Source organism: Mizuhopecten yessoensis, unplaced genomic scaffold, assembly GCF_002113885.1.
Source record: "Mizuhopecten yessoensis strain PY_sf001 unplaced genomic scaffold, ASM211388v2 scaffold10971, whole genome shotgun sequence".
Taxonomy (NCBI): domain Eukaryota; kingdom Metazoa; phylum Mollusca; class Bivalvia; order Pectinida; family Pectinidae; genus Mizuhopecten; species Mizuhopecten yessoensis.
This window is the reverse complement of record NW_018408813.1, coordinates 525895-592088: the sequence shown is the minus strand read 5'-3', so window position 1 is coordinate 592088 and position 66194 is coordinate 525895. Positions and strand designations below refer to the sequence as shown.

Sequence of the window (66194 nt, the reverse complement as noted above, 5' to 3'; positions counted from 1 at the left end):
TATTATTATGTAGGATCGAGACAATATCAAATACATTGCATATCATACTAGACTACGTCTCAAATGCAGTTCTTTAAAACGCCATCTTTTTGTAAGAACTCTTGTTGACAATCCCTTATGTTCATGTAGATATTTTGTAGAAGACAGCTCCCATTATTTGTTGTCTTGTACTAATCACATTAAATCACGCCAAAGATACTTGACTCCTTTGCCTTACCAATTAAGTGTTGATGTATTACTGTTTGGTGATGCATGAATAACGTATGATCAAAATGTAACTTTTTCTATAGCTACTCAAAATTTTATCAAATCAACAACAAGATTTACAAGCAATTAGAACTTAACTGCATTAACTTACCATGTAAAGTTAACTACCCACCCGACCCTTTAAAACTCCCATCAGTTACTTTCTTTATTCCTAAAATCATGTTCTCTCTTTCTTTCGTAACAGTTTCTTATGTGTACATATTCAGGCTATCACTGCAAAGTAATACATGTAGTATAAGCTAAGCTTGTTATATATGATGAGAAGGACTATGTATAAGTACAATAGTACTTGTTTCCCAATCAACAGAATGAAATGTCTATGTAATTGTACATATTTATTGACACGAATAAAATCTGTTTTACACTATACATGTAAGATGTTTAAGCAGAGATAGAACGTACATGATATTGGACAGAAATGTCGGGGACAAATTCTAGTTTCCAGTGTAATTAGTTTTAACGTCACTTTAAGTCAAAGTTCAGTTAATACTTTTTTTCCACGTATAAACACCACTAAAACTTGTTGTGTTTTTTAATTTTCTGATGGCGATTACTTTAATTCTGAAATGCTGTAAATGACATTATATGTAGATGGCATCCAGCCATATCAAAGCAAAAACTGTCAGACATCGGGTTAAATGGAAACCAAAACTGACTAATCCCAAGAAGGTAACACAGACTGGTAGCATTGATTACAATGCAACAAGTTTCTGAGGACTAATGGAAAATTTGCTGAATAAACGAATTTGAGGGAAATTAAACAACAATGCTTTCTATAATGTTGATCAACATTCTTTTATTCTTTATTTTAGCTGGAAAGTCAGTTTGCAATCTCTTCCTTTCCTTCACTTATTCAGTATTGTCTTCGTTGTTGAACGGCGTCATTTCGTTACCAGTTTCTGTGCCTGATAATTTCTATTGCAATGTTATATACTCTGGTACCACTACGGTCCAAAAATACGGAAATGTTTCAGTAAACAAAATATTTACAAAACTATTTCAACGTTCGTGCCTGCAATAAGAGGTATGTCATATTTGAAATATCCCCCCTTACCTACCGTATTATCACAAACTACGGCGTTGTATCCACAACATACTACCGACAATCTGTTTCAAATTGTATTTTATACAACACTTTTATGCAGTGCTGAATTTTATTTATCTAGAGAACATAATTGAATTATGAGATAAAAATAAACATAAATAATCTCTATCAACTCCTGTAGCCTACTTGGGTGGAAATTTGTGTACAGGTAAATTATAATAAACACACCTGTGTCTAAGTGCTGACAGCAGGAGGCCCAAAACACAAACGGATGTAGGCGGGAAAGTGATACCACACTCAGTAGTCTTAACAGCGGTATCATAACCCTGGAGAGAAACTGACAGTGTTATTTGTGTACCCCGAATAAGAGGATTTTGCATTATATCACACAGTAAGTAATTTGAGTCTCTGTCCAGACGGTAGTCATACATAATTGCCTATCACTGAAGTAATCCAACGGATTATTTCTGTCCCTGAATAGATGTCTCGAAATGTTTTCATTTATGAGTTCTTGCAAATGAAGAAGGGCAGCCATGTTTTAATGTACAGCTTAGCCAGCAAGTTCAATATGTTAAGTAAGCTCATAAGTGTATCCATAGGCACCCTTAGTGCAAAACCCTACATTCAGTACTAAGAGACTTTTCAGTTACACCAAAAATCTCTAAGTCTGTTCCAAGAATCTCTTTGTGTTCTCTTAAAAATAAAGAGTGTTTCTAATTACCTGACAACTTTAGAGACAGCAATGGTTTTATTGAGAGCGCAAAGCCCGTTGCTCTCAAAACTGTCCCGTTATACTTTAAGTGAATAAACTAAGGTCGCTTCTAGCTACACCTAAAGCGACTAAGGAAACTGTTACACCTAAAGCGACTAAGGAAACTTAGATCTAGGTCTGATACAGTGATGCCACGTCCTCAAACCGAGAACTGGGGGAGTGGAGACAAAATAACAAGGAACAAAAAAGAGCATAGCCATAAGCATTGACTTTCACATCACACAATGACAAAGCTTATTTCTCTATGAGATAATGATGACGATCATAAAACTTGTTCGGAAACCCTGCGCTCAAGTAAGGGTATATGAGAGGACGAGAAACGGTACGAAAAAATAACTATTTGGAACGTTATAGAAGTTTCTAAAATAATTACTGACAATTCATCGTATTTGTGGTGGGTAACAGTGCAATAGATATAATTATTTTATAATATTATAACAAATTTCTATGAAATTATCAAATGTTACTCGTTCCGGTGTGCGAATCTACGTGTATATGCGAGTAACATCCTGTAAAAATGGTATACATTGTACATCAATATGGCGTGCAACCAGTTCACGCGCGGTTACACCATCAGTTGTGTATATCAAGAGTAGGTTTAAAACATCAAAAGAGGTGTATCTTATTTAATGAATAAACTAGACAGGTAATTCAATGAAAATAAAATATCAACATATGGGACATATTGGTTTTAGCTGGATTACTGTATTTTCATTACAACATATGTATTGAACTGCATGGTATCAAATAGCACTGTTACATGTATTTAATTAATCATCGTACAGGATGATTATTTTCTGAAACATAAAACCAATCTGATATTTCTACAAAGGTGCCCTGTATTCATTAAGGCAAATGTGTGAAAAAAATATGAAAAAATGCCATATCATGTAGTGTTTTGTTGACTAATGTCGAGGAATTACTAGTCTAAACTTCAAACATTTTCTTAGTCATATAGCTGAAACAATCAAGATATTCAGTTACGGAATATCATTGAATAGTTGGTAATGCGTCATCAGGACAGTTTTGAGAGGTCGTTGGTTTGGCAGTAGCTGGATTTTTCGCATGAATACGGTACTATATTTGTTTTCATTCAATCTGTCTACCTGGTAGATTTTGTCCTTGAATAAGGCCACAGCCTAATTTCGACCTACCCTCATTGTGCTAATTTTTGCCCTTTACAAAATTGTACCCAGGTTCAATAACCTTCTAGATATTGACGATAAAGAGACCCGACAATATCAACTGTACCCAGCACATGCAAATTACATGAATAATTATGAATAAAAAATCCCGTCTTATCACGATTATGCAAATTGTCGAAAGTTGCTTGGGTGAATCTTTATATCATTTTCACAAGTCACAGGACTACCTTCTTCAGTATTTTACGCCTGCTAAATAAACACAGTGGTCTATTGCTGAAATAAATTATTTTGAATTTTTGTCATAGTAAAAGTGAAATGATGACCGTAATATCCCCATACACTGCCTTGGTCTACTGATGCATGTAAGAATGTTACAGAACACAGGAAGACTGTTTAAAGCTAATAACACGTGTCAGTATTTCATCCGTGTCGGCAATTTTCCTCACCCGTCGAGATGCTATGTAGGCGATAAACAACAGCTTCGACTCACAATAACATATATACAGAACTCAAATTCGACACATACAATATCTAAACCTACCTCGTCACAATAAACTCGGGTGATATCTGGTTGTGTGGTGGATAAATCAAAGAGAGAATTAAGTACAGTAAACTGTATCGATTCACCGATATATTGAAATTTTTTAAGAAGACAATACGATTCACATATTCATATCGATAGTTGCAATATTGAAATTTATAAAATGGATGTAAAATATTCTGTTAAGTATGACGCAGCAGGTATTATAAATTGTAAGATAAATTGTTGTTCATAAGTAGATTTATTAATTAAATATTCATTTGCATACATTGACAGAAGTTCGTCTTCTATATAGAATCATTTTCAGACTTTATGATTTCTCGAATAATGACAATACAAAAATAGAAAAATACATAATAATGAACACAGCGGAAATCAGTAAATACTGTAAGAGTTCTCGTTACCTTAAACGTATCCTACAATCGCACACTTCCTAAAACATTCAGAAACCGTTTAAAAATAAAAATACATAGTATTGTCGCTAGCAGTCAATTGATGAATAATGCCTTAAAGAATAACGATTATTACATGATAAATAATTTTCAACCTGTATATGAAATATACATTTGAGAACAAAATAGTTATTGTAATGTTCGGATAATAAAATTTTATGAATTTACATGAAAAGCATTGCGTATATTTCATTGTAACTGTATCTATGCGTGCATATCCCACGCTGTATTAAGTCGATACACTACCTTTCCATCGGAATGACTTTAACTACCCAAGTATCAAATGAAGGTTACTTGCACAATTAACTGGTTTAATCCGGCAAAGTTGTCCTAAACCAGAGGAAGAAAAGAATTCTCAAACACCGTAACAGACTCGACTCCATCCAGCACTAGAATTAACTTGTCTGGATCAAATGTTTGATATCTTAATCTGGATTCTAAACTTTTATAAACAATATAAACAAAATATGTAGTATTTTAGACCTTAAAAATTGTGTCATCAAATTATCAACCAATCAACCAAAGTCCACTCTAACAATAATCAAGGTGCACTATTGGTTTCTTAAGTGTGGCGCTTCAGAATGTTGATGTATGTATTCAGCAAGGTAGAATGCCTGCATACGGTAACGAGTAGTTACATAAAATAGGAAACAACCCATACGTGACAAATGTAGCATTTAACCACCTTTAGAAGATAATCACTGATTGAGTGGATGCATAAATTTGAATATGTTAATCATTAAACATCAAACAGAATTTATAACACAACATTAAGATTTGAGTCTAGGCCTGATAGACATAATTAGCCCTAAGGAATCGCTCAATAGATCAAACAATCAGAGTAGGCGTCGTTGATTATTGGACTATTATTGGACTTGTGGCTAGGTCTATTGATGTGGAGACTCTATGTAGATGTTAAAATAGACACGTGTAAAACACCAGACAGATTTGCATTAATCCTGCAAGTTGTACACATATTATGTGAAACTTAGCGATGCCGATATTTAATTATATGCTCACACACTGATGCTGAATCAATATCAGTAGTGGTGTTATAGAGACCCGCATATTAACACTAGAAATGCGAAGTATGACTACTGTATTAATATCAGGCATACATCATAAAGCCCGGTTAGATTAGTCACTGTAACTGAAAGCTGTTTTGTTGGTGTTATTTTCATGAACACATTTCATAATGTTTGTTTAGGTACAAAAATAACAATAGCAACAAAACAAAAATATTACAAAAGATAAACATTAACTTAGAAATTAAAAATTCAACACATTCTGTCAAGCTAACAAATCAACAGGATCATGATGAAACAAAGCGGATCATCTTCACGCTACATACAATATTGTGTTTTGTCCCTTGAGCAATGCTATTGATACAAACGTGCAAAACATATGCTGTTGTAACTTCGTTATGCAACCTGTTGTGAATACCAAGTTATATACAAGAATACTTCAGAAATGAAATTTACATAAACATTCACAATCATATTTGTTTTTAAAACTAACAATGCTCACCGTCCTATTCAACCCATTGTGTATGTGGTTGAATGTACCTCGTACATATATGTTAACAACGTCACAGTGCTGTGTACCAGTCCACACGGGAGGGAGTGCAGAGAAGACAACCTACTACAGCACGTCGTTTAGACCATACAGATTTTATATTAAGGCATTGTTTGATGTGTATGAATCAACGAAAACGAATATACACGTATCATTACAGTTAATGTTTAAACTCCAGAGACCGTGTCTTTCTACGTTAAGTTGACCTATGTTCCAACTTTCAAAAGACGAGAAGACATACACTTGATGTATAAGCATCAGTGCATGCAGGTGAGTACAAAAATTCATTAAGTTTATATAGAGATTTTATTTTTCTGTGGTATCTAGTTGTCAACAAAGTTAAAATAGAATAGGGGATGAATAAGATACATTTTTACATGTATATTAGGCAATGTAAACATGACAAATATTTTCATTCATATTGGGTTGGAAGCATTCATGGTAGTCAGGGATTCAAATTGTACAAGTAGTGAGGCTGACCCCCTTGGCTAAAGGGTCGGGCCTTATCGGTTAGTTTTTGCTTCAGCATGCTGTTTATTCGTCATTTACTGGTATAGTCCATATTCGCCTAGAATTAATAATATCATCATTCAGATGTTATTCCTATAATATGGTATGGCATGGTACTGATATGATATATGATAAATTAACTCTCGTGATGGAGTAAAGTAAACCCGTGTCGAAAAGTTTTCTATTACTATCCATATTACCCTAGTGTATGTAAACATTGAACAAGGAATTGGGAACAAGTTATTACATACAAGAAAGATATGGATATGGAAAGATACAACTCCTCCTTGGTATTAATAGGACATATCCCCCTTTCTTAGTCGTCACGGCCACTGCGTTCGGAGACAGAAACTTCTTATATGTTACTATATGTCGTAGTTAAACTTATGGAAAACGGTGTTTTGAAAAAGTCGGCATCTACTTTGCGGAATGTTCACACGTTTCATAATGTTCACGTAAAGCTGTTCCGAAAGATGTTCATTGCGAACCAAAAGTAATTCTATGTCAAACTCAAGTCTTTTATTGGTAACAAACGACTATTACTCAAAGAAAAATAATAAGTATGTTCTAACTTTGGATAATCACTGGTACAATTGTCTGTTCTTTCGTCTTACGTATTGACGATCTGCAACATGTTGTTCTCGCTCAACAAACTGGACTATCACCACAATTAGCCATGGACATGTCCTAATTTAGGGAAATACTTTGATGTAAAATGCCATTCATAAGGATTTGGAACGTGACACCTTACTACGTGCTAGTGCTTCAGGTTAAATGTGTCACTTTTCAATGTGCATTTATATTGGCTATGACTGCCAACTGAGAGTTTTTGAGTACTTATACTTACCATTTCAAAGAATATTTCAATCTCATAGGAAACTCCATTTGTTCATGAAAAATCATCTTTTAGATTAGGAAGGTAAAAATTCAAAGTTGATATGAATGCTGTGTTAACTGGCCATGGTTGTATATAGTAGCAGTGCCATGGAATGGTAGATGCTTGTATATTGCCCGATTAATTCCCTTTAAAGAGGAGGTATTAACAGTGTTGTCTATTCATAATTTAAAATAAAGCTTTCATATTCATTTCAAATGAGTCAGAAGCTATCTGAAAACTAAAGGGAATACATGTAAATGCAAAAATAAAATAAAAATGTTTCCATCCTGTAAATAGTTGAGAGTCTGGTATTGAGGCGTGTCATATTACTTAAACAGACTGACTAAACTAAACAAGATGAAACCGTAATGACGTTAGGGATAAACAGGTCTGATATAGAATCAGAGCGGAACACGACGTACAGCGACAATACTGGCTAGATGTACGGCTGGAGTCAGGTTTTATATCTTTCTATTATCTATTTTGCAAATGATGTTATTTAAATATGTACCTTTAGAATGTATAGGGTAACACAAAAAAGTATCATCGTTGATTTATATGCGTTGTAAAATTTGAAACCCTGCTGCCAAAATGAAGACAGGTATTTCGCATCTATTATATTGTGTATTGGTGTATCATAGTCTCCTCATTGACAATGCAAACTGTTTATGATCACTTGTACACTTAATGATGTACATTTACATTTTACATTTGTTTTTGTATAGAATATATCAATTATGTACTCTGAAGTTGTATATAAGAAGAGTTTTAATAAAACGTATTCTTATCATGTTTTAATGTTTTATATTATAACAAAAAAGTGATATTTCACCAAGATTAACACACTTTACCAGTATATTCAAGTCACCACGCAGCTGTGTTGAGATATAATCATATATCTATATTGATTCTGATCTGTTATTTTGCACATATTTCATATAATTACATATATATGATATATCTTTATCACTTAAATACAACATTATAATATAATTTAGATACATGTAACTGGTATTTTTATTATATACACAATTTAAACTAATAACATGTGTTAAAAGATATAAAAATGATCACCGCTTGATAACATTATAACTACTCATGTTTCGGTTAATGGATTGGAAACAAATCTGCTTCAAAACTTGGTCTTCATATTGATTGTTGGATAAAACATTTCTCCGACCAAAACGTCGTTCCGTTAAAACGTCACTTTAACAAATAAGACAAAAACATTAATAAAGTGCAACGGGCTCGACCACGCGCGTTAGTTTATTACACAATAACTCACCTTCACCAACTACAAAACCACACATCACAAATAACCATTTCTCAAATATCTTATCCGCGTCCTCCCTTTCAAAAAATCAAATTATACTTCATCTTTGTATGATATCTTTAAATTTTCCAAAAACCAGAAACTAACAGTGTACGGGTATACCGGTGTGTGTACCCGTGTACGTGGTCTCGCTGAATGACCACCCGCACGAGCTCCACAGGTATATACACCCGAAACACTGCTCACTTCGTGACGTCACTCCGGTATCGGAGAAAACAATCTCATCCTAATTCATTTCAATCAAACGAATAAAATTATATGATACGTTAAGTAAAACTTTCAATTTTCACGTTTTTGGAAAAGTGTTGACAGAAAATATGAGCTTTTTGTGCATATAATCTTGGGGTGATTGTTTTGAAATTTTTATAGTTTTCATAAACATAAAAATATTAGTGATTTATGTATTACCATAAAAATATTAGTGATTTATGTATTACCATAATGTATCATTACGACATTAAGCCTCGGTGTATTTTTAAACATCTTTGACAGACATTACATTACTTGTACCAGGATGTTAATGCATGCGGGCAAATATATTGTATACATATGGTTAGACTAGTATATAATGTTACAAATTGTTACAGTAACAGCTGGCGAGGTAAATGTGTTGGGTATATGTATGGATACATATTGTTAAATGCAAGACTAATTTGAGAAACTATACGAAGAATAAAACTGAAACTACGAAATATGTCGATATGTGTGTATTTTTCTTACTTTTGATTGATTGATTTTTTTATAAAAATGAATTTTAGTCAGGAAAGAGTGATCCCAATTCTAAGATTACATGACTAATATTTAGTCCACTTTTTAAAAGTTAACATTTTATAACGAACTCAAAAAATTGTAATCGATGTTTTTTTTTAAAATGAATCTGAAATGCTTAAACTACTTGATGTGTTCATGTGATATTCTGATGAGACATAGCGGAGTTTATACGTCCCACTTTGATTTGTTCAAAGTATTAGAGATTTCTGGATAGATGCGTCCTGTTGATTAATAGGCTACATGTACTTAGTCAGGGGTTTCAACATGAAAGTGTTCGATCTACGCTGAGGAAATTTCCTGGTATTTGTGACATTATGACGGCTACCACATGTGGTGCTGGTCAGGTTTTCATAACACTTGGTTTCCACTCCTGGTTTCTATGAAGGTTCAAAATAGCTTCTTTTATTTTGATTGCTTGTCAATTCCTGTTGTTTGAGTTCTTATTTGGTCCTTGGGTATTGACTCTGTGCTTGATTATTTGAATGAACGCTTATTGTATAACGTCGTTAATTGTTACGATGCGTGTGATTTGCAAGTCTCGTAATCGATACATTTGAGCAAAATGTGAGTGAATGACAGTGAACTATATGTGCCCAGGTCAGGTTGAATCCGACCCATTTTATATCGACGGAAGAGGTCAATCTGAGGACGCAATAAAACACCTTCATAACTCTTTGTTTGATAACAATAAATTGATAGATGTCCAGTAATATGCTTACCAGATGCGTAGCTATCTTTGCCTACGTTAATACCTTAGGTAAGGTATTTGCTTATATGTAGCATTTTGTTTCAACCCAGGGCATGCATTCATAAAACCCCTGTCATGTTCAAACATATATTTTGTGCTCAAGCTCAATTTCCCGGTCTGGTGAGAGATTAATAAAATATCTTGTCAATGATTTGGCAAATGTTTTGGACTTAAAGCCGAATACCATTTTCATTGTGACCATTTCATTTGTTTTAAGCAAGTTATATGAATGTTGGTTTGAACACAGAATCCATGCTTGTGAACATGAGAACAATTCTATGAATACAGACCCTGGATCCGACTATGAAACAAATTTGTAACCTTAATTCATCGAAAGAACAGATTACAACTAGAGTGACCACGTATAACTTTTCATTTGTTTGACCTACTTACTCTTCAAACAAGACAGTTACACTAAATATTATATATTTGAATGAAGAACTATTCTTATTACATATTAGGACCGGCAGTTGTCGTTTACAACATGTTAAAATGTCTATTTAGACATTAAGAGTTGGTATGGTTAGTTATATCTTTTGGAACAGACCAACAGTTTTCATGTAAATTAAGACCTGTTATAGGTTCAATTAGTACATACAATAAAATGATGGTGAACAGCGCTTCCAACTATGGTGTATTGAATCTACACGTATACAACCCAGTATACGGTAGCAAATACTTCATATTGATTGCCCAGGGAGATTGTAATACACAGAGAAACTGACACGGGATGTATAGTGTTGCACGTGGGACATGCATTAGGCGGATATCAGTTTCCGAAAGGAAGTATACATTACAAACACAAACTGTTCGGATACAGCGCCAGAATAATATCAAAATGTAAATATATCACGACATCAAAGTTATGACAGATGGGTTACGTAGTTGGAAAAGCTTTTTGAAGGCCTATTTTTATTTTACAGGAAATACATCAATGAACTTCTGTTACTGACGTCACATAGAACGTAGAACAGTATGAAACCTCACGAATGTAAGTATTTTTATCATTTATTTTAAAGAATTTTGCAAAATGAATTCGCTGGCGTTAAATTAGGGATAATACCATCATTGGTGTAACTGTAACATTGCTGAAAACTTTACGGTTTAAATTCTATGAAATAATCTTGGAAATAAATGTAAAGGAAAGCCAACAAATGCAGTAGTTTTTATATCCCATAATTTTCGTATTATATTAATGAGTTACGCCAATTCTGTCTGATCTTTCATTTCAACGCAAATATAATGGAATCGAGTATACAATGCATTGTCATCACAAAGAATTTCTACGACGTTGATTCTGACTATTGTTTGATGCATTCTTTCTATGTTTGTTAAAGTTGTCTTTTATTTTCTACTGATGTTTTCTAAATCCCTCCGTATTACATATACTTAGTTGTGGATGACATCTTTTCAACTTAACGACAGCCCCTCAAAATTGATAAAAACATAAAATGCAAATAAAAATAGAGAGTTTGGGGTGTAGAGTGATAGGTTGTGTAATTAACTCTGCCCTGTTGTCGTCAATTCTTACGTTGTCAAATGACACAATCTTGTTTTTTGACACATTGTGAACCATCAAATACAGGATTTGTTTTGTAGCTCATGAGTTGATCATTATTCATTTATATCACAAGGATAAACATAATTTCACAAATACATTATTCATTTCTGTTACAGTTTATATATGTTTGAATATTTCAATTCTAATGAGTTGCAGTGAAAGTGTCTATGTCTTTGTGTCTAGGATCATCACATTGATCTTTGAAATATCCAGGCTAACACATAGAAACATATAGTTTCTTGTTAAAGATGATATTAAATCAAAATAGATGTAACGAAAGTGGGGTATTATATGGATTGTGTATTGAACAATTGTCGTATATAATGGATATATTGGTCGAGGCGACTAAAATATCGACACGTTTAGTAACAAAAAAACCCATAAGACCAAGAACCAACCCTTAGGGAAAACCGGTCATTATGTCTGTTTAAACAACAGTGAATCATAAACCGTTCCCTTGGGGACACCGGCTATTGTGCTAGTTTAATTAGAGGTTGTATTATAACTAACTTTAAGGAACACACGCTATTATCCTATTTTTATCAACAGTGGACCAAGAGCCGTCCCTTAGGGAACACCAGCTATTGTGTCAGCCCAATCAACAAAAGCAAAATTGTCACTGAACAATGATCCTCAATATATTGAAATCCTCTGGAAAATATGTCTAAGTATAGAGATAGATAGATAATACTAGATAAACCTCAGCGAAAGCTTCTGTCAGTATAACTGATACAGGAAATTGACGGTAGGGGACTTAGTGCGCTACAGGAACAGTCTAGTTCATAAAAAATGGTATTTAAATAACGGATAAGCGGTATATTTATTCTATTAACTTTTTAACACATTTAATTGAACAAAAACCAATAGAAAGAAAATTGTGTCTTCATTATTTAGAAATCATCAAAAATGATATATATATGAATCAATAAAAATATCGTACAAAGCAGATATGCACTATAGCTGGCAAAAACAAACGTCAAGTTATGGGCGAAAAGGTAAATTAATTGCAACATTTTTTAAAAGCAATAATTTTACAAATAATTTACAAATAATCAAATGTATGTGGTAAACTAAGAGTGTTATTTACATAAACACGTCACAATTAAGTTATCATTATCCCCCCTGTTGAGACGCTTTTTTTTTTTTAACTATTTTAAGCAATGAAAGCAGGGAAGTTTCCATATGCCAAAAATATACACGTAAAAATGTATCTGTTGAAAAACTGAATCTTTGCTCCAAATAGTTTGTTATCAAATGGTGCTAGGGATATGGAAACTATGGCCGGTTGAACATTTCGAAAAAAATGATGGAAAGGTAAATTCAATGATCTAATTGGGAATGTTGATGTTATATTCTGCGCCCTTAACATTTCCTAAAGAGGGATTTCATTCAGAATCTGAGAACAGTATTTCATTCTAGTTAGGGGCGGAGGGAGAGCTTACCCCTATCCAGATCAAGGACAATATACAGTTAGTGACTCGATTTGTTTATGTACATGTGACAGTTACACACGACAACACGTGCGTGTTCGGTAAAGAATGTTGTACATTTCTACACATTTAAGCTAATGTGCATGTCTATAGATCCACAGGTGTCGTTACCATGTCATTTCGATTAGTAAGACTGCTCCAGGCGAAGTTTATAAGTGAAGCAGGTGTCTGCTGTACGTATATATGTTGCTGTGAAATATAGAAAGTGTCAATTGGTAAATCAATCTTCGTGCGGAGTCATCTCGTATCAGTCCTAACCAATATCTACCCTAGGACAAGGGCTAACATGGAATAAGTTTCAACAATATGTTACAAATATCATTATAAGTTCATACACAGTTTAAACGAGATGAAATATTATTATTATAGTCAGGAAACAGCTTCAGCCTCGGGTTCGAGAAACGTGCTGCTGCCCCCATAGCCATACGCCTTGTAATAAGTGTATTAATACAGACTAGTCCAAATGTATGTTATACGCTAATTTTATTATTAGATTTATGGAGCATATAATATATCTATATTTTAAATTTTATAACCCATATCATCCCGTTGTCCTAATATCAGTTTGGGGCCATGAGCCCGGGGACTTCTGTTTGTCGAGGGCTAATACGGAGTGGAAGGTGTACGATAACGGTGTGGTCCTGTGAAAGGGGTAATACACGTTGGAGCTGATTTAGACTCGGAAAAATTCGTTGTACAGAATGTACCAAATATTTATATTTAAAAATATCACTATCATAAATCCTAATATCAACCGTTATGGAATAAAGTATCACATTTTAATGGATCCCTCCTCTGTCTTAACACGCCAGCGTGTTGACATCAAACTGTATCACAAATATTTATCACACCATATATCATACTCCTTTATCGTTATGTTTTCTAATATCACACACATTAATCGCATCAGGTGTGATGTTTACACATATCACTCAACTTTACGGTACAACGGGATGTTAAGACATATCATCCATATTGTATGATATTAACACATATAACATATTTATCACATCAGAGCGACTGATATCAACGCATAGCATAACCCCTAATTGCACCCGAGATGACATCTACCTGTTAGTAGTATATCTACCAGGAATCTGAACACGCCAAACAATATCTGTGTACTAATCTTCAGTGTGTTCCCCCCAGTAGTCATAAGTTTATTCCATAAATACGAAGAACAATTGTTCATATACAGTATTAAAAAAACCCCAAAAATACTAAATAATGAAACTGGATAAATGTGACATTTATTTTAAATGTTTCTTGCAGGGAAATGGCGTTACGCCATCTTGTTTTGCGACTGTGTACTTGTGTTTGGAGTGTACTTCTGTGTCGACATGCCGAGCTCTTTACAGGTGGATTTTGTGGCAGGCGAGGTAAGCAGCTTGATATGTAAAACGTACATCACAGAATCTTTCTTAGACTTTTAGACCCAAAATCGGTTTCCTTTGTTCATGATCAAGGCGTAAACAATCTCAAAATGGCCAAGATTTAGAAATATTCTTAATGTCCGAGAATATCAGAAACATTTTATACAAATGGTTGAGCTCCTTATCAGCTGGCGGTCTGAAACTTAGCCTTACAAATAAGCATTTTTATCAGCCGAAAGTTATCCGCCAGTCAAATAAATTGTTTGAAAACAGATTGTGCAGCACAGTACCGTAATTTTAAGCATACCACACACACCTTTTCTACTCTTTCACAGTATATTTTTGATTTACATACATATTATTTAGACATTTTTTCTGTATTTATGGTTACATTATCTAACGTCAGTTTTGATGTTTACTGAGTAAAAGGTTGGGTAAATATTCCGTTGTTATGTAGGTGTGGGGATAGGGCAATTCTCCTCTCGAATAGAATTTCCATATCCTTCCCAATGCCTACATATCATATACTCTACTAGTATCTCAGGCATTAACCGTATGTAATCACTACACCAGATTTGTTTGGTCTTACAGTCGACTAGTCAGGACAACATCGTGGTATCTGAATCTCTTCCATTATACATTGAAAACCTAAACACTTTTTCATCAACTACACGAACAGTGTTTTGCAATAGTTATGCGAATGATGTACTCGTGGAATGAAAAACCATGGGAAAGATTGAGAAAAACCCCCCCAAACTATATAGTACCAGAAAAGTACCAATTCGTAAGCAGTTCAAAAGTGAGAAGCATGCATAAGCATAGACATAACATACAAAAATTGGGATTTAGTAAAATGTAACATCTGTTGTGTTTTCAGGAGATGCATTGCCATGGCAACGAGAGCATGGAGACCGGCGGGTGCTGTGACACCTGTCTTGGCCTAGGGCCACAACGTTATAACCTACTTCACTCTTTCCTCTACTGGACGTATGTATGACCACCAAACAAGTCGTAAACTCGCTCAAAACTTCTTTCATATTTTCATTTTCTAAAACTATTTTAACAACTGATATTGAAACAGGTCTTATTTTGTTATATGGATACACTTGAAACCCATCAGATTTCAGTTTCAAACATTTAGCGGTACCATATTTTAGATGCTTATCATATACCATATCATTGTTGCGCACAAACATTACTTCGCTGCGGCGTTTTGAGACGTTTCCCCCTTTGTTTCAATGTCTATTTACAGTAGAGATGGATCTGATGTTAAATGTTATCTGCGCTTGGCCATTTATCCGAAAGCTATAACAAATATGTCGGGAGAAAGCATGTAAATTAGATTTGCATTAGGCTTTTGTTTGTAAGAATGTCGATCTTCAGCTCTTAACTTAATTAAAGAACATATGAGGAATAAATCCTTCCTCAGTATCACAAACATTCAACCCATCGTTGAAGTTAAAGAAAACATTCTTGACAATGTTACACCAATGGCTTCGAATGGAAAAGAAAACTGGAGCAAAGAATTTCACTTAAATAACAGAATTTTTGTGAAGCTTTGCTGGTAAAAAAAATATGCTGATCATGCGAATAACTTACTCTCGGACTAGTAAAACTCAATGAGTTGTCCAGTAAAACATGTTACGGTGAAAGATGCATTATTATAGGGGAATAAAATGCATTTTTCAATTTTTGTTTTCATTCCTGATTTTGTCGCCAGTAGGTAGCTTGAAAATGAAATAAGTTAAAATCTTATTTTTAAAACATGTGCGGGTCAAACGTTTCAGTAATATATATATACGGCCTTTGTGCGGGTCAAACGTTTCAGTAATATATATATACGGCCTTTGTGAGGGTCAAACGTTTCAGTAATATATATATATAGCCTTTGTGCGGGTCAAATGTTTCAGGAATATATATATACGGCCTTTGTGCGGGTCAAACGTTTCAGTAATATATATATATATACGGCCTTTGTGCGGGTCAAAAGTTTCAGTAATATACATATACGGCCTTTGTGCGGGTCAAACGTTTCAGTAATATATATATATATATACAACCTTTGTGCGGGTCAAACGTTTCCATTATTTATATATATACAGCCTTTGTGCGGGTCAAACGTTTCAGTAGTATATATAAACGGCCTTTGTGCGGGTCAAACGTTTCAGTAAAATATATATATACGGCCTTTGTGCGGGTCAAACGTTTCAGTAATATTATAAACGGCCTTTGTGCGGGTCAAACGTGTGCGGGTCAAACGTTTCAGTAATATATATATACGGCCTTTGTGCGGTTCAAACGTTTCAGTAATATTATAAACGGCCTTTGTGCGGGTCAAACGTTTCCCTTATTTATATATATACAGCCTTTGTGCGGGTCAAACGTTTCAGTAATATATACATACGGCCTTTGTGCGGGTCAAACGTTTCAGTAATATTATATACGCCTTTGTGCGGGTCAAACGTTTCAGTAATATATATATACGGCCTTTGTGAGGGTCAAACGTTTCAGTAATATATATATATAGCCTTTGTGCGGGTCAAATGTTTCAGGAATATATATATACGGCCTTTGTGCGGGTCAAACGTTTCAGTAATATTATAAACGGCCTTTGTGCGGGTCAAACGTGTGCGGGTCAAACGTTTCAGTAATATATATATACGGCCTTTGTGCGGGTCAAACGTTTCAGTAATATATACATACGGCCTTTGTGCGGGTCAAACGTTTCAGTAACATATATATACGGCCTTTGTGCGGGTCAAACGTTCCCCTTATTTATATATATACAGCCTTTGTGCGGGTCAAACGTTTCAGTAATATATATACGGCCTTTGTGCGGGTCAAAAATTTCAGTTATATATATATACGGCCTTTGTGCGGGTCAAACGTTTCAGTAATATATCTATATACGGCCTTTGTGCGGGTCAACCGTGTCAGTAATATATATATACCGCCTTTCTGCGGGTCAAACGTTTCCCTTATTTATATATATACACCCTTTGTGCGCGTCAAACGTTTCAGTAAAATATATATATACGGCCCTTGTGCGGGTCAAACGTGCCCCTTATTTATATATATACACCCTTTGTGCGGGTCAAACGTCCCCCTTATTTATATATATACACCCTTTGTGCGCGTCAAACGTTTCAGTAACATATATATACGGCCTTTGCGCGGGTCAAACGTTTCAGTTATATATATATATGGCCTTTGTGGGGGTCAAACGTTTCAGTAAAATATATATATACGGCCTTTGTGCGGGTCAAACGTTTCAGTTATATATATATACGGCCTTTGAATTGTTATATGATTTTCAGTTTGAAATTATGTTTTGAGCGGTAGTTTATTTATCATAAAGTGCAATTTCAAGTCATATAATTGCAATGTCGGCAATAAATAAATAGTTCGAAAACCGCAAAAATGTTTCTGATTTTTTAATACAGTATCGTTTAACAAACTTTTTCATTTACAATACAATGCATTTCCACATTTCCGCTTTATCAGAGATATTTTAAAGGATGTACACCTTTGAGAAGTCAAAACAATCCTGTATTAAACTTTTTTTCTAATATAGATTTTTGGAAAAAGGAGTTAATGGCATGGTTGAAAATACCAAAAAACTATATCTCCGTGTGTTCGTTTTTGTGCTATGATCGGTCAGATATACCAATTTAACACAACATGTGATTTTAGGTGATATTTTTGGTTTTGATCATTTGCAGAACAAATTCATACATTTTCTTCCAAGTGTGTTATCAGATATGTAAGAGTGTTTAAAGATTTGATGAAAATAATATTTTCTTTTAAATTATGGAAATAAAATTTCTTAATCTTACTCTTTTAACTCTTTTAAAAAGTTCTGCTATTAAACCTTTTTCAATATTTATTAAATTAAAAGAAAATGTGTTTCTCTTTCTAAAACTTCCACACAAATTGGGGGGTCCATGTGCTTTTTTGTGTGTCCCATTATCATTTGTGTATTTATTTTTTTACCTCTTTCGGGGTCAAAAATCAAAAGTGCATCAGTTACACTAAATATGTATTTTTTTTTTTATCAATAATGGATAATATTCCAGTTTGTTGCATATTATTTTTTATCATATTAAACTGTATAAAGTTGTACAGCAAAATTGAACCTGCTACAATTAAAAATGGCGACACAATGACAACTTAAGTGATCGATCTAGTGTAAAAAAACGTATTTTTTTGCCTTTTTTGAAGCGCAAGAAATACACATTAATACACATTTTCAAAATGGCCGCCGAATTGGTAATTGTTTTAAATTCTTGTAAAAAAAGTTCTACAAACAACAGGCATCTAGTTTTTTTACATATTTTTCAGATGCGTCTTTGCTAATAAACTTGATCATAATTTGTTAAATATTACAAAACCCGTTACACCAGATCAAAACGGGACTTGAACGTGATTGAAACCTCAGAAGAGTACATCCTTAAGCAAAATAGGGTAAAAAAAATCTAACCGGGTTAATATTCCTTTTGTTTACAGTATTAGTGAAATGTTTCTTTTTTACACATTTTATTAATATATTATATCTGAAAATAATCCAAGCATCAGGACAAATATGATTGTAAATATGTTTCAAATTATTCACCGCAACTATCTTAATTGACCTCTTGTTGTAAAACTAGATCACAAGTAAGGAACTCGTATTATTAGGGTAATATTGTCTCATATTATACCTCTTTTTTTTACATATTTTTCAGATGCGTCTTTGCTAATAATGCTATTTCCCTTAAATCACTAAAATATCTCCATCTGAGAGCTACTCCCTCCCCAAATTAGGACTACTCCCTGCAAAAAAGGACTACTCCCTGCCAGAAAGAGGACTACTCCCTCATGAATATTTGTAGGTGGAGCTTATTAGATTTCAACCAATGAAAACATTGGTAGGCGGAGCTTATAAGATTTCAACCAATGAAAACATTGGTAGGCGGGGCCTTCACCGTTACGCTCGTGACGTCACATTTTCAGAACCAAATGACAACAGTGAAAATGGCCACCGCTGAAGGCCGTTTTGTTGTAAAGAGGAGTTACAGCAGATTTTGGACGCTAAACGTAGCTTAAATACAAAAGCTGTTATAAAGACTGCAGTGAATTCTCTTCAATCTTATTTAACAGAACGGATTGCGGAAGCGTCGACGAGTAGCGTCATGCAAGCTCTTTTAAAAAACCCCAGGATAGGACTAGATCTAGTTATGGTAGGAAAACAATGGTGACTATGAGATTCAGTCTATAAAAACACTTCTTGAATGCTAGAAATGAAGATATCATCAACGACGATGCATACGGTACTTCCAGTTGTATTTTTTTCTCTCTCAGTCAGAAATTGTAAAAGGAAATGAATAAATAATTTCATTTGTTGCCTTTACTGGGTGAATAATTTGTTTCGTTATAATAAAACAGTTATAGAATGGGTAATTCGGGAAATAGCAAATTTATGGTCACCCTTGGTGAAAAACTATTCCCCTCGCAGCTTCGGCGCCTCGGTAAAATAGTTTTTCACCTCGGGGGACCATAAATGTGCTATATCCCTCATACCTATTCTATAACTGTATAATATTCTTCTTCTGCTTTTCAGATCTTCTGTATTATCTCTTTTATCAGGATACTGTATTGACAGGATAGGTAATCGAGGTATGTACATATAAGACATTACTTTATTACAAAAGTTGCACACGTTATCAAACAGATGTGTAAACAACAAACTGCAGGAAGATTTCTTTTCACGATATATCTATTTCCCCGTTAATCCTCGACAGCATTTTCACGATATATCTATTTCCCCGTCAATCCTTGACAGCCTTTTCACGAAGATATATCAATTTCCCCGTTAACCTTTGACAGCCCTTTCACGATATATCTTTTTCCCCGTTAACCCTTAACAGCCTTTTCACGATATATTTATTTCCCCGTTAACCCTTGACAGCCTTTTCACGATATATCTATTTCCCCGTTAACCTTTGACAGCCTTTCACGATATATCTGTTTCCCCGTTAACCTTTGACAGCCTTTTCGCGATATATATATTTCCCCGTTAACCCTTGACAGCCTTTTCACGATACATCTATTTCCCCGTTAACCTTTGACAGCCTTTTCACGATATATATATTTCCCCGTTAACCCTTGACAGCCCTTTCACGATATATCTATTTCCCCGTTAACCCTTGACAGGCTTTTCACGATATATCTATTTCCCCGTTAACCCTTGACAGGCTTTTCACGATATATCTATTTCCCCGTTTACCATTGACAGCCTTTTCACGATATATCAATTTCCCCGCTAACCCTTGACAGCCTTTTCACGATATATATATTTCCCCGTTAACCCTTGACAGCCCTTTCACGATATATCTATTTCCCCGTTAACCCTTGGCAGCCTTTTCACGAAATATCTATTTCCCCGTTAACCCTTGACAGGCTTTTCACGATATATCTATTTCCCCGTTAACCCTTGACAGTCTCTCACAATATATCAATTTCCCCGTTAACCTTTGACAGCCTTTCACGATACATCTATTTCCCCCGTTAACCCTTGACAGCCTTTTCACGATATATCTATTTCCCCGTTAACCTTTGACAGCCTTTCACGATACATCTATTTCCCCCGTTAACCCTTGACAGCCTTTTCACCATATATCTATTTCCCCGTTAACCCTTGACAGTCTCTCACAATATATCTATTTCCCCGTTAACCCTTGACAGCCTTTTCACGAAATATCAATTTCCCCGTTAACCTTTGACAGCCTTTTCACGATTCATCTATTTCCCCGTTAACCTTTGACAGCCTTTTCACGATATATCTATTTCCCCGTTAACCCTTGACAGCCTTTTCACGATATATATATTTCCCCGTTAACCCTTGACAGCCTTTTCACGAAATATCAATTTCCCCGTTAACCTTTGACAGCCTTTTCACGATATATCTATTTCCCCGTTTACCATTGACAGCCTTTTCACGATATATCAATTTCCCCGTGATCCCTTGACAGCCTTTTCACGATATATCTATTTCTCCGTTAACCCTTGACAGCCTTTTCACGATATATCAATTTCCCCGTGATCCCTTGACAGCCTTTTCACGATATATCTATTTCCCCGTTTACCATTGACAGCCTTTTCACGATATATCAATTTCCCCGTGCACCCTTGACAGCCTTTTCACGATATATCTATTTCCTCGTTAACCCTTGACAGCCTCTCACGATATATCTATTTCCCCGTTAACCCTTGACAGCCTTTTCACGATATATCAATTTCCCCGTGAACCCTTGACAGCCTTTTCACGATATATCTATTTCCCCGTTAACCCTTGACAGCCTCTCACGATATATCTATTTCCCCGTTAACACTTTACAGTCTTTTCACGAAATATCTATTTCCCCGTTAATTCTTGACAGCCTTTCGCGAGTTTAATATGTCATGAATATTTATTCAGGCACATTTATTATTATAAATGCATCCTTTCTTAAATCAAAATCTTCAAATTTATGAAAATTTAATGAATTTGAATAACTGATGATGCATATTTTTTTTTTTAACAACTTAATCCATGACTTATAGGTTTATATTGCATATATGTAATATTTTTTTATATGTTTTAGTATCTGCTGTGTTGATCATTATTTTGACATCCCTTGGGTCTAATCTGTTTGCTATTGCTGGTACTCAGCTCCTTCGGAACACCTCTGCCATGTTCCCTTTGATGATAATCGGACGGATGCTACTCGGATTTGGAGATGGGCCGATGAGAAGTAAGCCTTATCATGCTCTGGATTATATATATATTATAAGAACATTCAGAGGACTTTCGTTGGTCAATCTCTCTACTATGGTTTTGTTTATTGCTAGCAGGAAGGTAAACATGAACGCATGCGCCGTGGTAATATAAACATGAAAAAGGCGATAACAAATCACGACGCTTCCTTGTCCATCTCTGACAATTTCAATTTTAATCGAGATGTATTTCATAGGTTTTGCGGTATCCTGATTTTATCGTGATAGGTGTATAGCTTTAATGCAGGTACTCTGGACTTATGTATGAATTTCTTGTTTGTATTTTCTGTTTTCCCAGGCGAAACCGAGGATGATCTTACCTTTATCTTATTCTATATTTCTCGAACCAAATACAAGGGAAATATTGAAACCTGACAGCCAATATGAACCGATGTTACTTTCATGAAACCTGTATAATCAATGATATATTGGTATTGGTGAATAAGACCAATTTATCTTTATGAGAAGATAACATACATGCATTGCCTTTATATGAAGGAGACATGAATGCATATTTCCCTAAAATTGACATATTTCTCGAAAACTTAACATAACGTATCTTACACATAAAATGCAATGCTTTCCTTCTAAACAAGATAGCAACTAATTATGTATTTCCCAAAATATGAATTTGAGCGTCACGTGATTTATTTGAGCGACCTGGTTTAGTTTTATTTTGTTTAACGACCTATTAACAGCTTATGTCATTTAAGGACGTGCCTCCGTGTATGTTGTGGATGCGTGGATGTGTGTATGTGTGCTAGAGACAGGGTATGTTCGTACTTGATAAATTCATATACGGTATTTTTTGCTGTAACCACATGGGAAGCCAACAACTGATATTAACTTGGATACAACCTGCCAAGGAAAGGAAAAGTTCATGTTACCTACATACGGGGTCAGAGATTATCACAAATTATTTCTCTTTATATGTTTCATTCATTAACAAAATTTGGAAAACTGTTGTGTGATACACATATAATTTAATCTTGCTTGTAACAAGCATTTTCATTGCCTTATACAATTATGTTATCAACACATAACATAACGTGGTGTTATATTTCCATAACATAAAAAAACATATTCAAGTTAATCCTTCAATACTAAAATCATCATTCTTTGCAAGAAGTACCTTCTTCTGTATATGCTATACATGTATTTAAGTATTGAAAATCTCCCTCCTTTTCCTGCTAGATAGTGTAGCTGTGTACTGTATAAAATGATGTTGCTTTGTAAAGAGTAGTCTAGTGGTAGGACGCCGGTCTCGTGACCTAAGGGTTGCGGATGCGAGTCATGGCACTGTATTGTTTCCTTGAGCAATTATCTTACTCCATTTGTTCCAGTCTACTCAGTTGTAAATGAGCACGTTGTTGAACAGTACTAGAATGGTTGAATGCTATCTGTGAGCGCCGAAATGGCAGCACCAGCTGTATGATCCCCAGTTAGTTGAGAAAGATAATGGGTTGTTGCAAAGGCCCTATAACCATGGATACTAACTTGTGAACCGCTTTGAGACGACCTACGAACTAGGTTGTGATAAAGAGGTATATAAGATTCTCGAATCATTATTATTATAAATTTTATTTGTAGTTGTACAGGATCGTGTGGTAGCTCACTGGTTTGCTGAAGACTCCGTCCTAGCTGTCAGTTTGGTCATCCTAACACGTAGAGGTGGAACACTGCTTAATTTCCTATTAACCGCTAACATAGCTGTCCATTTGGGCTTCACTTGGGCCCTGTGGATTGGTAAGTGAATGAAGTATTGGTAAATATTAGAATCATAAAATCACTTCATTCAATTTATTCATCTTTATTTTGAATCATGCATGCTATCATGCTTTCCTTTTTATGAATTGAAAATGGATAGAAATATTACGTCAAGTATAATATTTGTGGGGTTCTTTGTGGAAATTGAACAAATTACATGGAAGAAGACATTTCAAAATTTATATAAACGTCTACATGTACTGTCAATGTAAACGATATTTTGCGGTAAAAATTATATTTCCGAAAATAATATATACAGCAAAAATAATCGTCATTTCTTAGAAATAATACAAGAGCGTGTATAATTACGAAAGAGTGAACCAATAAAATTAATCTTTAACGAATTTAAAGCTGGTCATCGATGTTGTTACCGTCTTTCTATTTCAGGCGCTGTTATTTGTTCACTCGGTATCATCGCTGCTTTTGTGATGGGTTTCCTGGACGTCCGAGGGACCAACAAACTGGACGATGAATCGCAAAAACTGATGGCAAGTAGGCCTATTGTAAGTATTGACTGACAGAAGATTGTCAATGGTACATCACTAACGCTTTAATACTTACATAGTATACTTACGGTAATTTACGTTGGAGTAGGTGCCATATATCAAACCATATTAAATAATATGACAAATCTGACAAATAATACGATATTGTATTCGTATGATGGTGCTACGATGCATTCTATCTTACATTCTTAATTATGCATGTAATTGGTTTTTAAACTAGCATTTAAATGTGATGTTTGTTATTTCATCGGTCAGCCGTGGAAAATTGTAGTTAACAAAATACTTACTTCATGAAAACAAATATCTTCTCAATCGATAATAAAAGTAACACTGAAAATTGTCTTAAAATACCTTCAAGGTTTATTTATATCTCACAAAATCAGGCGTTACAGAATCCTTATATCTCTCTGATCAACAATGGTACAAGTTACCCAAGCTCAGTATAACAGAGGACCATTAGCAATTATAGACAGGACTGCTGTTGTATGAAGACACCTCGCACTACTCGCACTACTTTCAACGCCAACGTACTTATTTTCAGAAAATTAAAGACATCACCAACATCCCTAAGACGTTTTGGATCCACGTATCCATGATTGGATTTCATTTCTGTTCATTCTTCTCATTTGTAGCCAATGGATCGTAAGTATGATTTGAGTCGGTAGAATATGTTGTTGGTATTTTTGTACATCTTTGGCAAATATGAAATTATTATAGAAATGGTAATAGTGTTCTATTGAATGCCATAGATATTTCATTCTTTTTCGGTATTCTGCCATATTCTTGAAATACATATTGTTTTCAACGGGGTGCCATTACACATCCTCTTCATGCTGCTCGTGACGTCACAAAGCAAAAGTGACGTGTAATTGTAACGTGATATAAACATTACAATGAGAATGTAACTAATATTCATTAAGTAAAAATCAGAGAGCGAAATGGTAGGACATCTCGTATGATAGAAGACAAGATTTATACAACAGGAAACCAATACAAATCATCCATTAAGTTGATTTAAACAATGACGGTAGAAGTTGGGTTAATCTGAGCAAGTGATGAGGAGTTTCATTGATTTTGGCAATACATATATATCCAATGGTTATGTTTCCAGTACAGAAGAGGTATCCAACTCTGTTAACGATATGAGATAATTAATAAGATAACCGCCCAAATAATAAAGTAACAGAGGATGAGAGATCAATTAATTAATAAAAGAACTGCTCAAATTACAAATTAATTGAAAAAAGTATGTTGCTATTAAATTAAACATACTATAACGGTTTAACAAGCTTTCATGCTTTTTAAACTGTGCATGTAGAGCCTCATGCAAACTCTACTTTACATGTTTCAAAGGAAGTATACTGTTATTTTGTTTTCACGCTTAGAAATAGCAAAGCCCTGGTTCAGCTTACAGACTATTAAAATGCGATTCAGTTACTCCAAATACTGTTCTATCTTTATGTTTACGTCATTTTTAATTTATTATGAATTATGTCAATTATGAAGATTATATTTATACAGAAGCGACTCTAGCGGCTTATGGAGTATAGCTATATCATTGATGTGGTTATGTGACATTTTGTGTTTTCAGACAGTACATCCAGTTGAGACATGGCTATTCTAAAGTTATGGCATCCTATACCACCGGCGCAGCATATATTGGACCCGTGTTCTTCGCGCCTGTTATAGCTTTATTACTGGTAAGTCCTCAGTTACCTGTGCCGTCACAATCAGATGACAGCGTTTTATTGTGACGTTTCCATTGAACACGCGTCAAAACGTCGTTTGTAGGACGGTGGCAAACTTATAACGGTGACACCACCTAAAGAATTGTTCTCCTTTTCAAGTTTCTCCTAAAAGTCTCGCACGGATCTTTCATCTGAGGTATACCTATGGTGTACAGTATTTTTGTTTCTGTTCTTTCCAAATATGGCTTTAGTTTGTGCATACTGCATCTAGAAATGTTGCTAAATTTAGTGATATTAGCGTTTTATATGTCCCATGTTTACCAACATTTCGGTTAAGAGGTATACAATACTGTTTATGGTAACTATTGTAGAACAACAACAGATACGCTTGTTTTCTGTGGCAAGCCTCGGTTCTGACCCACATTTAACACACTCGGGTAGAATATCCCACGTACCTACATATGATACTCTCTATTGATTCTAGGTTAATTAAAACATTGGATATCAAGCTGTTACAGTTATTTTCAAACCACATGGATACTTTGAAGCTTCGATTTTTCGAATGGTGATAATTTTCACTTTTTAACAATCTATATAATTCCTCGGTATTTATCAAACCATAATCACAAAAATAAGTAATTGGGAAAATGACAAAAAATGCACGTGTCAATTCTGTTTGCTTCAATTAGTGTATATGATTGTAAGGCAGAGAAATTGCAACAGTTAGTTTGATGTTATCAAAGTTTGCTTTAGCTAACTCTAACAGTCTCTCATTCCGAAATGGTATTTGGTGTCTTTGTTTATTTCATTACAAGTATATAGATAGTCAATCAGTTTTGAAAGTAAACAATAAGTAACCTTTTATGAAAAAAAGTCCTTTTAGCTTATGTTATTAATAATAATTACCTCCCTTTGTCATACCTGGAAATCAATATCTTAGTTTGGCGGAGTTACTTTCTCACTGTTTTGCTTCCTGGAACAAATTTGCGTGGTTTAAATTCACGAAATATGGTTTATAGGTAAATCTCTAGCGGATGAGCAACGGATTTTCTGAGCTCATGTTAGTACCGTTTTTGTCAAAGTTGTGAATGATGTACAAAACAAAATTGAGCTTTGAGCTATATAGTATATAAAATGGTTTTAAAAAGTGAATTATTTCAATGAAATTTCTTTCATCATGTTTTTACTAAAATATGTTGTTTTCTTGCAGAAAAGGATAGAATGCAATGGTCTAATAGCCACATTTGTAACAACATTCAGTATACCAATATATCTGATGCTGGCCTACTGTCCAGCGATACCGCCAGTCGTTCTCACAGTGGCTATCGGCGCGGTGTATACATTTGATGTTGTAAGTATTAGGCTGTTGGAGCAGTTTCCAGTCTAATGTTGTAAACTGAATTAACGTCTGCATAAAGCTTAATTATTTGTATCCATATAACTATGGGTTTTGGAGGGCATACCAGTTAGCCCAACCGGTTTTCATTAGGAAATGACATGATATGACTAAAATGTTTATTTTGGTAATTTAACTACTATGTTGTTCATTGGAAAATACCATGACTACACATATACATCAATGTTGTAAATTAACCTATGTTTCTTTTTTGATTCTCAGATTATAATGTGGCAAGTAACCATTAACTTGCTACCTCCCGCTGTGTTCGGGACTGGAGCGGGTATAGGCGTGTTTGTTATGAGATTTTCAATAGGTCTTATGAATCTAGCAGTTGGCTCTATTGTAGAGGATACGGCCGAGTAAGTATACTTACTGAAAATTGTCTATTTCAGTCAAAAAGAAAGAAATTCACAAAAATGGAAATGACATCACAGAAGAAAAAAATCATTATATGTTGAAAAATATTTAGACGGAGGTGTCTTCCATGGTGTTGTTATTGATAATCTATTTTCTAAGAAATATTTTATTTGTAATTAAGTTCAATTGATATTACGATATTATCATCGCCGATAGATCTCACTCATGTAACATGTTTCGTGCTGAGCTAGAATTTATTTGACAATACAATGAATAAAGGTCACAATTGAAAATGCACGATTCAACAAAACCTTTATCCTTCTACAATCTACAATTAAAAATATAATATAATATAAATACAATTATAATTATAAATAATACATTCGTAATATGCTGTATTAACATTCAAGATTAAATAACAAGGTGTTAACAATACAGAATTCCAAGTAACTTATATTTACTGGAGATCTGTGCTGGGTACATTCAGTATGTTGTCAGTATAATGTAACAGGCTGGAGCTCTGTGCTGGGTACATTCAGTATGTTTTCAGTATAATGTAACGGGCTGATCTGTGCTGGGTACATTCAGTATGTTGTCCGTATAATGTAACAGGCTGATCTGTGCTGGGTACATTCAGTATGTTGTCAGTATAATGTGACAGGCTGGAGCTCTGTGCTTGGTACATTCAGTATGTTTGTTTTCAGTAAGATAGCGCTCTGAAGTGGGCGTTAGATCCGCGCCATCGTAAAGAGGCAAATACACCAACATACAGCCTCCAGTACACATACACACATTAAACAAAAGAATGCACGTTCTGTGAATGACTTACAGTTAGAATACGCTGTACATAATAAACCATTCCAAAACTAAGTTTCCTGTGGAATAAAATCTGTTCGAATGAGACAGCTAATGCTTCTCTGTCGGATTTTTCTTTTGTAATCTGCTTAAGGGAAAACGGAAAAATCAAAATATCTGCTGTACACTGCCCTTCTTTCCCTACTTTATCAAAATGATATGACCGGAAGGAGCCTTTGGGTGTCACCTTCTATATATGCGTATAGCTGATGTTAGGACGATAAATCCCAATGCTTCAAAGAAGATTCAATTTTCAAGTGCATTCTGGACTAGAGTTCCTCTTAAATGTTTAGAAGTGACTTTATCGTAATTACCTTTATTTATTTATTACCGTAATATTCTTTCTCATTTTACTGAAAAGGTAATGATGTCCAGGTATTGACTTTAGGTTAAGTTTGACTCTGTGGTAGATATGTTTCACTGTACTATCTTCAGTCGAGGTCACCGAGAGCAGATCCACGCTTACCAGAACGCCCTTATGTTGATGACGGCTGTATCCGTCCTGTCAGTAGCCTGTGGAGTATTACTGAACATACTAGATATACGAAACGTAAGTGACCACGAAAACCCACTGAGAGAAATTCCTTTAACTTCTCCTGATCAATACACTGCAACCTTCAAGAAGAAATAAACGTCCTATACCATGCTGCATGATCGTAAGAGGCATCTAATAATATGGGTACAGAATATTGCGGTGTTTTTCGTTCGTGTCCACTTCTTAAAAAACATAAAAACATGTTGCGTACATAATAATACCATTTTATACCATTTAGCCTTGTTTTAAAGTCACGATTTAAGATACTTTTGAGAGAAAAGATTAATATAATCAATATAATATTGGAGTCATGTAAGTTTTGGTATTATTTGTTTTATTTTGTAACAGTAATTATATATTGGATATTTCAAGTATATGAAGAAAGCGCTGGCATGGAAATGATTAGATATCAACATTGAAATGTTGAAATATTTTGAGAAATATTGAAGGAATTTTACAAACCAATTGCTGATGTGGATTCATGTAAAATTAACGCAGTATTTGTTTTTGTTGTAGGGTGATGGTGTCAACAAACGTTTTATCAAGAACAAACCTGTAGAAATGTCTGATACTACAGAACTTGTTGTCGCCGATAAACTCAGTAAACAGTACAATAGTAACGACACAGGGGACGGAACTCTCGAGGAACATTGATACTAGTTATAACATAGGGGACGGTACTCTCGCGGAACATTGATACTAGTTATAACATAGGGGACGGAACTTTTGAGGAACATTGATACTAGTTATAACAAAGGGGACGGTACTCTCGCGGAACATTGATAATAGTTATAACATAGGGGACGGAACTCTCGCGGAACATTGATAATAGTTGTAACATAGGGGACGGAACTCTCGAGGAACATTGATACTAGTTATAACATAGGGGACGGAACTCTCGCGGAACATTGATACTAGTTATAACATAGGGGACGGAACTTTCGAGGAACATTGATACTAGTTATAACATAGGGGACGGAACTCTCGAGGAACATTGTTACTAGTTATATCTTGATTATGCTGGAACTCTAGAGGAACAATGATGATATTTATAGCTACGGGGATGAAACTTTCGAGGATCATTAATATTGGTTTTAGCTACGGGAATTGAACTGAAGAGGAACCTTGATGTTAGTTTTAGCTACAGGGATGGAACTCTCGAGGACCATTCAAAACAATTACAACACTGGAGAGACGCAACTCCGGAGGAGCACTAGTGACAACACTTACACCAGGAATGGGTGCATAGGAAAGAAATCCAGGGAACCTTTATAATAATAAACCGTGGCTTACAAACCACAGCAGTGATGTGACTTAAACCAGGAGTAATAGTATTATGGACGGATAAGTGTTTTTGTTTATATATACAGAAAATAATGAAAAAGACTCAATCAAAATGGATGATGTTAATTTTCAGAACAAACCATCATTCTTATTGAGTTTATTCAAGCTGATGTGACACAGTCAAATCTTTACGGTCTCGCGATTTGGTGTCGAATTGTCATTCTATAAGGGCATGGACAGTTTTTGTAGGTCTCCAAAGCACCAATGAGCAACAATAACCGTCTTTATATTTCTGCTTAAGTCATTGAAACATTACAATTTTATGAAACAACGACGTGAGATGTTTTAACACACATGTTAAAGAGAAATCATTTCAATATTGTTCACGACTTGTTGTGAAGAAGTTTAAAAGTATTCAACTCCTCCAGCAGAGCTGGAATAATGAAAAACAAATAAGCAGTGCATATAGATGTATGTATTTATTGGAGTCTGATAAACAGGTCTCTACGATACAACATGTTGGTTTGTGTTTTAAACGTATATAAACCATTATCTTATTGACAGGAGCTCTTGCATGCGTATTGGTTTTAAGGCAATGCTTAATCACACAAGCAATTCTTACTTAGTAGATAGGGCACCCGTTTTGTTACCTCTCACCCTAGAGGTAGTTTACCGCATCATTGACTGATGATACTGATCATGGTCAACAAGACTATGTTTCAAAACTATCGCCATAACTACAACCTTTAGATCATCAATCTTTACCCAAAGAGAAGTTTTAGATAAAATCTACGATTCCTCAGGGGGCCTTGCATTAGTCATCTAATGTGGCCATGCAATACCGATTGTCCCTCAACTTTCCGATCCCATCGGATATTATTACTGATTACTGAAACCCATCTTTTATTATTTTAATTCCTATAAAATATTCTTATGGATAAGCCAGAAAGAAACTCAACGAACAATTTTGAACCTAATGGTAGGTGGGAGAAAATCTTACTGTTACTCGGTAATTTGCTCTTAGGTGAATACTCATAATCACTCGAAGCGGAATATCACTCACTAATGTATTAATGAAATACTAATATCAACAAAACGGTTATGAAATGAAGCTTTACTTGTTTGTATGGGGGTTGTGTCCTCGCAATCGATATGAAGACGGGTGCCTAAGGAAACAAACATTTAAAACAAATGAGAAAAAAGAAAAATATTCATCGAATTGGGGCTGCTGATCCACTTTTGTCTCTTCAATGAAGTAGGATATTCTCTCCCCGCACCGTAAAAATCCCAAACCCAAAGTGTTTTGTGTGGACAGAATCATTCACCGAGAAGCTACTTGATATGTCATTCATTTAAAGTCTATTTGATGTACAAAATCCATCAGCGAACATGTACTTGATTAACAAAACCATTTACCGAAAAAGTATTTGGTGTACACAATCATATTTATAACATCTGAATTGTTATGGTTAATCTTGAACTGAGCCAACATGGCACTTTGATAAAGTTTAAAGAAATGGAACCATATTTTGGAACACACGGATGCTTTTGAAATCGTCCATTCAGCATTATATTTTCATCATCATTATTTAATGAGATTCAAATTGATATGCAGCACGATTATACATATACGTTATACTTCTGAATTTTAAATGTTACTTTTTTTGTTTCCAACTTTGAACAAAATGAGAGATATTGTTAAATCTGCCATCCGATAATTTGTGTGTGGTCATGTTGGACAAAATTCCGTGGATATATGTATAAAAATGACAACCACGTTATAAATTGAGTTGCTGACTTTTACCTACTGTATTACTGGTTTATATGTTATATATTAAAGGGACAGGTCATTACAGGCATTAACTGCTATTTTATTCTAAACTTTGAAAATATTCTAAGCGGAGCAGAGGATCCCAATCTGTTTCTCGGATTGAGACAAGAAAATACCTGCTGTTACCCAGAGTATGTGGTTAAAGGCACATAGTGTGGGATCCCTCTGCAGAATTGAGGAAATTGGTTTTGTGCCCTTTACTTAGAGACGCAAAAGCGACCGAAACAAATCTCTTCCAACATGAGAGTGGGTAACAGAAGGTATATTCTTTTCCAAATTTCAAACCTGCAGGGGTGGTATTGAACAAAAACATGTATAGAAGGATTATGGGAAATGGTAAATGATGGAGGGAAAATGCTTAAAAAACCTAATCAATTAAGACAGTGCTATATATTCCACCATACTATATACATAGTTTGGTTGTGCAAACATTTGTTACGCAATGCTTGGTTATCATTTCTCAAAACATGCCGCGCGCAATTAACATTGACGAAACCATTGGCAGTAGTTCGCCTGAGATGCATGGACAAAAGATAAAATACGCATACACCTTGCGCCATCTATTAACAAAGCGAATCCGTAAAGACCATTTACACATGGCTCATATTTGAAGTGAAATATTCCGTGACATCATCAAGTGGTAGAATGTGGCATAAAAGTTTAAGTCCTTACTACAGGTTAGGTTAAGCAGGACGGTATCCACGATGTTGGAGCTTCTTATGGTTACTTTAAACGTTCTATGACACTGGGAAAGTTGCGAGAAATTTCATATTGTAGTTTGTTCCTATCAATAGCTATGGTTATATAAGGATGAGTCAGGTATGGGCGTTCGACGAAAACTGGAGTACCCGGAGAAAATCCACCGACCTACTGTCTGTACATGGCAACTGCACACGTAGGCCCCGATCCCTGAAACCAGTGGTGGAAAGCCCGTGCTCGTTAACAAACGCCTTAACCACTCTAACACCGGGCTACCCGAATATTTCGACACCAATCTTCCTGAATGGTTCTGACACTATTTATTCAGACCTCACAGCCACCGATTAAAATCCCAATGCCAACTACAGAGCAATGGGTACGAATTGTACTGACTGTTTATTTGTCCTAGACCGGTGATAGAGCCAATTACAATTACTAAAATGTATGGCATTGGGGAACAAAAATCAAGTAAGAAGGTAGAAAGGATACGGCAATGGGTGCCCTTACTTTGCTTTGATTGTTTTTATGTCCCTAAGTAGGTGACATAAAATAAAATCTTCAATTCTTCTGTATTCAGCAGTATTCTCCCCGAAGAGGACATGGAGGAGACCAACATTGAACTGCTGCCCCAATTGCAATACTTTCCTACTTTCGTTCTTTCCTTTCTACCGTTGGGTTTGCAGTACAATAGAAATCGCAGAAATACAGATAATGCAGACAGGCGTCGATATCACATAACCAATATAGACACCTGCTAGTCTATAAATTTATTTTCAGGAGCCACTTTGCAGTACAATACTATCGAATATTTGTTTCCTCTATTTCCCCGTGTTTGAGAGAAATATGACGTGTTGTAAAGATTTAAGACTTAACAGACTTCCTCTTTGCCTATTTAAAGCTGAATGCAGAGAAGCTAGTGCCAATGTTATTTTTTGATTTTGGGGTGTAACGTCCTTGCAAGTGCTGAGGTCATATAAAGCCTGGGGTCTAGGGAAACACTACCGACAGGATAGTCTAGGGAAGTGAGGAATAGATATATAGGCCCCAAGTGTTGCGACGGGGCAGCAGATCAATGTCCCTTAGGTAGAAAACACAGAAGAAAAACCTAGCAGGGGGTCCCCACGTAAGTCGCCTCTTATGACAATGTGTAGCGGGATGCAGTAGGCCTTTCCTTTTACGGAATTGTAAGGGATCTCTATGTTTATGGCTTTAGTTTGTCTCGATCAGGGGACAAACAAACATTACCTTCCTCAAGTAGGCGAAAGGTTCAGTTTCAAGGCCAAAGCGAGGCATTTGCAAGTATTTACTCAAGCGTCCTTAAAATGGAGCGATGGGTTAATGTCCTAAGGTGCACAATGAGTACAGAAGAAGTAGAAACTGTTATAGGTCAACATCCTTACAAGACGTATTAAGGTGTTGGGAGCGCTCATCCTTCTGTCATTCTGTCTGTCCGCAATATGGTTTTCGCAAACCTTCGATTAAGTTTAATAAGCTAGTTTATTATACCTTGAGTAAGGGTTAGTGCGAAGTTAAGTAAAATAAGTATATAATTAATTACTTAACTCTTCCCTGGTATGTCGACTGTGTTAACACAATAACGTTATTAAATATGAGCGTAGTTTGATGAACCTTTGTGAATATGTATAGGATATAAAGACAAGGCTAAATTTGAAATTGAGAAAGAATTGCCTGTACAAGAGCAGTATTAAGAACTGGTTTAATTGTTTCAGATGAGCGTGAATATGGGGAAAGTGACGTAATGACATTTCAGTGATTCGATAAATTGGCAAAGGCCTATGCCGTTAAAAGAAATAAAGTTATTAAATAATAAATGGCGTTATATTCCTTTGGCTAGTGAAGAAACTACAAAACATCCCAGATACAAATTAAATTTACTGAGTAACATACTACAAATTCTTGTCATATCTAAATTTATTTTGTTTCATAAATGCACTTGAAAGATTGCAAGCATGGAACTTTGTTTTACGAGTCCAAATGTCATGTAGCGGGCGTATACTGCTTTTGTCATATTTTTACCCTGTACATATCATCCAGCTCCTCATTCCTTGAATTCTCAGTCACGCAGTCAGAACATGTATGTTGTCTCCTACCATTCATCTCGCACTGGTAAGTCTTTATCTGTATATGTTATGTTCCACATAAGCTCTAATTTTTCAATTTCATATAAGGATATTGTAACGAAGTATTTACACTGAATATAGATTAGGAAAAATTATGTCGCTTAATATTACGCAAAACCTGCAAAAGTGGTTTCTGGGATGATAGACCTTAGCTTATTTCATAAACATGAACTTGTTAAAATACCAAACGGAAAATAATGTGATATCACATTTTTGACAGATATCTATCGTAACTGCAGCTGAAAATAACAACAGGAGTAAATCAGTTCTGCTATCTACCTTTAGCATCTGGTTTTATCACTATTTTTATGCTCATTTGTGAATAACTGAAGCGTGAGATTATGTTAAAGCAAGGGCCCACATTACATGCAATACTCACATGCTATTCTATACAGTGGACAAAACACACTTCACATCTGCGTCTTTCAAAAGCTTTCAACGTCAAATGTATTAAAACTACAGTTTAAATAGAAAAATAGAATTACTGTTAACGTTTTGGACCATTGCTGGAAGAATTTGACTGATTTCATTTATGCAATCTTTAAATTAAGCCAAGGTCATGTATTTAAACAAAGGTAAAGTGTTTTACCCTAGTATGCTTCAGGCCCAATATTACATTCAGAAGAATCATTAAAAGAATTAAATATCTTGGACTCGTGTGACATTAAAAAATGATTCAAAGGCATTCATTGGTATAAACTTATATTCATTCTTTACAGCATGCTACATGTCAAATTACCCTAGGCATCTTGGTTCTGGCTAAATAATTTGACCCATTTGACCTTGAATGGGTCATGTATTCAGCAAACTAGTGGCAAAATATCATGGCCCTTGTGCCTCTTGCTTTTAGATATTGTTTAAAGGTTTTAACACATTTCTTCCCTGTGGCCTTTAAAGTTGGTCCATGACATTTATTTGAACGAATTTGATAACTGTTTATCTCATGATGCTACTGGCCAAATATCATCCGAGTTATTAAGAAGAAGCGTAAAGGGTTGTAAAACCTTTGACCCCTGTGACCTTGAAATTGGAAAAGTCATGAATTAAAAAAACCATAATAGGGTTTTATCCCAGCAGGCTTCTGATGTTATATCATGATGCCTTTTAGTTATCAAAAAGAACGGTTTATGGTTGAACGAGTTAAGTGTCTCTCAAACGACAGACAAATGTTGTGCTATGTCAAAAACTCACCTTACCTTCTGACAGGTGAGCTTAAAATTGATGAAATTGCTTTTATTATGTATTCAACCTGTTGTGTTGTACCTGGATGTCATAAAAGAGGAAGACACAACTTTCCAAAATATAGTTAAGATGAAAAGCACAGATTCATGCGATGAAACGAGACAGAAATGGATTTAGCCTGTGGAAGCCTTAACGATATAAAAACAAATTTTAACAGATAACGTAATGAAAAATCGATGTTACATATATATCAGTGAAAAGCCTGTCCAGCTATCGGAACGTAGCATCTGGTTGTACCGCTACCGTTTTGCTGTCACTATAATTCATTGTGAATTACTGAAACGTGAGGGAATGTAAACGAATCGTTGACATTTCCCGTGTTATACTTTTCGTTCTCGTACACTTGAAGATGAACGGTGATACAATTATTGGATTTAAACTATTTTGGATCATATTTTATGAAAACCACAATAATGATGAAATATACTCATAATCATAGCTTTCTTTAAATAATTGGAGGTAAATGTTTTGATAGATTCTAACGATATTAAACCGAACATTGTGTGCCATTAACTAGTCATAACAGGCTGTAAATTGAAAACAAAATGATAGACATCATATTGGTCCCCCTACGCCCACTTATTTGAAGACATAATACATCCCGTCTAGAGGGATGTAAAAAACAAATATGCTGTAAAAGACTCTACGAAGCGCCACTTTTCATATATGTTTTCAGCTGTAGCTACATCAATGAGTGCCAGAAAAAAAGGATAAAAGTGTTATATTATCAAAACGTTGCCCTGGGTACTCCGTTAAGGCAGATAAATCATTGAATGGGGAAGATATATTTGCTCAGTATGATTTTTCTCTAAATAAACCAAGCTTCCTTAAAAAAAAGTAGAAAAACAGACTTTCCTGAGAAATTAAAATGAAGTATAGGAAAACTGCAAGCAAGCATGTTTATGTTGAGCAGTATATAAGCTTAGCGAAAACGTAAAAAATATGCTAAAGACATTAAAATGTGCTCTCTAATGAATAACAACAAGACTGTTCAATCACACTTTAACAGATAAACAGGATCTAATATATGTAACTTAGATATGTTTATAAGTAGAATGAGTAAAGAAAACTCGGTAATATACGCTAATTGGCAATAACAAAACATCGCATATTGCATTCGACTATAACTCTTCAGTCAAAGACAATCTGTTTTATTAGAAAATCACTGCGGAGATGATCCCCTTCGTAAAAGTTGTCCCCGTATTAGATATAAGATATATGGAGTTGAATGTTTTAAAATTCGATCAAAGTAATTCATTGATATGTAGCAATGTTGATACTGAGCTTGTATCTAATACGGAGGCCTCTGGAAATCAATCCTGCTACAATTTCTATAATTCCGCCCTCTATTTCAGAGCTTCCGTATTATCTCTTCCAGCAGGATACTTCATAGACAGGATAGGTAATATCATTAATATACAATTAACTGCGTGAATATGTTATTTCTAAATATAATAATGTTCACGTTAATTGTAAAAAACAAAAATGCCCATGTTCCCTTCAATGATAATAGGGCGAATGTTGCTTGGACTTGCACATGGACCAATGAGACGTAAGTCATACCGTTTGAATATTAAACTGTGTCCCAAATGCTTTATTTAGATTATATGCAGATACTTTGTGCACTTATCATTTGTCAAGATTTCATATTTTCCTCATCTATGCCCTGAAATGTAAAAGCGAAACAAGTTAATTGAGCTTATTGTTCTTGTTTAAAACCTATACCATACCTATACTGCATTAGAAATGTTACACTCCTTAGTACTGTACTGTACTTTCCTCCCCCGTGTTGTTAGATGTGTAACATGAACACCTCAAATACAAGATCAACTAAGGTTAACAGGTCATTGGTGCTGACCTATGGTATCAAAGTGATATCTTTTGAAATTGTCACAGACTACTTTGAGGAATGTGTGTCTAACTATTTGTAACAAGCTAGATGAGTCAATATACTATTTGACGCTAAAAGAGTTGCAATTGTGGGGAGAGCAGTTGATCAATTGGGGTTTCTTGAACGTCTTCTAAGATGAAGACACAAAGGGACACAGCATAGGCCGCCTCTAATGATACTCTCCAGTGAAATGCATTATGCCTGTTCTCCTAGCCTTTTGGGGTTCATACCCTAAGGATATCGTCGAGACACGTGCAAATGTATGTAGTACGCGTTACCTATTCAAGGACCCCTCAAGGACCCCTCAAGGACCCCTCTCCTCTTATATTCGCTAACCTGATTATACAGAACCTTACGTAGCTAGAGAACAGACCTTGTCATACACAAACATAAAAAAGATAAACAAAAACGGGAAAAACAAGAGGTTTGATCCAATATATGACTAAAATTATTAAATTCGGGTTCCATCCACAAAGCATTGGATGTACAACTATTTATCTTTGCTTGACGTTGCTTTGTTGTTGTGCAAGAAAGAGTGATAGCTCATTGGTTCCGCGGTGATTCGGTCATGGCAGTCGGTAAACCTCTCGTAACGCGTCGGAGTGGAGCAATTTTAAATTTCCTAATAACCGCTAACATCGCCGCCCGTTTTGGTTTCTCTTGGTCTCTTTGGGTCGGTAAGTGTAACATGTACTTGAGATATACGTTATTTCAGAAAATGCGTTCGCGATGATTTTGAGTATTTTAAGCAGTTGTCATACGTTTCCTGTTGCTGAAGAATTTACATAGCTTTATATATAAGAAAAAAAGGTTATACTAAGATATATCAGCTCTTGAAAAACATGAAAACTTGTCAACTTTAAACCTGGTTTCCAAGAATTTAATTGAATCTTGACGTCAACAGCACCTGTCCCATTACTTTGGACCTTTTGAGTGTCTTATTTCTCCAACCTAGCTACTGGTTTTTCGGCATTGCTTCCCCAGGCGTCCAATTCCATATAACCTTATCTGTAAAGACATAAGACCTGAACAAATTGATAAAACGAAAACAATATTAAATTTGAAGAATATTACTGATCAGTGTTGTTACAATTTCTATTACAGGTGCATTATTTTGTTCATTCGGTATCATCCTCGCTATTGTGATGATCTACCTAGATTTCCACGGGACCAACAAGCTGGACGCTGAGTCGCAAAAACAGATGGCGAGCAGGCCTATTGTAAGTAAAAGCTGACAGGAGATGATCAATTTCATATATACTATTTAAAACTGCTTTCTTTATCGTTGAAGTAGGTGTCGTATCAAAACGTGAACATTATTATGTGTTTTCGCATTGGCAGTGAGTACATTTGATGACCAGTGACGTCATCACTTACTGACTATCTTAAAGCAATTGGTTCCACCAGCTTGGTTATTGAAGCCCATACAATCATGAACGGTTTAGATCGTTTCTACATGTGACATGTAAGATCAGTTTTATAATTTCGCTCAATCAATATAACGAGTACGTTTAGTGAAGGAAAGCCTCATTTCCCATAGAACCTGGATTCATATCCATTGTTTTGGGTTGTATGAAATAGTTCAGACTTTTATTTTGCTGTCTCCTCAGTGCCAGTCGTTGTCTTAATTGTTTTTAGGATTCTACTCAGTGTCAGGTGTTGTGTTTTTTCTTTTGTCTTGCTCTCTCCTCAGTGCCAATTGTGTTTACTTTTTTTCAGGAGTATTCCTCTGTGTCACTCATCTTTACTGTTGTTAAGGTGTCTCCTCAGCACCTCTTGTTGTTTTCTCTTTGTTCTGCGAACTCCCATGTTCCTGTTGTTGCAGTTCCTTTTGTGTAGGAGACCCCACAGTTCCAGTTGTTGTGTTTCCTTTAGTTTTTCTCTGAAAAATATGCAAAATATGTATCACGCGAAATTAGGGAATTTACAGTAGTATTCATTCACATGTCATTGATTTTGGGATAAGCGAAGGTTACATGCGAAGATGACCTCTGACGGTTGAGCTGTTCAAGTGACACAAATAATATAGGACAAAATATGTTATATCTCTAACGCGGTAACCTAATGTCTTATTACCATCTATGCCTATGTATCTGTTTTAGAAAGTTCCCGACATCAGGAACATTCCTAAGACGTATTGGGCTCACGTGTCTTTGGTTGGATTCTACTACTGTTCATTCCACACATTCATCGCTAATGCAACGTAAATCTGACGGTGGTTATACTATGTCCTATATAGCTGACTTACGACTCTATGAAGGTCGATGTCGAGTTTTCGTTTTAGTGGTCTGCGATCACTAGCCTTATACCTCCGCAGGTCAGTTGTTTTTCTCCGGGTAATCCGGTTGTCCTTCACAAACAAACCGTGGCTCCTCGTTAAATGATCATAACTGTTTATAGGAGGTAAGGCACAATCAAACGAACACATTGACTGCATTAGTCGATCAGTTTCTTTATTAACATTTAACCAATTATATTTTGCGATTTCTATTGGTTTGATTTATTAATTTAAATCCGATTTATGCAGACAATTCAAAACAGTTGTTGTAAAGCTGTACTATTTCTTAAATTCTTAAATTCACAAATAAGCTTATAAAACACGATTGGAGGCATTTATTAAGTTACAATTAAAGCTATACATATTTATCGAGACAATAAATTTCGCGGGCATTAAGGAATTAACTGTTTAAAATTGGTTCGTACTTTTTAAAGAGACAAAATTACCTGCAAGATATTGTGAATTATTCTTGTCAGAAAATCACTGGCGTAGAGATGATGTGAAAGTAACATTATCACTGGCGTAGAGATAATGTAAAAGTAACATTTTCGCTTGCGTAAAGATGATGTTAAAGTAACATTATCACTGGCATAAAGATAATATAAAAGTAACACTATCACTGGCGCAGAAATACTGTAAAAGTACCATTGTCATTGGCGTAGAGATGATGTAAAAGTAACATTATCACTGGCGTAGAGATGATGTTAAAGTAACATTATCACTGGCGTAGAGATAATGTAAAAGTAACACTATCACTGGCGCAGAGATGATGTAAAAGTAACACTAATTACTGGCGTAAAGATGATGTTAAAGTAACATTATCACTGGCATAAAAATAATATAAAAGTAACACTATCACTGGCGTAGAGATGATGTAAACGTAACACTAATCACTGTCGTAGAGATGATGTTAAAGTGACATTATCACTGGCGTAGAGATAATGTAAAAGTAACATTATCACTGGCGTAGAGATAATGTAAAAGTAACATTATCACTGGCGTAGAGATAATATAAAATCAACATTGTCACTGGCGTAGAGATAATATAAAATCAACATTATCACTGGCGTAGAGATAATGTAAAAGTAACATTATCACTGGCGTAGAGATAATGTAAAAGTAACATTATCACTGGCGTATAGATGATGTAAAAGTAGCATTATAATGTTAAAGTAACACTATCACTGGCGTAGAGATAATGTAAAAGCAACATTGTCACTGGCATAGAGATAATGCAAAAGTAACACTATCACTGGCGTAGAGATGATGTAAAAGTAACACTATCACTGGCGTAGAGATGATGTAAAAAAAGAATTATACTGTTAAAGTAATTTTTGTTTTGAACTAAAATGTGCGAGAAAAAACAACAACAATTTACCTGAGTATATTATTTGGTTACAGAATCTACGTCCGACACTGACATAACCCGATCTCGCTCAGTTACACGTAATCTAATTTTCTTAATCTGTCTTTCGAGAATTTTTAATGTGGTCATTTTGTACAAAATTCAGTAGATATCTGTAAAAAGTGCCAACCATTTCATGAATCGAGTTGCTGAACTCACAGTACATAGTAACTATCAAGAACTCACAGTACGTAGTAACTATCAAGAACTCACAGTACGTAGTAAATATCAAGAGCTCACAGTACATAGTAACTATCAAGAACTCACAGTACGTTGTAACTATCAAGAACTCACGGTACGTAGTAACTATCAAGACATCACAGTACGTAGTAACTATCAAGAACTCACGGTACGTAGTAACTATCAAGAACTTGCAGTACGTAGTAACTATCAAGAACTCACAGTACGTAGTAACTATCAAGATTTTCTGCGATGTTAGTAGTAAATCAGTTGACTGTTGTAATCCTGTTTAATCCGATCAAAAGGTTGTGTTTCCGAGAGTGTTGGATTAGACAGGTTACCCTAATATTTACGTCAGGATGGTATTCGATTAGCACCCCTTATCTAAATAGTAACCACTGGCAAATATTTGGGGTCGTAGCTTGTTGTTTGCACAAGCAATGAAGATTTGTTTTCTAAGACCTTTACTTTCAAGATGTAATATATGAATGAATTTGGACTTGAATGGAAATAATTTGATGACGTCATGAAATAACGGCGAACGAAGGAAATTGTTTTGATTGTATCTAATAACTTTGTTGGTGAAGTGTTTTAATTTACACCACGTGATAAAAAGAATATCAACCTCGTTCCAATTTCATTTTTTATCACAAAAAACATACACAAAAAGGTAATTAAAGCCCGCTTGAGTTCATCAATTTCAAAACATTACATCAGCGAGTGTTATGATCGACAGACAGAAATTCTTTTCTTTTTGTATTTGTTTAACCTTCCTCTGATAGTTGTTCTTTTAGTGCATTCATAAGTACTAAGAACGTAAACTTATTAATTTGATACTGAATTAGTTTTACGATATTTTAAAATGTCTGCTGCAGGGAAATGGCGCTACGCCATTTTGTTTTGTGATTGTGTGCTTGTGATTGGAGTATACTTTTGCATCGACGTATCTAGCTCCTTACAGGTGGATTTTGTATTAAGCGAGGTACATGTAGGTACAGGGATCTTTATCTAAAGATCCCTTGTTTGACTCAAATCACTTTTTGTCAGGAATCCATTGTATGTTTAGGACTTGAAACATTTCTCTCTTTTATTGAACAAAAAAAAATCCTTCTTCCACCATCTTTCTATCTCACCGAAATGTCATCATACCTACATGGTAGCATATCCGGTCGCAGTATATTGATAACTGGCTACCCGACTGATTTATAATTTTAGTTAGTTGTCGCATTATACTGTTCCTGTTTTAACTATGTTTATGGCTTTAGGAATTGCGAGAAAAGCTCTGGCCCAGCAAACCAGTGTGGTAGATTAAAGGTAGAACATTTGAAGAATTATACTGAGGACAAGAATGGTCCAGTCTTTTGTTATTTATTGTGTCAAGAAAAGTTAATTCTTTTGATATTTGTTGTGATACATAACATCTAAGACTTGTAAATTGACTAAAATGTAACTGTTCATCTAATTAAAACTCTGTTTTCAGAAGATGCATTGCCATGCCAACGAAAGCATGGTGATCGGTGCGTGCTGTGACACTTGTCTTGACCAGGGACCACAAAGTTATAACTTATTTAACGCTATTCTGTACTGGACGTATGTACGATCACACTATGTGAAAGAAGCTTTACAATAACTGTTTTATATTAGCTTTTTAACGATTGAATGAAAGAAGAAGTAAAAAAGGAATAAATTATTTATCTATCGAAGAAATAACTATCAAACAAAAAGCGTTAAAAAGCCCCGGCTTTCAGGAACGTTTCCTAAGATTAACGTAGCATGTTTCCATGTTTTAGGGAACGCTTCAGGAAAAACATAATTTCCTAAAAAGTATCGGTAAACCTGAATTCAAATATGTGTGCTAAAGTGCAAGAACAAATCATTTTTCAAATTGCATACGAATGTAACCCGACAGTGAAATAAAATTGATTTTGTTTAAAAGGGGAGATAATCCTATTGTATTTTAAGATGCAAATATTTTTGTGCATTTGTTTTACTGATTTGCTACGATGTTTTTAATGTCTTTATTTATAAGTAATGTTTACAAACACTGCGGAGTTGAGTCTTTAAGTAGAAGAACGCATGAAAGTTTGTAAATTTGATCGCAGTCACCCGTTGATATGTTACAATGAAGGTATTGAGCTGGTATCTGTTATGACAGCCTTTGGAACTCAATCCTGCTATAATTTCTCTAATTCAGAGCTTCCGTTTTATCTCTTCCAGCAGGATACGTCATAGACAGGATAGGTAATATATAAACACAAGTTTTAAACAGTATCATTAAAATGCAAACTTATTGCTCGAATATCATATTTTGCTATATGTGTACTACCACGTTTATTCGGAAAAGAAACTATGAAGAAATAAAATATATATTTCAATAGTTACTTAGGCACAGTAATGGAATTTTAAAGCTTTACTCACCGTTTTCATATTTTCGCAACGTAAAATACTTGAGAATACGTATTTTGATTTTAACCCAAGGAAATGGTTTTCAGCAATTTGTGATCTGGAGTAAGTGATTATTAAGTGTCCCCCAACATAATTAATAACAAAGAAAACGCGAAGTGACTGTAGTTTAAATAATGAATATGATATATTTCCAGTATCCACTGTGCTTATCAACACTCTGATATCCGCCGGGGCTACTCTGTTTGCTATCGCTGGATCTCCTTCGCTACACCTGGGCCATGTTCCCTTTAATGATAATAGGAAGGATGCTGCTTGGACGTGCACCAGGCCCAATGAGACGTAAGCTAAACGATTCATGCAAATACATTATATTTTTTTAAAGGGTGTTTGAAATAAATTTTCTTTCAAAAAGGGCGCTATGTGTCAGTAAATCACGGGAACCGACCACCCCGTCAACCATCTTGTGATATGGTGTAATACAATCGCCAGAAATACGAAGTATAGATCCTCCTATTTAAATCTTTAGTTAGTCGGTGACGAACCCAAGGTAAGAACTAACTGCATCATTCAAATATGTTCAAGATTGAACCGAGCAGGTAATTCACACTACATGAATAAACAAATGATATTACAAGTAATTGTGGGAAGATTTATGAAAATCAAGGCATTCCTTTATAAGTTATTACACGGAAATCTTCGTGCTGTCAACGTAGCAAAGAAATATGAGGATTATGACAGCGATGATGACCATATTGTGATTCCTGGCGCCTTTTTCTATACCGGGTGACACACAAATTAACAAAAATCACGTCTGAAATGTTCCAAGCAATTTTGGAATAAAAGCAAACGAAAGGGTACCAAACATACATTTAGGCTACAAAAGATAATGGATTTTGTTGCCTTTATTTCATAAAAGTAGTGCCAGAATTAATTTCAGCGACAAGGCTACTTCCATAAGCTGATTAATATTAAGGCACGTACCGCTAAACGGTAGCATGTACGAAGAACGATAACTCTGATTGTCGTGAAACGTGGCGACACGTTTATCTTATTAAAGGTAACTCTGATTTAGTTTGTTTGATTAAATAAGTTTGCCCTTTTAAGTATGCTTTATATAGGTTTTGTGCAGATACTATGGTTTTATATCACCGGTGTAAAGGTTTGGGTCTCCTTTCGACTTCGACTCTGGAAATATAGAATTCAAATCGGTGAAAGAAGACCATTGTTCCTGCATAAAAGCCATATAACGATTCATTTACAGGAGAACAAGACAAATCCACACAAGGAGGTAAAATATATACATATATCTGTCTTGTGACAGGGAGTCATAAATGTTTATTTCCCCAAGATGAATCCTGCTCCTGGAAGGCTGAAACATAATAAGTTTTAAGAAAATAAATACATATGATCCCCTGTTACTAAGGCAATTTAAATTACATCATTTCAAAATACAAATTAAAAACACCTATAGTAAACAATTTTTACAAAAATATCCTTTTTGTAATTTATATTTTACCTTGGTCATGTGATGAAACCATGAATATGGACGTATGTGTTTTACTACATCTTACACAGTTTTAGCCTCAGCGACATATTGTCCACCAGCAGAATCAACCAGCTAGGGATGTAGAATAATCACAAGAAGAAGAAAGCATTTATTAAAACATTTATTAAAAACTATCGATTAGTCTTAAAATTACAATTTTTAGATGAAGAAATATTGTAATTAAAAACAGAAATAGGTAAAATTCTCGCCAGTTACTTAAGAATTAATCTTATCATTGTTTCGTTTGAAATAATTTGATACGCTCATTACGCTGACTAGATTACAAGCCTAAGCAATAGGAGATACAACTCTCCACAGCGATTCGAATATAACCCCTCTGTCTTTCAACCTCATATGTCAAAGAACCGTTTCTAACCTTCGAATGAATAGAGTTTTTGTCACTGCTAACCATATGAAAAATTCTTACTGTAGGTACTTCAATTTTAACTCGTATACGTGTTAATAACCATTAACAAGGGACGTTGCTTTGCAGTTGTGCTGGAACTAGTGTGATAGCCCAATAGTTCCGCGGTGATTCGGTCATGGCGGTCAGTTTACTCCTCGTAACACGTCGTACCGGAACACTGTTAAATTTCCTAATAACCGCTAAGATCGCCGTCCATTTTGGCTTCACTTGGTCTCTTTGGGTCGGTAAGTGTAACACGTTTCGGAGTTATTCTATATTGGCGTATTTTAGGCAGTTTCAATTTTTTTCTTGTTGTTAAAGATTTTACATAGGTTCATCAATACGAAAAGAACGATAAAAAAGATATCATTGCGGTTTTCTAGTTTCGAAATCATCCTTAACGACTCTATGACTTTTGATGTCGCTAAGTATTGGCTGCTAGTTGGTGGTCTTTCTCTAGATACTCTGGTTTTTCTCACCACTAAAACCTGGCTCGACCTTATATGACTATACCTATTAATAGGACATGAAACACAAACAAACAACGTTAGTTATTGTCAATAACGGCTCTAGATTTTAATCAAGAGGTGAATGCTAAATATCCATTTACGAATATCTAATATTTAAGTCGAGACAATAAAATTCGAAAGCATTAAGGAATTAACTGTTCAATTGTTTTTGTGATTCGATACTTCTCTCTTATGAAATTTTCACTGTAAAATATTGGAATATTCGTTTTAACAAAAATGACATTATCACTGCCGTGGAGTTGATGTAAAAAGTGACATTATCTCTGCCGTGGAGTTGATGTAAAAAGTGACATTACCTCTGCCGTAGAGTTGATGTCAAACGTGACATTATCACTGCCGTAGAATTGATGTCAAACGTGACATTATCACTGCCGTAGAATTGATGTCAAACGTGACATTATCACTGCCATAGAATTGATGTCAAACGTGACATTATCATTTGATTTCCCTTAACATAATGTCATTAATAACTTATGCTTAGACTCAACATTTCGCAGCCTGACTGTGGTTGCAGTGTTTAGACCTGTCTGTAACTACAGTGAAACCCCACTTACTCAAACTAGAACTATTGATCTGGATCCCACGAGTTCGAGTTAGCGGGGTTTTACTGTATTTTTTTCTAATGATAATTGAATCATTAACTATTAAAAGAAAATTTTACAATTTATTGTATAAACGTATTCTGTATTTCCAGACAGTATATACAGTTAAGGTACGGCTATACCAAAGTGATGGCATCCTATGTCAACGGAGCATCATACACTGGACCCATTGTCTTTGCATCCCTCGTAGCAATATTACTGGTAAGTCAATCCGCAAACATGTGGAGAATGCTAATCACTTATTTTCCACGAACTAATTTATCACGCAAAAATGCGCAGGGAGTCTACAAGTTCGATTTTTTGCGGAAATTATTTCAGAACTATAAAGACAGAATATCAAGTTTCTATCGATATATTTTTATATTCCAATCCACATCGGTACTGTCAAGCTATTTTCTAAATTTCGCGATATCTGCATACCAGTTCAGAACCTATAAGAAGTATGTATTCCCGATTAAATATATTGCCGTCAACTCACGTTCGAATTACAGATTGTTTATATTCACACAAAAAAAAGAAGAAGTTTAAAGCAATTCACAATGAAACAATAACTGCGCCAATCTGACTTGCTCCCACACATGGACAGTGTTTCTTTTCGTAAACATTAATTATCACTTCCAATTTCATTTGCTCCATTGCAATACAATTAAAACGTTTACAGAAATCTAACAGCTCCTTTCTTTTAAAATATATATATCAGAAGCGATTGATCGAGTTCATATTTCGCATATATTTCTTGATATATAGTAAGAATAAAGCATCAACGAAATGCCTGCCCAGTATACTGATGTCTTCAGAAAGTAATTTATTCTTACATTTCGAGTGGAATGTTGCTTAAGACCTTGCATATTTTTATATCTAATTGTAATAAACATCGTCACAATGGGAATAAAAAACAACATCCTGTCAATTTAGTAATTCATATACTGATATTGACAAAATGGTTTACTTGCAGAAAAGAATAGAATGTAATGCTGTAGTGGCCACAGTTGTAACGACACTTAGTATGGCCATATATTTGAGGCCGACCTTCTGTTTAGCGTTACTGCCAGTAGTTATCACTGTTGCTTTCGGCATGGTGATATTGTGAGTATTTGGCTCTCGGCACGGTATCCTTTAGAGTTGATGTCTTCGGGCTTTTGCGTAACGCATACATTTTAAGCTGTATATATCAGGCTAATAGCATAACTTGTTAAGTAGATTATTGTAAGATGAACGTACGAAACATCCATGTGATAGCACCTATAAGGTTTGGTAATTGATTCAGTATAGCGAAAATGAATTAAATTGCACAATAAGCTCTTTCATCCTTCAAGGACGTATCACTGATACTAGGAGCCAAACAGGTGAAAGCCCAAATATTACTACGCCTAGCATTTTTTCTTTTTTTTCTTTTGCTACTTTTTTCTGACCGACAGAAAACAATTGTAGCAGGTGACAATTTACTGGTTCCCTCCCCCCACGCTGTGTTCGGAACTAGAGCGTTTGCAATAAGATTTGCAGTAGGTTTTATGCATCTAGCCGTGGGCTCGATTATAGAAGAAAAACACGAGTAAGTATATTCTTAATCAATATAAATATTTCCTCCAATGGAAGAGAATGAACATTGACAACAACTGTCTTGATTTCTGCACTATGATATCGTAAGGAAAAATAATGCGTGATATTTAATAGTTTACTGTTATATTATTACACTTTCTGTACGAGGTGGTTTGTGTGCTTTGCTGATCAAATTCTACCGAAAATACCAATGTAACTGACGATGATCCATTATATCAACAAGAGCTGTCGGAGAACAGCATAGCTCGCCTATATATGCTATTATAATACTGCAATTCTCAATAGAAACACATGTATAGTAAAACGTTGATAAAGTGCCTGTCATTTTATTTGTCACCTCACTTACAACCAGGATATTTCAAGGACTGTTAAATGTGTAGAAACATCTATGTGAAGTGATTGTTAAGAAATGAACAAAGTCCAATAAAGCTGTTTTTGGACGGTAAAATATGAAAATATGGTTCAACACATTGCTTACACTCAACACAAATACTTCAACCTAATAATAGACAACAGCCTATTGTTGGTGGTGGTCCCACACTACCCAACAAAACTCGCCCAAAAACGTTAACCTCAAGCTTACCCCAAAACATTAATCAAGTCCAATGAATCTGTTTTTGGTCCCTAAAATATGGTAACATTGTCCAGAGCATTACTAACACTCGATATAAATGTCTTAAACTCATAATAAACAACTGTGTATTGAGTGTGATGATCCAACACTGTCTGGAAAAAACTTGCACAAAAACTTTAACCTCGAAAGGTGGGACGCCGACGCCGGGTTGACGACATTAGCCCCCCTATTCTTCGAATAGGCGAGCAAATAAAAGTATATACCAAGGAGTAATTTAAAGGCGATTTAAAAAGTGAAATGGTTCCTCCTCATATCTTTATACGTTTTTTATTTTGTTCCTTCCTTTCATCATGCCTTCCTTCCATCCTACATGCCGCCTTCCTTCCTATATGCATAAAAGCACATGCAGATTTTATGGAAAACTAATAAGCCTACTGTATTTGTCCTGAAATCTGTGTCCTCCACTAAGGGGACACACACGAGTTCTACCAAATGGAAATATGTCTATTTTGATATTTGCAAATAATTTGCTTTTCGTTGCCCAAAATTGTCCTTTCATAGAAGATATCTTGCATAACTTTGGTGTATTGACCAACATTGTGTTACACCCCAAACCCCCAACAAACAAACAATGTGTTACACCCCCAACAAAGAGACAATGTGTTACACCCAAACAAACAAACAATATGTTACACCCCAACAAACAAACAATGTGTTACACCCCAACAGACAAACAATGTGTTACACCCCAACAAACAAACAATATGTTACACCCCAACAAACAAACAAACAATGTGTTACACCCCAACAAACAAACAAACAATATGTTACACCCCAACAAACAAACAAACAATATGTTACACCCTCGACAAACAAACAATGTGTTACACTCCAACAAACAAACAATTTGTTACACCCCAACAAACAATCAATATGTTACACCCTAACAAACAAACAAGGTGTTACACCCCAACAAACAAACAATATGTTACACTCCAACATACAAACAATATGTTACACCCCCAACAAACAAACAATATGTTACACCCCAACAAACAAACAAACAATGTTTTACCCCCCCAACAAACAAACAATGTGTTACCCCCCCAACAAACAAACAAACAATATGTTGCACCCCAACAAACAAACAAACAATATGTTGCACCCCAACAAACAAACAAACAATATGTTACACTCCAACAAACAAACAATATGTTACCCGCCAACAAACAAACAATGTGATACACTCCAACAAACAAACAATGTGTCACACCCTCGACAAACAAACAATGTGTTACTCTCCAACAAACAAACAATTTGTTACACCCCAACACCTAACAAACAAACAATGTGTTACACCCCTACAAACAAACAATGTGTTACACTCCAACAAACAAACAATGTGTTACACCCTCGACAAACAAACAATGTATTACACCCCAACAAACAAACAATGTGTTACACCCGAACCCCAACAAACAAACAATATGTTACACCCTCGACAAACAAACAATATGTTACACCCCAACAAACAAACAATGTGTTACACTCCAACAAACAAACAATGTGTTACACCCCAACAAACAAACATTTTGTTACCCCCCAACAAACAATTAATGTGTTACCCTCCAACAAACAAACAATATGTTACACCCCCAACAAACAAACAAACAATGTGTTACACCCCCAAGAAACAAACAATGTGTTACACCCCCAACAAACAAACAGTGTGTTACACCCCCAACAAACAAACAATGTGTTACACCCCAACAAACAAACATTTTGTTACACCCCAACAAACAATTAATGTGTTACACTCCAACAAACAAACAATATGTTACACCCGAACCCTCGACAAACAAACACAAATTAATATATCTGGACTAAAGGATCCCTGTCCAACTGCAGGCAACATATTTTTTTCAGAATTGGACAATTTGGCCAGACCACTTCCATTGACGTGGTAGTTCAGTTCGTTAGAGCATCAGTATAGTAATTAGATGTTCAGTGTTAAGTGGGTGTAACGGGGGATGCTTGGCGATGCGACACCGGTCACCCGTTTAAGTTCGTTACAATTGTCGAGCGCAGCTGATTTTCTTTCAGTCAGAACAGGTTTTTTAAACACTTATCTTATCTTTAATATTTCTTCAGAAAACTGCTGCAATGTATGGTTGTCTTTTACGAAATGGTTTATTACAGCTATTGTCATGCCGGAAAATCAGTTTCCAATACAAAGTTACAGTTTTTTGCAGTGGTATGGGACCACTTTATTACAACAGATAAGATACTATCCTCGTCAACACATGTGTTGTTTATATTACTCACGTCACCTTTTCCGTGCTGTGTTAACTCTCTCTGTATATCTGACATTACTTTACATACCGGAAAATAGCAACCAAACAACTCCCCTGTATGGTAAAGGACAACCCACAACCTTCCACAGACCCATAATTTGTTATCTCTGATAAATCACGAATGAACAATTGATAAGGAAATACGATTAACTATTTATGACAAAACAATAGGAAATCAATGAGTATTGAATTCAATTTTAGAGAACACATTACAATATAAATATAAGTAATTGTTTCGTTTCCGCTTACATAGAAAAAGTGACAAATAATACATACACATTCAGTCCTTTTCAGTTCTCAGAAAAATATTTTGTTACATTTCACTACTGAACCTGTTTTGTGTGTGATGATTTCATGTAATAGATATTTCAAAATAAGTTGTGTGATGTTCTGTTGTTTATTTTGGTATAACATTGTAATGTATTTATTCTTGCCACCCTTATTCTTCAGCCACGGTCAGAAAGATCAGATTCATGGTTACCAGAACGCCTTGATATTGATGACGGCTCGTCCGTCCTGACAGTAGTCTGTAGGGTATTACTCAACATACTGGATATACGAAACGTAAGTGTCCAGGGAGGCGAGTTCTTCTATTGATTTCTAATGACCAATACCCAGCAGGATTGGAAAAGATACAATTCCCATTTGTACCCGTCTGCATGATTCAGTAAGCCTACGGAAACTCATTTGGGGTATTACAAAACTCCACCCGTACTCTGTTGTTTCGTATTGTGATGGGGTTTAAGACTTTTACAAAAGAATAGATTTCCTCGAGAACATCGATTTTAGATTTTGCACAGAATATCTAGGAAAGTGTCATGATGTGACATACCGTTATTGTTGTGTTTAGAAGTGAATTATAAAGATATTACAGACGTTTACAGATGCACTTTTTCCTTATATATTTTGACCGAAAATGAGCAAGAGAAAGATATTTTCTGATGTTTCCGGGCTTGATGTTGAGAAGTATCAAAGGAACATGTAAAATAATAAAATTAAGTCGACCATAATGTGTTAAAAGTAAATTCGCTAGTCGTTAAAATTAAACATTGCATCTTCAACAGATTTCTTATACAAATATACATGAAGAAAAATATCTTTTTGTAGGAAATGTTTGTCATGACGTATTTAAATGTCAAAGAACAAAGAAGAAAAACAGTCAAATGCCATACTATCCTAATGTTATCTGTTGTTTTTGCGAAACATCATATACAAAAGTTAAACACTAGTATTGCAATTTAGTCTATCACAATATGTTTAGAATGAAATATTTAGGCAGTGGCATTAAAACTTGGCATTTAAAAAAAAGTGAAGCAGCTCTTTGAACAGTTTGTTTATAGACGAAGGGTAAACGGTAAAACATTTTACTGAACAATTTGACAATGTAGTTAATCTAGGATTTCTCAGAGGTATTGACGGTTCAAAGAATGCAATTTTACAACTAAAGTGTTTCAAACATATACGCGGAAACAAACAATACAACAAGCACACTATGACATTTTACTAGCTATAGTCATATTAAGGTCATACAGAATCACACGGTAGGAGTGGATGTTACAGGTGGTCCAGCAGATCGATGTTGGTTTCTTAAATGCCCCACATTAGATGCACCCCAAAAAACTATTCAAAATATGCACCTCAAAAAACTATTCAAAATGAAGGAGCAAATAGGATTTTCAAAGAATCTTTTATGACTTAAGTAAAGGTAAAAGGGAAATGAAACCCAACCCCTAACAAACAAACAATGTGTTACACACCAACACCTAACAAACAAACAATGTGTTACACCCCCAACCCCTTACAAACAAACAATATGTTACACCCCAACCCCTAACAAACAAACAATGTGTTACACCCCCAACCCCCAACAATCAAACAATATCTAACACCCCCAACCCCTAACAAACAAACAATGTGTTACACCCCCAACCTCTAACAAACAAACAATGTGTAACACCCCCAACCCCTAATATACAAACAAAAATTAAAATATCTGGACTTAAGAATCTTAGTCCCACTGCAGGCAACATTTGTTCTTTACCAAATTGGACAATTTGGCCAGACCACTTCCATTGACCTGTTAGCTCATTTTGCTAGAGCATCAGTATAGTAATTAGATGTTCAGTGTTACGTGGGCGTAACGAAGGATGCTTGGCGATGCGACACCGGTCACCCGTTCAAGTTCGTTACAATTGTCATGTCAAAATATCCTTTGCATGAAAATTACAAGATTACAAATTTGGACTATATGTATTCAAATTTGACAAACCTATAAATTTATGTATTCGAATTGCTGATGTGTATTAATTTCGAATTAACGCAGTATTTGTTTTTGTTGTAGGGTGATGGTGTCAACAAACGTTTTATCAAGAACAAATCTGTAGAAATGTCTGATACTACAGAACTTGTTGTCGCCGATAAACTGAGTAAACAGTACAATAGTAACGACACAGGGGACGGAACTCTCGAGGAACATTGATATTAGTTATAACACAGGGGACGGAACTCTCAAGGAACATTGATAATAGTTATAACATAGGGGACGGAAATCTCAAGGAACATTGATAATAGTTATAACATAGGGGACGGAAATCTCGAGGAACATTGATACTAGTTATAACACGGGGGACGGAACTCTCGAGGAACATTGATAATAGTTATTACACAGGGGACGGAACTCTCGAGGAGCATTGATATTAGTTATAACACAGGGGACGGAACTCTCGAGGAGCATTGATATTAGTTATAACACAGGAGACGGAAATCTCGAGGAACATTGATATTAGTTATAACACAGGGGACAGAACTCTCGAGGAACATTGATACTAGTTATAACATAGGGGACGGAACTGCGAGGAACCTTGATACTAGTTATAACATAGGGGACGGAACTGCGAGGAACCTTGATACTAGTTATAACATAGGGGACGGAACTGCGAGGAACCTTGATACTAGTTATAACATAGGGGACGGAACTCTCGAGGAACATTGATAATAGTTATTACACAGGGGACGGAACTCTCGAGGAGCATTGATATTAGTTATAACACAGGGGACGGAAATCTCGAGGAACATTTATACTAGTTATAACACAGGGGACGGAAATCTCGAGGAACATTGATAATAGTTATAACATAGGGGACGGAAATCTGGAGGAGCATTGATACTAATTGTAACATAGAGGACAGAACTATCGAGGAACATTGATACTAATTGTAACATAGGGGACGGAAATCTCGAGGAACATTGATAGTACATAGTTGTTACATAGGGAACGGAACTCTCATGGAACATTGATACTAGTTGTAGCACAAGGGATGAAACTCGAGAAACATTGCTTCTAGTTATAACACAGGAGACGGAACTGTCGAGGAACATTGATAGTACATAGTTGTTACATAGGGAACGGAACTCTCATGGAACATTGATACTAGTTGTAGCACAAGGGATGAAACTCGAGAAACATTGCTTCTAGCTATAACACAGGGGACGGAACACTCGAGGAACATTGATATCAGTTAAAGCAGCAAAGACGGAACTCTCAAGAAACATTGATATTAGTTATAACAACAGAGACGGTACTCTCGAGGAACATTGATATAAGTTATAACAGCAGAGACGGAACTCTGGAGGAACATTGATATAAGTAATAACAGCAGAGACGGAACTCTCAAGGAACATTGATATTAGTTATAACAGCAGAGACTGAACTCTTAAGGAACATTGATACTAATTGTAATATAGGGGACAGAACTATCGAGGAACATTGATACTAATTGTAACATAGGGGACGGAACTCTCGAGGAACAATGATAATACATAGTTGTAACATAGGGGACGGAACTCTCGAGGAACATTGATGGACAGAAGTTGTAACCTAGGGGACGGGACTCTAGGGGACGGGACTCTCGAGTAACATTGATACTAATTGTAACATAGGGGTCGGAACTTTCGAGGAACATTGATAGGTACATAGTTGTAACATAGGGGACGGAACTCTCGAGAAACATTGATACTAGTTGTAGCACAAGGGATAAAACTTGAGAAACATTGCTTCTAGTTATAACACAGGAGACGGAACTCTCGAGGAACATTGATACTAATTGTAACATAGGGGACGGAACTCTCGAGGAACATTGATAGTACATAGTTGTAACATAGTGGACGGAACTCTCGAGAAACATTGATACTAGTTGTAGCACAAGGGATAAAACTTGAGAAACATTGCTTCTAGTTATAACACAGGAGACGGAACACTCGAGGAACATTGATATCAGTTATAGCAGCAAAGACGGAACTCTCAAGAAATATTGATATTAGTTAAAACAACAGAGACGGTACTCTCGAGGAACATTGATATTAGTTATAACAGCAGAGACTGAACTCTGGAGGAACATTGATATAAGTAATAACAGCAGAGACGGAACTCTCAAGGAACATTGATATAAGTTATAACAGCAGAGACGGAACTCTCAAGGAACATTGGTATTATTAATAACAGCAGAGACGGAACTCTCAAGGAACACTGATACTAGTTATAACAGCAGAGACAGAACTCTCAATGAACATTGATACTAATTTTAACAGCAGAGACAGAACACTCAATGAACATTGATACTTATTATAACAGCATTGACGGAACTCTCAATAAAGATTGATACTAGTTAAAACAGCAGAGACGGAACTCCCGAGGAACATTGATACTAATTTTAACAGCAGAGACGGAACTTTCGAGGGACATTGATATTAGCTGTAGAACCGGGGCGGAACTCTCGATGAACATTGATGCTAGTTATAGCAGCAGAGACGGAACTCTTAAGGAGCAGTGATACTAGTTAAAGTACCGCAGATGCAACTCTCAAGGAACTTTGGTAATAGTTATAATACCAGGGACAGACCTCTCGAGTAACAAAACTACAGATGAACTAGTAACAAAACTACAGATGATATATATAAGAATATACAGAAACATGCTGTAAAGTTTCTTGTCCACTTGTTCTGGGAATGTGGATGTGCGAACAACATCTTATCGTTTCATCCCATTATCTGTAACAAGCTTTCCCATTTTCTCCATCCGTTTCAAAATTTATCTTTGGCCACATCTGCCTTAGTTCTAATGATATATTTCTGCACACTAAAATAATCCATAATGGCATAAATCAATGCATTGCCATTCAGTGTCTGATGTAAACATCTTGTTTTTGTAAAAGAAGTGCTTGATGATTAAAATAATTTCATTATCCACTTCATGACCAGGATTATTATTACCATCAATCTTACCAAGTAGTAGAGTTTGTTTATTAACTGTAAAAGGAATACATAATGCTTCCAAAGGGCGTTGTAGGTTTTGTACACAATTCTGTACCTTTTCACATTCCCAGAGCAAGTGTTCAATAGTTTCTCTTTCAGCGTTACAAAGGTTGCAGAGTGGATTTACTACTTTGCTGTCAATTTGCTGTTAAAATATGATGGATGATTCTAAACTATAACTACTGAAGTTTGGAATTTTCAGTAACTTGGAAAGGCAGCAAGTATATTCTGACCCAGTCATCATCATTGATATCAAAGAGTTTAGCTATGAGATGTCTTTTTATTATCTAGGATGTTATGAAAAACTTTCGAACCCTTAATATTCTTTTAAAAATAGTGCAATATTCACTGGTTACTACTTTGTTAAAAGTATAGTGCCTGAGTTCGTAATTATGTCAAAATTCAGAATAGTGGAGAGATACGTAAATGGAAACAAAAAAAACACAATTGTAATATATTAATCAATGTTTGAATGCTCAGTGATTAACGGACCGTTTCGTTGCCGAAATGAAGTTGGGATATACAATTGTATGTACTGACACATCATAGAGTTCTTCAGCACCAATGGTGGTATCATGTGCATCATAAATGCTCAGCACGCTGGAATACTTGAAAATTAATAACAAAACACACCGAATTAATCGCGTCCCACGTCACCAATTCACCAGGCATGGGAGTTTGAATATCTAAGATACGTTTAGTAAGACCGATAATCCTGAAACAAGTAAGTGCACTATATCAACCTTACTCTCTTCCAAATAACAATTTATCATCTCACAGACAGGTATGTCTACCTCAGATATCTTCTTGTCTTCTAAACGGTTGAGTTAACAAGATATTTGACCTACTGCAATTAGTGCTATTGCAATGATGCTAGTTCGGCTATGAACTATCATTGGTCAAGACAGTGGCTAAGAGGAGAAAAGGTAGTCGGAGAGACTATTACAATATAAAACTATCCTTTAGTTTGGACAACTACATTTAAGCCAGTATACTTTGTAGAAAACGTCTCGCAGCAAGCACACAAACACCTAAAATATGAACATAACTACAACACCAATATACCACTGTATTTAAACACTTCGGTGCTAAGCCATGTACAGTAATTAATCATATTAGCATATATATATATACCACAGACATGAAAAATAAAACCGTTCACAATCTCATTCATCTACACATATTTAAAATCGTAAATGGTTACATTAGGATTTTGTGAAGGTATTTATTAATATACTTATCAACGGACTTAAATAAGTAATCTTAATCCGTGATATCGCATACACGATGAAAATGGTGTGTGTCCAGTATCATTCAACAACATCAATATCTTAAATATACGTCCGTGACAATATATCCCCGGCATATCGTAATATTTTTCTGAGAAATGCGAGTCATGATGTCAATCAAAATGGGAAGGGTTATCCCCAACTTCATCTTTGATTATTGCAATATCCGATTTCCCCATCAGAGAAGCTATATAGGCAAATTAAGAGCACCTACCTACGATGAACTGGAGACAATTTTGGTAATTCTATAGTGAGCCATACTGAATATGTTACATTTGAGACGTCACAGGAAATCGCCGGAAGTGCTATGCATGCATTTTAGTTTTCAACAGTGTTATAATATATACCATATGTACAGAAAAAATATAATTTTGGACTCAAGTTGACCTTTAATATATAGATATGATTTATATTGATTTAAAGTTATAATATGTATCTACATGCAATAAGTATATACATTTATAAACAGTAGTAATATACATATATATTCAAAAATACCATACCTTTATACACATAATAGATACTATACATTTATATACAGAAATACTATTCATATATATAAAAAAACAATATACATTCATATACAAAAACCTATAAAATCAAAGAGAGTAGTAATTTGCATTCATATAAAAAAATGATTTACAATTATATACAATAGATAAATAAATTTATATACAGTAGTATAATGAAATTATGTATTTATGTACAGAAATTATATAAAACCATAGAAGAAAATGATCTAAAATGATTTATAGAAATATTACAATTATATACAAAAATAATAATACTGTTTATGCACTAAAGTAATAAGCAGTCATTCCATTTCGCATGATGACGTAGTTAAATTTGCCCCACCCCAATCTCTGATTATAAATCGTAGGGTATAAGTTGTTCCAGATATATAAATTATACAAGTTTTACACGTCTAAATAGCAGATGTGTTGCATACTATGATATGAATCAGTTTTAAATTCGTATTGATGGAAAGATAAAAAAATAAATACAGTGTCACTGTAGTTGTCTGTAACTTATTATGAGGATCAATGTATTTTTCAATAGTGAATGTATCTTAGTTAGCACTTGTGTAGTTTGTGTTCGTGTATATAAGATCAATAGGATAGGGGACAGGACAATCAATCATATTCCGGAAGTAAATTGGTTGTTTACTGGAAAACCGGGTCTGTATATCTAGCAAAATATCCTATATAAAACTTAAAATGAAACAGCCGACCGCTTAACAATCCTGTAAATAACACTCACACCGCGATTTCATCAACTGGGACAACAGGTATGTTGATTTATTTTTCTATATGATTATTTATATTATTATCCTAGTATTATCAACTTCATCAAATTGCATGAACATTTTATACGTGACGATGACATTCTTATAAAATCTTTGGCCAATAATAATATTGATTTGCTACATTTTACATAAACACTCTTACAGTGAGTGGCTTCATTTCTATATACAGAAGTAACGGTAGGGTTATGCCAAACCTTTCCATAAAAGGATCAAAAAGAGTAAGCAAAGTTTGTTGTTAGAGGCATATAGTCTGTATAGATTTAAATATTTGGAAGGAAATGGATTTCAAAAGAAAGAAGTTTCATTTAAATCAGATGGAGTAAGAACAACCATGATATGAGTTTTATTATTTATCCAATCAAAGCATGTTGAAATACTTAAAATAGAATTGAAAAGAATTAATAATAAAAAGGCTTTATCTTCACTGTCGTCGGAGTAATGTTTCTTGTGGCGTCACAATATGAGGTTAAACATGAAAAACCCACAACATTGTGACTGTATCATTAAACTACATAACAACATGAATAGGTGAAACATGTTCAATGTTATATTTTGAAGAGAGGTTGTCTCTATTTTGGTGTTTAACTGCACGTAGTCAATCGAGCATAGATTCATCGGTGTCAATTCAACATTTGAACAGGTATAATACTGTCCATTAATTTCATCAAAATCAGAATATTGATTTTCTGCCATAATGTTATATGTTATATAATAATTTTTTTTGATAACTGATTTTTGTAAAAACTATATAAAGAGAATTCATGCCATTACAGCCGTCAATTAATAGCTGTTAGGAAATTAATTTCCGAATGTTTTGCTTTACATTAAAGTACAATTTAATGCAAAATAGAAATGAAGTGTAATAACAGATAATCATAATAAAAGTCTCAATTGTTTATTTTGTTTTATTTTCTTCAACAGGAAATTGTAAATTGGCTTTTCCACAACGGTGGTGAAATAAAGATTATTTGTTTGAAATAAGGAATTGTGAGGAATCAAACCAGTGCCAAGAATGCCTGTTATTAAAGGAAAACAAAAGATATCAAATATAATTTGATTATTTTCGTTAACATCACACATACATTGTAAGTGCTGAACAAGTAATATTACGACAACTAGGGAAACAAAAATGTCCGAGTCGTTTGTAAATACCTCATCAATGTATTCATCCAGTATTAGTCTATCAACGGATAACCTGACCACGGAACCGTCCAATTCCAACGCAACTGTTGAAACACCTGTTTTCCAACCACGTCCAAGTAGTACAGCTTACATCGCATGGTTTATAGCCGTTATCATTGGAAACTGTACTGCCGTAGCTATTCTTATTCGCAACAGGAGAAAACACAACTGGAGCATATTTTACAGACTTGTTTTAATAGTAGCAGTTACTGATTTCACAGGACAGGTAATCACGATTCCAATTATATTCGCTTCATACTCAAGCAGAGACATTCTCGTGACTGGAGGAACACTTTGCGACTTGATGTCAGTAATAACAATCATGACGTCACTGATGTCTGTTCTACTGGTCTGTCTTATGTCTATAGATCGATTCATAGCAATCTGGTTCCCAATTTTCTACAAAAACAGAATCAAAATTCTACACATGTGGATAGCAGTATCCCTCGTCATTACAACAGCTCTCGTTGTAGGACTTCTACCGACCTTTAGAGTTAACAACCACAAGTTACAAAAAGAAGGGACGTGGTGTTTCTTTGATGTTCAACCAACAGAACCAAGAGATCAGTTTTTCCTATACCTTTGCGCGTCCATTGGCATGGTAGCAGTACTTTTAATGTTGATAATGAATGGACTGGTTGTATATGGATTGTATCATTTGTACAAAAGGAAAAGGAATCAGTCAGCACCAAACTTTAGTTTGGTAGTTAAAAACGTACAAAACATCTGTTTCTTGATCATTATTATGGCAGCATTCATTGTTACGTGGATGCCGTTCATCGTAAGTATAATTTTACCAATGATTACAAAGATAAGCAGTGAAATTTAGCTTTCTCTGATATTAGTCATGTTGGTATATATGGTTACGTGAAAAATAATATTATTATAAAAAGTTCTTTTTACACAACCAATAAGATTTTACTCCTTTGTGTGCATACGCTTCACTGATGAAGGTGACATGAAGGGTACATATCGTACTAGTCATCGAAACACAACGTAAAAAATCGTTTTGGTGTGTAAAAAGAACTTTCCATAATCCATACTTACCAACCTGAAGAAAATGAAAAGAAATATATGAAAAATAATACTTTGTTTTAATTTCCGCTGTTATACCAGATATACGTATTGTAGAAATAACGACACAGCTTAAAGAATGTAAAAACCTGACGGTTTAAGCTAACATCTGTTTCTTGTAGTTCATAATTTTCTTTTGATTTTAAATAGAAAAATTCAGCCCCTTCAATTGAAAAATCCAGTATTCGCATAGAAACAAGGAATAACACTTTTACTCTAATGAAATCAGTTTATTTGTCAGTGGCTTCTTGTATGATGCATTGGCTGAAAAATAGAATCCACCCAATGCAATATACTTGTTGCACACATATTTCTTGATTTATGAAAGAGGAATTATGTTGATTTTCTGCTGTCTGTTCATTCTACTGAAATCTTTTTCTATTAATATAAAGTATAGATATATCTGTAAAAAGTATAAACATATCTGTTGAAACTATATTTAATTCGTTTTATTATAAATCTTAATTTGACAACATCAATTACAGAAATGATTACAGAAACAAATGTCTCGGCGAATATGTTCATGACACCTACCATTTACTAATTGACAATTGTTAACTCACTCATCCATCTACCTTTCAGTTGATCACACGAACCATTTATAAATTGTTTACTCAAGCTTACAATATACTCTTTGTTTAAATTTACGTACCGGCTACTATTTACTTTTACTAAAACCTAACATTAATCCATTGTTTTAATCACAGCCATCACTTACCAATTGCTTATAAAGCCTTACCAATTACACATCAACCATTAACCTACTGTTTATTTGTATGGGTCTATTTGCCACTGTAAACCTTTTTCTTATACGTACCATTTGTCCATTATTTTTCCTGCACGTACCATTTATCAATTGTTTTTCATACACGTACCATTTGTCCATTATTTTTCCTGCACGTACCATTTATCAATTGTTTTTCTTACACGTACCATATATACATTGTTTTTTACACGTACCATTTGTCCATTATTTTTCTTGCACGTATCATTTATCAATTGTTTTTCTTACACGTACTATTTATCCATTGTTTTTCTTACACGTACCATTTATCCATAGTATTTCTTACACGAAACATTTATACATAGTCTTTCTTACACGTACCATTTATCCATTTTTTTTTTTTTAAACGTACCATTAATCCATTTTTTTTTTTTTTAACGTACCATTAATCCACTGTTTTTTACACGTACCATTTCTACCTGCTAGTTAGGGGATAGAAAGGGCCTGATGAAATCCACTTTATGTCGTAAAAGTCGACTATTGTGCCCCCCCCCCTCATTTGCAGCAATCAAAACTACAACCCTCATCCTCATCGCAACACTTGGGATGTATATATTTCCTTCCCTTCTCTCTATTTTCGGAGATGTCGCCTTAGGAGCCCGTCCTCATATAACCCTAGTTGCTGCGAGGATATAAGACTCCGAACGATCACCTACCGTATACCTTTATGCACGTTTCCTAATTTTAAGACGATTTCAATAAAACCTAGCAAATTATAAACTGTTCTTATCAGACCTACATTTCCAAGAACTATATGGTTGAGCGGAAATTTAAAAAAGCTTCCGAATCAAGACGTTCTATATAAAATTTGCTCTTTCCAACAGAAAATGTGAAGACTACGGTCTGAACAGGACACTCACGAACATGTCGAAATTATTCAGCACTACATGGACAAATGTTTATCATACAAGGCGTATTTCGTTTATTTCTATTTATGTGTGAGCGGTAATGTATGCATGATGGTTTTTGATAAAGATATGGATTTTATCATCAAAAGACTTTTAAATCATCAAGGAAATTATTTGTAATTCTAGAAACAAATGCATTTCATTATAAAATAACGCTATTCTCTGAAAGAAATGGTCAAATTGATCTTTTCATTGTTAAGTTAAGTGCCAGGATGAGATATTTCATCGTTTGAATTAAATAAAAATAATATATAAGAGAACTGAACATGCATATTGGAGCAAATCATTTTCACCAAAACTAAAGGCTGATAATTTAGAAATTTCCCATTCCTATCACTAGTTTGTACTGGTATTTTATCGGTGGTTATTTATCTCCATATTATCAGCTGATAATTCTCAGTAAAAAAATTGTTGGTAAAAATGTCAATATATTCACACACAAGAAGACATTTAATCTGTAATACATAAATAATTATCGGCAAATTGTCGTTTCGAACAGAGTGCAAGAATAACACAATTCAAGTTGTATATGCCATTTTAAGTGCCCTGGTAACTACAAAAGAAAGTCGTCAAAACACTTCAATAGATTTATCTACTCTAATTTAATTAAAACAACCCTTTTTCCGACCCTAACTGACCCTATTGTTCTCCACAGAGCATCCCTCGGAACTAGACAATGTAGCCATAATTTGATAATTGGCGATTTTGTTATCAGACGGAGTTGTTGTGTTGACAGGTGACCATTTTGTCAAAACACAAAAGTGTTCCAATACCTGACCTCGCCATTCATCGAAAATGCATTCAGCCGTGACATTGTAGTACACAGTGATGGCATGGGGCTTAATTAACCTGTAACAATTGCTCTAGAAACAGTTATTGCTAAAAAAGACACTTTCGTCGACAGTTACTTAAATGAAAGTCCATCATCGACATTTTCGCCAAGAGTAGCTACAAATCGTCAATCATGTTTTACTTTCGCCATTGGAGCCAGTGGCGGCCACAAGCGCGAGCCTTTGCGTGAAATGATAATGAAAAAGAGACGCTATTGAGCTTTTCTGCCTGAACATCTTATTACAACATTTATATTGGTTTAAAAAGAAATTTTACCAATATAGTCGTTGGTCAGACATAAAATATCTAAATCAATCAATAGCAATATATAATATAACATTATACCCCTTCGGGAACCTCAAAGTAGTCTGATTTATATTAGGAACATCTTCAGTTTAAAATTCGGAACTCCTTTAGGTTGTATGTTATATCTTTAAAGGAAATCGAAATCTGAGCTATCCAAGAGCTTGTTATTAGCGACAAAAGCAAACACACGAAAGCTCTTCACAGTGTTCAGCAACAGATGTCAAAATCTGGGACTGAAACTGAAATAAATAGTCCCCGCTGGGGTTCCCCATGGATGACTAAAATTATCATAGCAAATATAAGGTTACGTTAAGTTTTGTGTCAATATATTCATTTATATGTTCATTTAAAAGATCTAAACGACATTAAAACTAGACGTCAGTTTACACGGGAGCATACACGGGATTCGTATCTTATTAAAAAAGGACCAACTCTAGTTGAGAGGGCAAAGAAATTACACAGAACACTTTCTTAAACCTTCCTTATGATCGAAAACAACTCTCCTCTCAGTATCACTGTCTTTGTAGTACAGCGATAGTTTACATTGATAGTTATCATACAAACTCTGGTAGAAGGCTTAGTCTAGTTTATCTCGATATCTTTTTTTTGTTTTGAATACTTAGTTTTCCTGTTACACAGGATTCGGATGACCGTGTCAATAATATCATTATAAAGTTGATTCATGTTCTTTTCATTACAGGTAATGTGTTTTACCAACGCTGCTGGATTGTCCGTTTTTGATTATGAAAGGACAAAGTTAGCTGTAAAGTTTACGGTTTGGCATCAAGTCCTTAACCCGTGGATATATATCATCATGCAGGACTATCTTTTCTCCCTTTGCCTGAACTATGGAAGGAAGCACAGCAACCTAGGAAGTTTCCTCCACCGGTTTTTAGAGGACAACGATACTGAAA

The 66194-nt window shown here is 35.0% G+C and overlaps 1 protein-coding gene across 3 annotated transcripts; it reads left to right on the top strand.

Moving 5' to 3' along the window:
* Positions 1-5831: 5831 nt before the first annotated feature.
* On the top strand, positions 5832-32495 carry LOC110464205 (major facilitator superfamily domain-containing protein 1-like). Of its 3 annotated transcripts, none has more exons than XM_021519300.1 (15): positions 5832-6067; positions 10960-11027; positions 14360-14466; positions 15338-15447; positions 20060-20115; positions 22083-22232; positions 23845-24000; positions 24409-24524; positions 25069-25169; positions 26119-26227; positions 27426-27566; positions 27834-27973; positions 29262-29376; positions 29878-30032; positions 30205-32495. In XM_021519300.1, the coding sequence occupies exons 2-14, from the start codon at positions 11012-11014 to the stop codon at positions 30013-30015; spliced, it is 1455 nt and encodes a 484-aa protein (XP_021374975.1). In that variant the 5' UTR covers positions 5832-6067; positions 10960-11011; the 3' UTR covers positions 30016-30032; positions 30205-32495. The 3 variants fall into 3 exon arrangements, with proteins under 3 accessions (XP_021374975.1, XP_021374974.1, XP_021374973.1); XM_021519299.1 differs by adding an exon at positions 7523-7642 and having other exon boundaries at positions 29878-32495; XM_021519298.1 differs by having other exon boundaries at positions 29878-32495.
* The last annotated feature ends 33699 nt before the right edge of the window (positions 32496-66194 follow it).

Coding starts and splice junctions, on each gene's coding strand:
- LOC110464205 (XM_021519300.1), top strand. Junction 24,525..25,068: donor TGATGGCAAGTAGGCCTATT/GTAAGTATTGAC, acceptor ACTTATTTTCAG/AAAATTAAAGACATCACCAA. Junction 25,170..26,118: donor TCATTTGTAGCCAATGGATC/GTAAGTATGATT, acceptor TTGTGTTTTCAG/ACAGTACATCCAGTTGAGAC.